Genomic DNA, 70,015 nt, shown 5'->3' on the forward strand with positions numbered 1-70,015 from the left:
CTAAAGCAGGTAACACTCGCTAACAACTACAGATAGCCACATTCTGTAACTCCTTGTACTTACAATTTCACTCCGTGCATCATTTACTTTGAACTCCTTGGCTATAATACTGGCTGTCGTTGACGTCGAGACGGTACTAGTGCCCGGGGTTTGTATCGTAAAGTATGATGACAGGCTATTGGATTATAATTTGTTAGAGTTATAAATAACTTTTCCGTGTGAGAAACAATAGTTTAATTATTATTATTCAAAAAAATTTAAGACAATAATGCCAAATGATTTGGGGGGGCTGAATAACATTTTAGGGGGGCTTTAGCCCCCCTAAAATAGGCCTAACGACGTCCCTGGATTGGCTCATCACCGATCTGTCTGCCAGTTCCTGCTGAAAAGTCCCAGTTGCACATCCCTTTTACAGTCAGTGATCGCGTGATCGAGTCTGTACATTGCCTAACTAAAATAGACGCGCGAAACGTGTTTGGACGGTGTGTGGACCGACATAAAACTCCACGCTCATTTTGGAGGGAGGGGAAACCTTATTCTTGAGATACCAATTGGTGTCAAGTTCGCTCTGAAAATGGCAGGAAAACATGCTCAGCAAAACGAAAATATGAAGATGAACACTGGACGTTAACAGAATGGGAGAGATTATATTTTTTTGTTGAACGTACTGGCCATAAGGCCATTCTACCTTATGCCAGGCTTCATTAGCGCATTTCAAGGCTTCAAATCTTCAGCGGCACTTCAGCTCACTCCATATGGATAGATATAGCATATGCTAAAATCGTCGACCAGGAATTTCCAAAAGGGACCGAATTTCGCAAAAACAAGATAATCATTTGGGTTACCAACCGTCTCGAATTGTCCGGGACATCCGGAATCATCGGTGATATAGATTTGTCCAGTCAGGGACAGCTCCAGTCCCGTATTCCAATCACAGCCTTGCCGGCCAATAGTAGGCTACTGTAAACGCGCCAAAACTCACGCAAACGTTGCTATGGGACACGGTTGTTGCTTGTTGGTGAGTGTGTGTGAAGTGGACACTGGTCAGGTGAGCGTTAACGTGTGTAAAAATGAGCAGTGAATCTGCAAAGAAAAAAGACTGCAGCTATAAATATGAATGGGAAGCCAAAAGGTCATGGGTTAAAGCAGTCGCTGATGACACCGAGAACTATCCATTAGCCATGGTGGCCAGAATGATTGGCATGACTGGCGAGAATGATTGACATGATTTGTAGATAACCTATATAATGTACTCCCATTGTAGATCAAGTAAAACTGTCATTTGTTCCTCATGCACTTTCTCTCTGCCTCTCGGCCCCTCTGTGTGGCTGTATCATTTCTCTAAACATGGCGTACGCCTGGGTTCTAAAGTGCACTGAAGGTACACAGATTAGCACGCCACCTAATTTTTCATAAATCAGAAACTTTAAAAACACCCGTACACGTTTCTACACAGTACACACGCCTAACCCACAAATGTGCGCCTTCGTACATTTGGCCCCTGGTGTGTCAGAAGCATGGTGAGAGAGAGACCTGGGGCCTCATGTGTAAGTGTTTCATACGCACAAAAAGCTGGCGTACGCTGGTTTTCACGCACACTTTGTGATGTTTAATGATTTACTTGACATGAGAATGTATGGACCGTCCGTAAAGTCTTGTCTGGTTCTGTAACATGGCAAATTCTAACTGCAAAGTGCCTAAACTCACCAAACATTACAAAATAAAGTTTCCACTACGTTTATGATGTTGACTATTCAAAAAACATAGAAATAAAAGTTTGATCATAAATGTGGATGATCACATCAAAATGCCAAAACCCAAAACAGGAAATGCTATATAGCCTTCTGTTTAATCCGCCACCACTTAATAACTTCTGTTAAAGGGGCAATTGATTGCAAAACCGATTTTACCTTGTCATAGTTGAATAACAACAGTTCGGTGGGTAAAATGAACATACAGTGAACATCAAAGTCCATTGACACTTCTTTCCTATTCAAATCTCAAAAAGAAAAAATTTGGCTGTAAAACGTTAGCTTTTCATAGGACCGGGGACCGCCCCTTTGGCTCTGGTCTGTATCTTTGTCACGCCCCAGAATTTATATCCAGACCAGCCCGAGGTAGCGTCTATCTCCGATACTAGTTTAGCTGCGCGCTGCTCTGTGTAGGCTACTTATAAGGAATTACAAAGAAGAACGTTTTGAATTATAACAAGGATATTGAAAGTGGACCACGGTCGTAAATGCTGTGTTCCAGGCTGTACAGGGAAGGCTAACACTCACAGTCTTCCAAAGGAGCCAAACATTCAACAGGCATAGCTGCTGTTGTCTATGAGAAGATCCCGGCGAAGTTCGACACTCAATCATTCATTTGCTTTGAACATTTCACCCAAGACAGTTTTGACAACCTTAGACAATTTCAAGCAGGATTTGCTAGGAAGCTGAACCTGGAAAGAGGTGCTTTTCCGACCGTATGCTCTTTGCAACCGCAAGCTATAAGGACAGTATGATGTTGTACCAACAGTTATCAGCAATGCTAACGTTTCCTGTATATAGCATACCAGGTAGAATGCTAAATACGTTTCTACACACATCAAATGACTCTAGCTAGACTAGCTGTAGTCGGCATTAGAAGGGAAGCTTTCGAAAAATAGCCAGAAAACAAACAGCAGTCTGTCTTATTGCTAACGCCTGTCTAGATAATCTATTTGAAAGAACTGGAGAAAGGCAGGTGCTAGATACAGGATACGTTAGCATTGCTAGTAACTGTTACTAGTAACACCTAGACTGTAGGCATGTAAACAAGTTTAGCTTGCTAACGCAAGAGCATAGGTAGAATGTGTGATTATTTAGCCTAGTTTATTGGCAATGGGGCTAATGTTGATTCATGTTCCTGACTGTGTTTCATTCAAATAAATAACCTGTGTAATGTAAATCTACAATTCACGATGCATGTTTGTCCAGATCTTTGTCATGTTATTTTTCAACAAGATATCTAGAGCTAGTTAGCTAACTGAAGCCGAGTAGAATCACGATAAAACCAACCAATCAGCGCACAGCTTATCTAAATATTAATGAGCATACCATAAAAGGAGAAAAGCTAGTGTTTTTTCCCGGGAACATTTCAGAGGATGTGTCAGTGGGCATAGAACAGCACCCGGGCCATTTTCAGCCCAACCAATATTACATACCCTATTCAGAGACCTTAAGGAACAGTGTGAAATACTCCCAAAAAAACAGTAAATTGCCCCTTTAAACTTGAAGGTATCAAACGAACAACAAAATCACTCAGGAAATGCATGTCACTCTAACCCTATAGCTTAATTTAAAGTTTTACATTTCTTCTTAATTTCTGCCATAGTCCGGTTCTCCGAACCCACAGCATTTATGGAATAATAATGATTTTATTTGTAATGCACTTTACATTGAGCTAAATCTCAAAGTGATACAGGTTAAAAACAAGAAAGGGCACAGATAGTGACAGTTTTCCACTCCGCCAATTTTCTTTTATCGCTAATACCTGATGACAGGTCGCCAAACGAGACAAATTTTCTCGCCTCCACCTCCGTTGTCAGAACCTCAATCTCACAGTCTGTGATTTTGTTGTTGTTGCGTGTTTAGCCATTTTACCGTATTTCTTCGAATAAACTCTCCGCCGTTTATTAAAGAATGTTCATTTTTGTTGCAGCGTTTATTCGAGGGCGGCGTTTATTCGAAAAATACGGTAATTCAGACAAATAAATGACCTCAGGAGCTCATTTATAGGCCATCTGCATATTAATTCATGAGAAGAGGCAAGGCGGGGTCAGTGGCTCGTTCAATCCCACGTTGATTGTGATTTATTAAGGAAAGGTGCGCAGGACCTGGTGTACGACCTGTCTCATGTATAAAGGATTGCGCAGCTTTCATACCAGAAGATGGCGTACGGCCAAAACTCGAAAAGTACCTACGCACAGAAATATTCACATGTATAAAACCGGTTGTACGCCAGGTCCTGCGCACCTTTCCTGTATAAATCACAATCAACGTGAGATTGACCGCACGTGAACAAGCCACTGACCCTGCCTTGCCTCCTCCCATGAATGAATATGCAGATGGACTATAAATGCGTTCCTGAGGTCATTTATTTGTCTGAATTACCGTATTTTTCGAATAAACGCCGCCTTCGAATAAAGGCTGCACCAAAAATTCACGTTATTTAATAAACACTGCAGCGTTTATTCGAAGAAATACGGTAAAATGGCTAAACACGCAAAAAATAAAATATTTACTGTGAGATTGAGGTTCTGACAACAGAGGTGGAGGCGAGAAAATGTGTCCTGTTTGGCGACTTGTCATCAGGTATTAGCGACAAAAGAAAGTTGGCTGAGTGGAAAACTGTCACTATCTGTGCCCTTTCTTGTTTTTAACCTGTAGCACTTTGAGATAGCTCAATGTAAAGTGCATTAGAAATACAATTATTATTGTTAGGGCCGTAAATGCTGAGGGTTTGGAGAACCGGACCATGGCAGAAATTAAGAAGAAATGGCCCGATGTAAAACTTAACATTAAGAAATGAGTGGTGGCGCATCGTAACGGTGATTTTGTCGTTTTTGTGTCATTTTGACACCCTCAAGTTTAACAGAAGTTAATAATTGGTAGCGGATTACACAGAAGGCTAAATGAGATTTTCCAGTTTTGGGGTTTTGGCATTTTGATGTGATTATCCACATTAATGATCAAACGTTTATTTGTATGTTTTTTGAATAGTCAACGTCATAAACGTAGTAGTGGTAACTTTATTTTGTAATGTTTGGTGAGTTTCTGCACTTTTCAGTTAGAATTTGTCATGTTACAGAGCCAGACAAGACTTTGCGGACGGTCTGCAATTTCTCACGTCTGCTCGAAACTTTCCCTGACAGCCCGCACATTCTCACGTCAAGTAAATTGTTATACATCACAAAGTGTGCGTGACCTGGTGTGTCAGAAGCATGGTGAGAGAGAGAGGACCTGGTGTGTCAGAAGCATGGTGAGAGAGTGGACCTGGTGTGTCAGAAGCATGGTGAGAGAGAGAGGACCTGGTGTGTGGTCCTGCTGATGAGTGCGGGGGCAAGGGGGGGACCTGTGGGTCCTCACAGCTTCCGTACACCACCTCCTCCTCCATGCTGTCATCGTACACCTCCTCCTCCATGCTGCCATCCTTCATCACCACCACCACCTTTTGAGGAGGAGAGAGGGGTTAGGGCTAGCTAGGGAGGAGGAGTTGCTAGCTAGGGAGGAGAAGAGAGGAGTTGCTTGCTAGCCAGGGAGGAGGAGAGGGGCTGCTAGCTAGGGGCTGGCGGTCAGAGGGTGGTAGCTGGGCCACAAAGTGAATCTACCTTCCCTGCTCTCTATGTCACCGTCTAGTCATCATGTCACCTGGATCAAACTGGCTCATTCTAACCACGTTTAGATTGCATCCTAAAATGAAATCACATCGAATTGTGGTTCATGTGTTGAATGTGTTTAAACCCCTCAGGTTGTGGTTGACACGTCCAGGCTCTTCACACTGAGACTGATGCAGAGAGAGAAGCCGTTTGGCTCACTGGATATACAGATGTGAAACTACAGTTGCCAGATCAAAAGATGTGCAAAGGTGTCGACTCAAAGAGACACATTACTCCCTGTCCAAATAACCCATAATTGCTGTATTAGGCTGTAATGTGTTGAAATGGCTTATAATGTGCTCCATTTTAAGGTGACCAAAATTACAAGCGATTAAGTGTAATTTGCACATATTAAAGCACATATTAGCATTGACTGTGTTCCGTTATCACTTATAATGCACAGCACGGAGATAATCCTGAGATATCGTTAAACTACCTACCAATGACTATCCGTGCTACAGTTTTAATTTCTGTTGCTCAAGAAAACAACCAGATGCATAGTACAAAACAACATTCATGGTTCATGAGAAGACATACGTGACACCCTACTGTTCTGTCCTACAGTACAGATGACCTGCCCCACTGTTCCTGTCCCTCTCCCCGGGGCCGAGTGCCGGTCTCAAGGGTGAGTACCTTGACACCGTTACTTTAACCATGCCGGATACGATGATGTGGATCCCCTGCGAAGCTTCCTTCTCCTGGATGATGGTGTACAGCAGTTTGGCCGACCTCTGCTCCTTCTCCTGGATGATGGTGTACAGCAGTTTGGCCGACCTCTGCTCCTTCTCCTGGATGATGGTGTACAGCAGTTTGGCCGACCTCTGTTCCTTCTACTGGATGATGGTGTACAGCAGCTTGGCCGACCTCTGCTCCTTCTACTGGATGATGGTGTACAGCAGTTTGGCCGACCTCTGCTCCTTCTCCTGGATGATGGTGTACAGCAGTTTGGCCGACCTCTGTTCCTTCTACTGGATGATGGTGTACAGCAGCTTGGCCGACCTCTGCTCCTTCTCCTGGATGATGGTGTACAGCAGCTTGGCCGACCTTTGGAACAACAGCGGCCAATCAGGACCAACACACTCAACACCTCATCTGAGTGGAACCAGGGGCAAAACTATCAATTATCCGTAAAAATATACATACGGAGAAAAAGGGAAAACTATGCAACACAATAAACTTCTCAAATAATCCATTGTGAACAATGAATGATCCTTAACGAGAAATGGCTAAGGCAACAAATAAAAATTCACTGAATGTGAAATTAAGATTTTAATTTGCGAAATAGGAGGAGTATCTTGTTTGCTGGGAGTGGATTGGTTTATGTCCTGTCTGCCAGTTCCCACTAAAATGACCCCAATTCACACGTTTTCTTTTTGGATGAATAGGCTAAAGCTAGATAATTGGCATAATTTGTAGATAACCTATATAATGTACTCCCATTGTAGATCAAGTAAAACTGTCATTTGTTCCTCATGCACTTTTTCTCTGCCTCTCGGCCCCTCTGTGTGGCTGTATCATTTCTCTAAACATGGCGTACGCCTGGGTTCTAAAGTGCACTGAAGGTACACAGATTAGCACACCACGTAATTTTTCATAAATCAGAAACTGTAAAAACACCCGTACACGTTTCTACACAGTACACACGCCTAACCCACAAATGTGTGCCTTCGTACATTTGGCCCCTGGTGTGTCAGAAGCATGGTGAGAGAGCTGTGCTCAAACAGCCCTCCATTAAAGGGGTCATTGACTCGGTTTTGGGGGTATTTTACATTGTTCCTTAAGGTCTCCGAACAGGGTATGTAACATTGGTTGCACTGAAAATGGCCCTGGTACTGTTCTATGAGCCCTGATGCATCCTGTGAAATAGCCCCAGAATGAAACAAGGTTTTCTCCCTTTTATGGTACACTCATATAGATGGGCTGCACGCTGATTGGTTGGTTTACAACGAGTGAAGCTGCGGAGCAAAGACGCAACACAGCCAACAGCACTCACTGAAACATTGAAGGTGGAGACTTACAAATAAATCTATTGTGTCGACACAACACTGTTTTCAACATATTTACTAGAAAAGAAAATTATTTTATTTGCTTTTGTATTGGGTAAAATTGGGTAAACACAACGATGGTTCATTATGAACCTTTTGGTCATGTGACCCGAAGGCAGCACAAGGGTTATTAATAAACTTGTATTCGTATTTTTACTGATTATTCTTGTGATTTATATATGCAATATGTATGAGTCTTCCTAAGGAAACAAACACTCGACGGACTGTGATGTTTGTCTATGAAGAATATCTCCACCATGGTGTAGTAGACTAATGGGGATCCTCAATAAACAATAAACTCTGAAAAGTGTCAGCATTCCCTGTACAGCCTGGAACACTGAATTTACCACCTTAGTCCATTTTCAATATCCTTAAAAAACGTTATTCTTTGTAATTCTGTGGAAGTACACAGAGCAGCGCACAGCAAATTTTGGGGCGTGACAAAGGTACAAAAGTAATGTAATAGAGGTACTGTACAAGAGGTACTGTACAGTCCTCTCACCGAGAATGTAACCGACAGCATGTCCCATCAATCCGACCCACCCCGTAAATTCTTTCAATATTTATTACAGTAATAAGATAAGTGCTACTGTAATTTGGAGTTGGGATTACCCATAGGGCAGTCCACCAACAAGACCACCATACACAAATATAAGAAAATATAGGTCATAGTAATATATTAAAACAAAAAACATATATATACATATATATAGAGCCTGCACATATGGACATCCCAAATATCTGTAGTATTTACCGATACCCTCCAGGGGGAGTCGAACTGTACCCTCCAGGGGGAGTCGAACTGTACCCTCCAATACCCACTTACTGTATGCCAAAAAAACATTTAATGGATTTTTATATTTTTCATTCAAACTCAATGGGTCGATGGATTTCAATAAATATATCCATGTCCTCTCAGCTTTCTGCCTTAGAGTTCTGGTCCAATCCCTATGGCTTTCCAGTCCTTCGATCCTCATACTAAAAACCCCATGAATTGTGAAATGTCTATATAAACGAGACGAGACGAGACTTGATATCTATGCTGTTTAAAAGGAATCTCCATGGAGTTTTAAGTTTCCTCTATGTATAGTTTTTGGCACCTCCAACACCTGACAGCATAGACCGTGTGGTTGGTCTTAAAGTATATGTTGTCCTTTATAGGTACCCTCTCCCCGAACATCTATTCCCTGGTTTAAATGTTTTTTAAACTGTGGGAGTCAGATGGCTGAGCGGTTAGGGAATCGGACTAGTAATCTGAAGGTTGCCATATCAATTCCTGGCCGGCCAAATGACATTGTGTCCTTTGGCAAGGCACTTCACCCTACTTGCCTTGGGGGGGGAATGTCCCTGTACTTACTGTAAGTCGCTCTGGATAAGAGTGTCTGCTAAATTACTAAATGTAAATGATTGTCTTCTTCAAGGGATACTGCAGGTTTTTATTTAAGTGTGAGTGTACCAATCTATCCTTGAGGTTTGTATTTCTCCTGTATGCAGAGATGAGCTTAAAAGGCCTTAACCCTTGTGTTCTCTTCGGGTCATTCTGACCCATCAGTCATTGTGACCCACCGTCGAATTGCAACAACTTTACCGCATACAAAAAGTGAAGCATTTTCTTTTAACTGTTGGGCTGTCTCAGACCCCCGACATTGCGAAGGTTAAAAGAAAATAATTTGTATTTGTTTTTGTATTGGGTAAAATTGGGTAAACACAACAATGGTTCGTTATGAAACTTTGGGTCATGTGACCGTAAAGCAGCACAAGGGTTAAATCCCCCAAATCCTCCTGGGCCTGTTGGAAGTGAAGCCTCAACTGACCACCCAAACGTCCCAAAGGTTGTGAGTATGTTGTCACCACAGGTATCACCCCTTTATCATCCTTCTCCACCAAATATTTGCCATTTTTTTTGAAGATTTCTCTCACCTTCTGTTTTATTTCCCTCAGGAATCTCCGAGAACACCCCCGAGGCCTGAGAGCTTTAAACAGGATCAACATTGCCTCCTCAACATCGCTCAGGTAAGTACAAATTCTACAAAATCGTATTAGCTGTGACATAACTAGTCCTTTATTTGTGTGTTTTGGATAACTTTTTATCTTTTTTTTTTTTTTTTTTTGGAGCAAAGCCTGTCTGTTTCTTTAAAGAAAACCATTGTGGCTAAAGCCTTTTTTGCCCGCAAACCGGGTATAAAGAAAACCTGTGTATCTAAAAACTTGAATTTTTCCTTCTGACATTATGTGTGATCGTGATTGCTGGTTGATGTGAGTTCAAAGTCTCCAAGAATAGTACAAATTCCTCCATGTTACCCTCCTAGATACCGAAGATGTCATCAAGGTACATGAAGTACAGCGAAGGTAGATGTTGACACTTTAGAAAGGATGATTCCTCCCAGCCACACATATAGAGATTAGCGTAGGCCGGGGCAAATTTTTTGCCCATTGCTGTACCATGGATTTGAAGATAGCATTTGTTATTGAACTCAAAGTCATTTCGATTGAGGTTTATTTCCAAAAGTTCTCAAATATGCTTGTCAGGCCGTCCCATGACAGGGAATTTGTTAAAAGCAGCTCTAACTAACTGTATTCCCAAAGTCGTATCAATATTGGTGTACAAAGAGTTTATGTCTATAAAGAATAAGAAAGCATCTGCAGAAACTGAAATATCCCCCATTTTCCGAACAAAACCATATGTATCTCTGATGTATGAAGCATGCTTTTGCGATAATTGGTTTATATAGAAGTCCAGAAATTCCGTGATGCGAGACGACTCTGAGCCACAGTCACTCACAATCGACCACAGGGCACATCTGGAGATTAAAAGATATGGAGTGTAATGGCAAAGTCTCACCCTGTCACCATTGGTGTTAATAGGGCCTCCCTAAAGGTAAGTGGAGGTTACCTGGTAATTGTTGTTGTTATCTCTTCCTCTGCCTGTCTAATATTATGTGTTTCCCCTACAGGAGAATGTCTAGAGGTCACTGGAGTTTTCTTTATCCCCTCCCCAGGAATGTATTCGTTCCCATGGATAGGGGTGTCTTAGGGGCGTCCCGGGGTACCGGAGGGCCGCCCAGGGGAGTCAGGGGAGTGGATTCCCCTGGTTGCCTATCCTGGGCCGTGGCCTATTTGGTGTGGGCCTCAGTCCCCTTGGAGCCAATGCCACCTGGCTGTATGGGGTCTGTCCCTTTATCCCTTGGGATACAGGTAGGGGTGGGAAGTCAGCACTGTCCAAGCCCAGTGGGGCTTGAGAAGCTGTCATTTCTCCTGGGGACGTCAGCATTGTCCGCAATGTATTCACTGATGTAATAGTAAACTTGCATTTGTACCTTAGCTTCCCCCAGCCCACCGCTACCTGAAGGGCCTCTTCATCCAGCCCAGGTAAATCCCCCGGGATTGCGCCCAACACCTCATCATAGTGACACCTCAGAATCTCCAGATTTCCCATCTAACCACTTTTGGGTGTCGGTTTTCACCTTTTCAGTGGTATTAAGTGAGGGTGAAAAAGGTTTTATGAAAGCTGCCAATTTATTGACCTGTCTTTGCATTCCCAAAGGGCAAGAACCTGTTAAAATTGAGTGATCCAGGATCTCAGAATGATGTCATGTTTGGAGTCATTTCAAATAGTTCTTGGTAAGTGGGCTGTTCAGGTGGTCTTTGTCATCAGAAACCCTCAGACAGGGTCATGGTTAGACAGCAGCATGTGAATGGCGTCTTTCTCATTCAGCACAGCTTGTGTGGTTAGGGTCACATGACCTGTCTGATCTCACTGAGATCACAGCTTGAATGGTTAGGTTACATAAAGGATCTCAACCCCTTGCAGGGTTGAAGTTGCGCTGGCACTAGCTCGCCGTGTTGTACTGTGGAGACCTATTGTTCCTGTGAGAATCTGAAAAATTAAGAATTTTATGAAGATTTGAAGGTCTGTACGGTAAGTGTTTTGATAAATATGGTTCATACAGTGAGGGTGCAATGAGGGTGCAAGAAACGATCACAGCTCATATGGTTAGGGTTAGAGAGATCATAGCTTGTATGGTTAGGGTTAGAGAGATCACAGCTTGTATGGTTAAGGTTAGAGAGATCACAGCTTGTATGGTTAAGGTTAGAGAGATCACAGCTTGTATGGTTAGGTTAAGAGAGATCATAGCTCGTATGGTTAAGGTTAGAGAGATCACAGCTTGTATGGTTAAGGTTAGAGAGATCACAGCTTGTATGGTTAAGGTTAGAGAGATCACAGCTTGTATGGTTAGGGTTAGAGAGATCACAGCTTGTATGGTTAAGGTTAGAGAGATCATAGCTCGTATGGTTAGGGTTAGAGAGATCACAGCTTGTATGGTTAAGGTTAGAGAGATCACAGCTTGTATGGTTAAGGTTAGAGAGATCACAGCTTGTATGGTTAGGGTTAGAGAGATCACAGCTTGTATGGTTAAGGTTAGAGAGATCACAGCTTGTATGGTTAGGTTAAGAGAGATCATAGCTCGTATGGTTAAGGTTAGAGAGATCACAGCTTGTATGGTTAAGGTTAGAGATATCACAGCTTGTATGGTTAGGGTTAGAGAGATCACAGCTTGTATGGTTAGGGTTAGAGAGATCACAGCTTGTATGGTTAAGGTTAGAGAGATCATAGCTCGTATGGTTAGGGTTAGAGAGATCACAGCTTGTATGGTTAAGGTTAGAGAGATCACAGCTTGTATGGTTAAGGTTAGAGAGATCACAGCTTGTATGGTTAGGGTTAGAGAGATCACAGCTTGTATGGTTAGGTTAAGAGAGATCATAGCTCGTATGGTTAAGGTTAGAGAGATCACAGCTTGTATGGTTAGGTAAAGAGAGATCATAGCTCGTATGGTTAAGGTTAGAGAGATCACAGCTTGTATGGTTAGGGTTAGAGAGATCACAGCTTGTATGGTTAGGGTAAGAGAGATCACAGCTTGTATGGTTAGGGTTAGAGAGATCACAGCTTGTATGGTTAAGGTTAGAGAGATCATAGCTTGTATGGTTAAGGTTAGAGAGATCACAGCTTGTATGGTTAAGGTTAGAGAGATCATAGCTTGTATGGTTAAGGTTAGAGAGATCACAGCTTGTATGGTTAAGGTTAGAGAGATCACAGCTTGTATGGTTAAGGTTAGAGAGATCACAGCTCGTATGGTTAAGGTTAGAGAGATCACAGCTCGTATGGCCCGTCTGAGATGGCAATCTCTGGATAGTCTCTCTGTAGCATTCCTGAGGAGAGAGGAGGGGACACCATGTATCCACCACAGAGCTCCTTCCCTCCTCCTGCCCCAGTAGTGAAGCCTATCTGTGGACTGGCCTGACATCGCTTATCCTCATCAACAGGAAGTGATGAGATTTGCATACTGTGCTGTGTGCTTCCCCACAGCAGGGCCCCAGAGGGGATGGAAGGTGTGTGTGCGGGTGTGTATGTGTGGATGCGCAGGGGGGCTGTAAGGTGTGTGTGTGTGTGGGGGGGGGGGGGGGTCTTATTATAGCACTGTGTCCCACTGTGTCCTTGTATTGCTACCCAGAACACATTAGGATCCTAACCCTAACCATCGGGACAGCTCCTTACAGCTCCTCAGAGGAGTTGCCTGCCTAGCGGATGTCCTTTTCTAAGGCTTTTATGGGTTACAATGGCCTGGTAGTTACAGCTCCTTCCCTCTAGATTTACTGTCAGACACAATCATCATCTCGGCAGCTGTGTCTCTGTTGCCTTTGATGGCTGAAGAGACCATTGTGAATGGAGATACAGTCATAGCCTTGATCATCCTACTGCAAATCCCTCACAGCGTAGGCCTATGACCTGGAACAACAGCTGGAGTTAGGTAAGGGTTCACAGTGGGATGATTGGCATGGACAATATTTCATGTTCATATTATCATGAAATACCTCATGTATTGTAGAAAAGCCAGTGGATTCAATCTTTGGAGATTGGCAATGAAACAGCACAGTTTTATCATATTATATTGATATAATCTAATATCGCACGATTCTTTTGCATATCATGCATAAGGTAACATGTCTGTTGTTATCATACACACATTTCAAAGTTCAGCCTTATGGGGTTAAGTTGGAAGTGACATGGTAACTAAATAGTGCTGGATACAAACTGCATGATTTGAGACCAGATCTATTTAGACTGTAGACAGAGGCTGACTGTGTATGTGACTGGGAAACATAAGAAAACAGCAGGTCCTGTAATTGTGTATCTATAGTAGCCCAACCCTAACCCTTTTGTATCTATAGTAGCTAACTAACCCTAGAAATCTGATCTTCCATAAGGATGTACTGTATGGTTGTGGAAACTGTACATGCTGAAGGTCTATCTTACCTAGCTCCCTGTCTGTCTGTCTCCTAGCCTTACCTAGCTGTCTGTCTGTCTGTCTGTCTCCTAGCCTTACCTAGCTGTCTGTCTGTCTGTCTGTCTCCTAGCCTTACCTAGCTGTCTGTCTGTCTGTCTCCTAACCTTACCTAGCTCCCTGTCTGTCTGTCTGTCTGTCTGTCAACAGGCTGTATGCTGATTTCAACTCTCCCATTAATAACCAAAGTTTAGCTTGTATGCATAATACATACACACATGATACATACACACATAATATACACTCATAGTACACACACTCATCGTAACACAGAGACTTGGTCCACCTTGGAGATGCTAAAGTCATCTGAGATGAGGTCTATGATCCTGCCGACAGCCTCTTCTCCTACCACGTAGCCCTTGCCGATGTCGTAGCCAGAGGACAGAGGCAGCGTGAAGGACAGAGGCAGCGTGAAGGACAGAGGCAGCGTGAAGGACAGAGGCAGCGTGAAGGACAGAGGCAGTGTGAAGGACAGAGGCAGCATGAAGGACATAGGCAGTGTGAAGGACAGAGGCAGCGTGAAGGACAGAGGCAGCATGAAGGACAGAGGCACAGAGGATGGAGGACATGAACAACGTGTGCTACATGTCTGTACTGAACTTCTCACACCATGTGCTACATGTCTGTCTGCAGATGCCTCACCTGGACAGCTTCAGTTTGTCCACTTTGTTGTACAGCCAGTCCTCTAACCTCCTTTTCAGGGTGACAAACACGCCCTTCAACTCCCAGTACTTCTTGATGTCCTGTACACTCATGAACCTGGTCAGGAAGGGAACAGATGCTTGTCTTGTTCTGCATTAGGCTGGGTGCAGGGGAAGGCACTATGGAAAGACTGTAGGGAGTATGGAAAGGATTATTTACTGTTGTGTGTAAAGAAGTATTCAGTATAATGGAGAATATGAGGCGGTGTGTAAAGGAGTTATATGAGAAGATCACGCCTCCCATTTATAATTGTTCTGTATCTATACAGTAGTATGACCTACCTGACAGTGTGTTCCTGCTCTCACCACCCAGCCCTCTCTTCTGACCACCCAGCCCTCTCTTCTGACCACCCAGCCCTCTATCAGTTATCCAGGCTTCTGCCCCCCCCCCCCCCCCAACATCCTGCATTATCAGTCTTTATCTATGTCTCATGCATTCATTCCTTCCTTCAATAAAAGGTCTAAATGGATTTCAGTTATTGGCATCGGCTTTAAACTAGTCAATGCCAATGCACACTAGGTGCTGTTCTATATCTGCCACCGAGAGGGAATTGATCTTACCTGGACCGCTCCCACACTCACAGGCCCCGTGAGACACCTGACCCTGAACCCAGCTGAGATGGAAACATCTAAGAGGTGCTTAAACCAAGTACATAACGAGCAGCAATTACTGGGGTTATTCTTTTGTAAAGGGTCCCCAACATGCCTGTCAATCAGAACTCAATATGCTTCATTATACACATCAACATTGCCAGGATGGAGACTGAGTTATCTATTTCATGTGTTGCATTTATGAACATGAAGTTGCATCATTGTTATAGCAGTGTGTATATCTCTGTGGAATGTTATGTAAACACTGGCTGGTGAAAAAACGCTTTATATGGTTCATCAACTGGTCCATGTACTGCTGACAGATTTAACCCTATGTGACCTCTAACCTCCAGACAGGAAGTGAAAAGCAGAGACTTTCTTCCCTTTGTGATCTGTAACGTTCTCCACAGTGTTTCTGAGGGTCCTGGCAGCCTGGCGGTGGAGCATCCCAGAGCCGTACTGCTTCCAGTAACTCATCTGCAGGGGGAACCAGAGTGTGAGCACCATGCAGTAACAGTGTACCAGGACAGAGCATGGCTCTCTGTTAACCATGCAGTAACAGTGTACCAGGACAGAGCATGGCTCTCTGTTAACCATGCAGTAACAGTGTACCAGGACAGAGCATGGCTCTCTGTTAACCATGCAGTAACAGTGTACCAGGACAGAGCATGGCTCTCTGTTAACCATGCAGTAACAGTGTACCAGGACAGAGCATGGCTCTCTGTTAACCATGCAGTAACAGTGTACCAGGACAGAGCATGGCTCTCTGTTAACCATGCAGTAACAGCGTACCAGGACAGAGCATGGCTCTCTGTTAACCATGCAGTAACAGTGTACCAGGACAGAGCATGGCTCTCTGTTAACCATGCAGTAACAGCGTACCAGGACAGAGCATGGCTCTCTGTTAACCATGCAGTAACAGCGTACCAGGACAGAGCACTATATCTCAAATAATTTTCCAGACAAAAAATCAAATCAAATCACATTTATTTGTATAGCCCTTTTTACACGCAAGCATGTCACAGAGGGCTTCACATACGCCCATAGAACTGCCCCTCAACCAACCTAAACCCTCAAGGACATGTTGCCACATGGTGTTAACTTATACAACTTCCCTTTCTACCCGGCAGAGGCTGATTTACCAAGGGATCCTTTCACAGGTGTATACTTTACAGTTGAATATTAGCTGATATTTAACTACATACATTTAACAGATACAAATGCTGCTAATGCTTGCTAAGTACACAGCTGCCGATGCTAGCTAGCTAACGTCAACACAAAAATAATATATATATAAAATGAAAAATCTCGACAAGCGACTTTTGTGCATGGACAAGTGAAACGTTAATGTACTTGAGAGAGAGCCTCAAAATGTTAATGTGGAGCCCTGGTCTCAGGTCAATACTGATGGGAGTGAAGAAAACCAGAGAAAGGCTAAGGAGTCTAACTAACTTTCAAACCTAATGTCATTACAGAACACATTTCAGACAAACAGAACTTTCAACCCCATACCAAATTGTTTTATGAATGATTTCTCAACTGGACCTGCGTACTAAACATTCCAAAATGCAGTAATTATAATTTCTAAATAATGTAATGAGTCAATATAATATGGTGTGCTGTCTTTAAGGCTTTGATTTGCATAGTCCTGTGAATAACTCTAAATACTATGAATACTATCTATCCATCCTTAAGTATTCTTGTAAATACGAATAACATATACAATAATGTTCTTATTGAAAGTATTTGTAGGAGAAAGTCTGGAGGTGAGAGAGGGGAGGACTGGGCTCTCAGGAGAAAGTCTGGAGGTGAGAGAGAAGACGAGGTGGAGCCAACCTTCTGGGCCTTCAGGAGGCACACAGCCTCCTCCACCATGCCCTCCAGCTCCCAGGCTGCCGGGGTGTAGGGCTGTCGGGGTGTAGAGCTGTCGGGGTGTAGAGACTTTAGAAGTCTTCGCTCATCTGACCAAGCTATGTTGTTGGTTCCCCGTGCACGGCTCAAGCGTACAGGAGAGCGTGCCTTTTCTGTGGCCGGCCCTAGACTATGGAATTCCCTGCCACTAGAGATTAGGATGGCACACTCCAGCTTTAGTTTTGAGACCAGGCTAAAGACCCACCTATTCTCTCTGGCCTTTCCATGACTGTTCTGGGGTTTATGTTTGTCTATATTTTTTATGGTTTTATTTATATCACTTTCTTTTAAACTGGTTATTTTATTTTGTCTACTCTTTTTAATAATGCCTCTTTTTAATAATCCCTATTTTAGCGTTTTGAACTTTTCATTGTGTACGTGTGTATGTGTAAGGTCAATTGCACTGTGAAGCACTTTAGTCAGCCGTGTGGCTGTTTTTAAATGTGCTATATAAATAAAATTTAACTTGAACTAGAGCTGTCGGGGTATGTAGAGCTGTCGGGGTATGTAGAGCTGTAGGGGTGTAGAGCTGCCGGGGTGTAGAGCTGCCGGGGTATGTAGAGCTGTAGGGGTGTAGAGCTGCCGGGGTGTAGAGCTGCCAGGGTGTAGAGCTGTAGGGGTGTAGAGCTGCCGGGGTGTAGAGCTGTCGGGGTATGTAGAGCTGTCGGGGTATGTAGAGCTGTAGAGCTGCCGGGGTGTAGAGCTGTCGGGGTGTAGAGCTGTCGGGGTGTAGAGGTGCCGGGGTGTAGAGCTGTCGGGGTGTAGAGCTGTCGGGGTGTAGAGCTGCCGGGGTGTAGAGCTGTCGGGGTGTAGAGCTGTAGAGCTGTCGGGGTGTAGAGCTGCCGGGGTGTAGAGCTGTCGGGGTGTAGAGCTGTCGGGGTGTAGAGCTGTCGGGGTTCAGGGGTGTAGAGCTGTCGGGGTGTAGGACATTTCGAAGTCTAGACCGTAATATAGTTTATAGGCTAGTGTTTAGAGATGTTGCAGATTTTAATCCTAATTATTAAATCACCAAAAGAATATCCTAACTAAAGTTTTATTTACCAACTTTTGGAGCCTGTAGCTTACAACGTAGGCATAATGCACTCTCCCTCAAAATGTCAGGATGTAGGCTGGTTATCATGCACTTTCCTGACACATAATGCAGACCGACCTGCTGCTGGTCTTGCCAGTACTGGACCTGCGACATTGGAGGGCTTCCCACACAGCCGATGAGGGAAGTGGCAGAAATGGCGGGTCCCCAATTACAGAACCAGAAATTGAAGGGACGCGGACACCTATGGGGGAACAAGGCGGACTTTGGAGAAGAGCCACTGTTATACGGTGTTTGTGTTCCATTTTCCTCAGTGATGGTTGCAGTCATATACTGTAACTGAAAAGTTCCTCCACCAGCAAACCAGATCTCAACGTTATACTTTTAGTTAAAGTTTGTTCCACTTAGCATTGACTTTCTTGACTGATATTGTGGTTGGCGTCGTTTATATTTTCCATCCTTTTTAAAATGTTCTTACATACAATAGTTTATAGGTCCCCCTCACCACACAAACACTTTTTATTTGTAGCCTTTATTATTATTATTATGCCTATGAGTTTTCTTTTCTGATTCGTTTTAGAGAGTTGATGTGGTACTTTTTCTTTTCTCTTTGGCTATCTATTCAGAGCTTCAACACACATTTGCACATGTATTAATTGTACTTAAAATCTGATTACGCCATGATTAAACGACTATTACTGTTGTTGTCCAATACACTGTCATTGATGGCAAGAAGAGAACATGAGGATATTATTGTAATTTTCTTAGCATCGTGACATGCACTCTTACGAGAAGGAGGCGGTCGATTGACGTCAACATTTTAGCAGGTACGCCTTTCCTTTTAAGATTTTTTTCTTCGTGGTGGATTATAAAAGCCAACTAAAATCTCTGTCAAACAGAAGCACCACGTAAACTCCACACAGTATAATTCTATGAGGTAGCACATTTACAAATCTTTCAGAATCTAAACTTTTTTTATTTAAACAATAAGAAAACTTAAATTCAAAGGTAAGCAGCTACTAAGTTTTTTATTTATTGTGTTTTTCGTTTTAGAATGATATGACTTAGCATATTTGTTTTGTAGGAAATTGACAGTTTTATGATCCTTAGATGCAGAAGTGTAAGGGGCTATTGTGCGTGGCGCTCATATTTTGCGCAGCTCTGTCAGAGACTATTGGATTAGTCATTGCGGTAAGTAGGCTACATTCATTTGCTTACTTCTCTGGAAAATAATGCATGTAATCAAAAATGTTGTGGAAACATTTTATTCCAAAGGGAAATTCAGATCAAGTTTAATGGGAAGATGTAGGCTTACATAAGACAATTGATCGACGTGTGTTTACACTTCTCATCTCATAACACCTGTTAAACATACAGGCTAAAGAGAAGCGAGGCTGGACTCTCAACAGCGCTGGCTACCTCCTCGGTCCCCGTGAGTACTGTAAACGGGAAGTTATAGAACTCTCTTATCAACAGAAATCCATTTTAGAGCTTACAACTGTTGCATTATCTAACATTTCCATAATTTAAAACCTTTCATACTTAAGGTGATGAGTGTGGCATGAATTCACACAACTGTAGTCACTATTGCCTGTGCATCAGGGATAGCTTTCACAATAATAGCCCACAGTGCAGTAGCAGATAATATGGATAACCTGATAGACCATTCATCATTTGTGTACTTGTGAGCCCCATAAAGTCTCCAGTAAATTTGAACACTATGAATCTGAAGTCATTTTCTTTCCACAAAGGTTGTCTCTCATCCACTTCTCTGTCAGGGAACATTTTATTGAAACTTCACCTGTTTGAAGCTGGATTTATTTATTCATAGTTAATGTATTTTATTAAATAGTCTGATCACCCAGTTAAGAAGTAGAGGGATTTTTATTTGGGTGGAATAAGTTGCCTTTCACTGTATGATAGCTACAAACCCTGAACTCCATTTCTGTGTATTTGCCTTCCAACTGTCGCTGTTGCAATATAACCAGACGATCAATAAAAGATGTTCATGCTCAGGGTATAAAGCATCCTGTTAGAATGACAGGTGCGTGTTTGATAAAAGTTCAGGTCAAATGCCCTGCCCATCCCTGTGTTTCAGGTCGTATTGATCACCTAATACAGATAAAGGATTCTCCCAGTCCGAGGGGCAGGGAGGAGCGGCTGGGTCAATGTAAGATGGCTCCTGCAGGACGGTGAAGTCGGCAAAGGGAATTGCTTCGTCTGCTTTGCTCATTTTACTTTATGGTTTGCAGAGTAAAAGAAAAATCAAAACAAAGCAACACATCCAATGACCAGTTAGTGAAATTGTTGTTCAGAAATGTTAAGGCAATTCTTTATTTGCCTGGACAGGAGACTCTGGTCATAATTAATATGTTTTAGGGTTACTTACAAGCATGCATAGGTAACGTCATAAGAATGAGCTGTTTATGAACAGGTGTTAACCTTGTCTACTACATCTGCCTGGCAAAGTTACGTTTCAAATGTTATTGGTGGGAAATAATATGCTTTAGTTTTTTTTTGCAATTAATAACCCCATCTAGATTTACATTTATCATACAAGGATCTCTGAGATGGACAGCCCTTGTCGATTAAGTAGTCAGCTTTCTTTTACTTCTCTTGTTTGTTATTTGTTTATTCCGATGTGTTTCCTAGGCATGCCAAGAGACTCCTTATCATTTATGTTCAGACTTTGGGTTTTGTGTGTTTTTTTGTTCCCATGAATGTGCATGTGCCTTTGCTTCATGCATCTCAACTGTGATTAATTCTACAGCAATTCCGCGACTCAAGCCCTGCAGGTTGCTTTTCCGACTCATGACAATTGAAACTAAACAAAACGTACTCAAAACCACAACAAAAGCACTCGCTGAGGGCCTTCATGTGAGCTTTAGTCAGGGCTGCAGTGGATGTGCCTGTGATGCACATGCAGTAGGATGCCTGCTGAGACATGTAGAGGCTAAGCTGTGGTAACCTGGACTTTGTTTGGTTGTCCAGATGGCATAGACAGCCACAGGACCCTTAGTGACCGCCATGGCCTGGCAGGGAAGAGAGACATGCCTGTAGATGAGGACTTCAAAACAGGTAAGTAAGCTCTCTTGTAACATCCCTCGCTGCTTACTGATGTGTGTTTAACCTTCAGTTGTTAATGACACAGAGTACAGATATAATGCTGCTCTGCCTAACATCAGTCTTGTCAGATGTACTCTTTAAGAAGTCCCAGAATCCTTATTGCTTATAAGCGCAGCTAGTTCAGGCAGGGCAATCGGGCAGAGTGCGTCAGTCATCGGGGATGTAAGGCATCTTACTCCACCTTCCTTTCCTCCACCCACTACCACACCCATGTTAGCAGCACATATCCATTGGGCTACGTCCGATAAGGCGTCTTTAAAAGACGCGCGGATACGCACACTCGGTTGTTGTATGATCAGTGCTGCTGCCACCCTCCACCGTCCCCTTCTCCCCCATGCTGTCTGTATGTTCTATCCATCGGGGGATTATATCTCTATTGCTTCCTGCCTCATATGTCATGTATGTATGTGTTGCATCGAGGAGGCAGGGAGTTCTTCCCTTAGATCATCCACTCCGCCAAAGTTAAACCTACATGTCCATGTCATGTAACAATAAATGCTCAAATCTAATACGTGATTGTCTTGACTGAACTGCAGGTGCCTTAAGACTAGCGGACGAGGATGTAATACACACCGTCATTGACTTCTTATCATACCTGAAACTTAAAGGTGAGTTCTCCACAAATCATTGTTATACAAATGGTTACATTTTATGAATGCAAGTCCTTAACCATGAAATACATTTGAATAACGGCTATTGTACTCGACAGAACTTGGTGCCCTGGACACCCTGCCTTCCTCTCTTGCCTCAGAGGAGATGGCGGAGCCTTAGCTTGGTGTGACTCCACCCCTCAAATCTCTTCTGCAGTTCTCTCACCCTCCCTCCTTCCTCAGCCCGGTGCCACACCCCCACCTTTATCTCTCTGATGTGTACCGACGAAAGACTGATCAACATGTGGGAGATAGGAATAGATAAAACTTTTGAATGGCATTGGAATCATCTTGTGTGGTTTATTCTTCCTAATATGCAGTACTGAGCACATTTTCATACAGTATTGATGTGATACAGTATTGCAAACTCACCTCTATTCTTCACTTTAAAAACACTTATGTTAAAAATTATCATGAAAAAGATCTAATGAATAGCACCTGCTTGCACAACTAACACATACACTATTACAATGCATATACATACATTTTGGAACATAGTGCACTGCTTGTTGTTTATCACAGGTTGAGATTCCAGCTTCAGAGCAACAGATGAAAAACAACATCTATAGGAGTAAAGATGTGACGATCCTCACAGCCTTCAGAAGGTTCACCACGGCAGGGTCTTTCCAGAGTGGTCCTTAAAACCTCCATGGTCCTGCTCGGTCAAGCTAGCCACCACAGCCAGCAGCGAGGGGATGCTCTCCTCAACAGAGAGATCCGCCTATAAATAGATACGTATTTATATATATATATATATAGGAACATTGGTAAATCGACAGATTGGCAGTTATGTAGGTAGGTAGATATATGAATATATAGATAAAATACCTATTTTAACAAAGGAGCTGATCACACAGCTCAGTATTACAGCCCAATCACTAACAGTGTTACAGGGCTTCTGACTGAAGTCACAGGTTGTAGATGGCTCCCTGCGGGGACCCACCCAAAGCCCCCCAATGTCCATACAGACCAACCTGAGGCCCCCCATGTCCATACAGACCCACCTGAGGCCCCCCGTGTCCATACAGACCCACCTGAGGCCCCCCCCATGTCCATACAGACCCACCTGAGCCCCCCCATGTCCATACAGACCAACCTGAGGCCCCCCATGTCCATACAGACCAACCTGAGGCCCCCCATGTCCATACAGACCAACCTGAGGCCCCCCATGTCCATACAGACCAACCTGAGGCCCCCCGTGTCCATACAGACCCACCTGAGCCCCCTCATGTCCATACAGACCCACCTGAGCCCCCCCATGTCCATACAGACCAACCTGAGGCCCCCCCCCGTGTCCATACAGACCCACCTGAGGCCCCCCCTCCGTGTCCATACAGACCAACCTGAGGCCCCCCAATGTCCATACAGATACCTGAGGCCCCCCATGTCCATACAGACCCACCTGAGCCCCCCCCATGTCCATACAGACCCACCTGAGCCCCCCCCCATGTCCATACAGACCCACCTGAGGCCCCCCAATGTCCATACAGATACCTGAGGCCCCCCATGTCCATACAGACCCACCTGAGCCCCCCCCATGTCCATACAGACCCACCTGAGCCCCCCCCCATGTCCATACAGACCCACCTGAGCCCCCTCATGTCCATACAGACCCACCTGAGGCCCCCCCATGTCCGTGCGGACCCAGCCAGGGTGCAGCGCCACACACAGGATCCCCTCTGATTCCAGGTCAGTAGCCAGGCACCTTGTCACCATGTTCAAAGCAGCCTGGCCAACAGCAATGATTTACTTTAGATTAATGGGAGAACATAGTTTTAGACAATGTTGTTCTGATGATAGTAATAACAGCACTGTCCTAAGATCAGAATTGTGTAAGTGATACTGTAGTTAAGATACTATTGTTCCACTGTGTCTGGTAAAAATACAAACCATTCCTTGGCGCAAACCATGAAATACTCTTTGAATTCTGCAATTCTGGTGATTATCTGCTGTACATACCATATGCAGTATTTATACATAGTTTTGAATCAAATTGTGTGGCAAATGAAATGGACCCCAAGTGAGAACTATGTCAAATCTAATAAACACAAATATAATAACAAGTGTTGACACGTTGGAGCGTCCTACGGATGTATAACCTTGGAGGTCCTGTAGGCATAGCTCTTGAAGGCAGCCGCAGAGCCCCAGTTACAGCTGATGGAGCCCAGGATGGATGACATGTTGATGACGGCAGCTCTGTGGATCCCCAGCCCCGTCTCCCTGGCAGCAGCTGTGTGGAGTAGCGGCAGGAACGACTGTGAGAAACAAGCGGAAACACAAACAATAATGTAAACAACGCAATCTGTGTATGTTTGATTGTCAACAGATACATCAGGGATTGATTTTGAATAGAATGCTGTCTAAATTATATTGTAACTACTAAAGTTTTGAGGCATTCTTTTTAAACCCAAAATAACAAAGATATTGTCTTGTGAGCTTTCAAATGTCACAAATATAATATATGTATATAATACGTAGGCTGGTATACACATATGCTATATTATCCAATTTATATGTTCTATACTCCAGAATCCAATGATCTTCTAGAGTCCTCTAGACCAGACACAACATAACATACCTTGGTGACAAATAAAGGAGCAACAGTGTTGCTCTCAAATGTCTTCATCATGGCCTCAGGTGTGACAGTGTTCAGATCACTGGAAATGTTGATTGCTGCGTTATTGATGAGACAGTTTAGCCCATCTTCCCCCACTATGGACTTCACTTCCTGTAGTGCCGCGTCTATACTGGGCTGACTGGCCACGTCTTAAACAGAGTGACATCATTTACATTACATTTAACGCATTTAGCAGACGCTTTTATCCAAAGCGACTTCCAAAAGAGAGCTTTACAAAAGTGCATAGGTCACTGATCATAACTGACCATAACAACGTGATAGCCCCAAACATAGTGGGTAACCAAAACATGAAGCATACTTTGTGAAAACTAAATAAGTTCCAATGGGAAGTACCATAAGAGCATGACCGAAGTGGAATCAGTTGCATATTCAGATTCAACAGACATTCATATTCGTACCTCCTTCAGACTCCGCGTCATATTTAGGGACCAGGGTATATGAGTTGACAGTCCGAATGTTTCTTCAATATTTTTGTCAAAATCGACCATACAAACTTCAAACTTGTTGCACATTCTTCTACTACTGACTGACCAATTTGTCCAAGCTTTGGTGATAATGTTAATTATTGATTAACCCATGGCCAATAAATTAATAAAAACACAAATTGTCAAGTATTTTCTCAATATCTTTGTCAAAAATGACCACAGAAACTTCAGTCCTGTTTCACATTCTTCTAATACTAGCTGACCAAGTTGCCAAACATTTGGTTTGGTGATCATGTTAATTAATGATGAACCCATGGCCAATAAATCAATAAAAATACACATTTTCAAGTATTTCCTCAATATCTTCGTCGAAAATGATCACAGAAACTTCAGACCTGTTTCACATTCTTCTAATACGAGCTGATCAAGTTGTCCAAGCTTTGGTTTGGTGATGAAGTTGATTATTGATTAACCCATAGCCAATAAATCAATAATAACACACATTTTCAAGTATTTTATCAATATCTTTGTATATATGTTCAGTTTTGACAAATATATTGAGGAAATACTGAAATATTTGTGTTTTTATTGATTTATTGGCTATGGGTTAATCAATAATCGTCTTTATCACCAAACCAAAGCTTGGACAACTTATTCAGATAGTAGTAGAAGAATGTGAAACAAGTTTGAAGTTTCTGAGGTAATTTTTGACAAAGATATTGATGAAACATTCGGACTGTCTACTCTTTTACCCCAATCCCTAAATATAACGCGGAGCCCGAGCGGAGGTACGAATATGAATGTCTGTTGAATTTCGAATATGAAACTGATTTCACTTAGGTAGGAGCATGTAGTTAAACAAGATACAATTAAACAACACCAAACAAGAGATACCATTCAGAACTAAACTGAACAAAAAAAAGTTAACAAAAACTTTCAGCCATCGTCCACTTCAGTTTTTTATTTTTATGGAAGCAAGTGTGTTTGGTAGGCTTACTACGACATTAAACGTTGTGGCGCCATCTACTGTGATTAGCATTGTGGCAAATATATATTGTTCTTATATCATAATATATAAATGTCGGATGGATTACATCAACTCATCTAACTAGAGCCTTAATAATAAAATATAGCCGAAGTGTTGGATGGATTATATCAACTCGTCTAACTGAAGCCTAAATAATAAATGTGGTTGACCAGCTGAAGGCTACTCACCGAGTGTCACAACGTAAAACCCAGGGAATGACTTAGAAAGGTCTTGTAGGTCCTAAAATATGAACACGTATTTTGGATAAGATAGCAACACGTTTGAGTCACGTTGTTTGTAGGTTAATAGCCTATTATTACGTTTTAGGCTATAACATAGGCCTACATGATCTTACCTTTGAAGCAACCGGATTACGAGCAGTCGCAATAATTGTTTTTGGTCGTTGGTTGCTATTCGCTAACTCTTTTGCCATCGCCAGACCGAGACCTCTGCCAGCTCCGGTGATCAAGACGGAATGACATTTGCTGAAATGAAAACTCATGATTTAATCTAGGCTACTCTGGCAATATTCTATCTATATGTAGTTAGCGACGCGTTATATGTTCCTTTTTTAACTTCCTAACCAAACATGTGTTTAAGTGTCTATAGTCACGAAGTTTGTCTACCCTGCAAGAGGCGTGGCAGAGTCAGGAGCAAATGAGAATGTTGCTCCTACTTCACCCTGTAGGGTTCGAATTACGGGGGGCTTGACCCCCCTAATTAAGACTTGGAACCCCCCCTCTATTACTTTACGCCCTGGAGAATAAGTTGACCCCACCCCGATTGTCATAGTATGATTCGTACTCTGCGCTGTAACCTCCATCTGTGCTTTAGGATAGGTGTTGCAAGAGTTCAGTAGAGTTCAAGAGTTACCGCTAACTAGCAAGTTAATTAGTCTTGTACATTTCTAAATCGTTAAGCCTCAAGAAATATGAAAGGCCAGCGAGAAAAATGTGTGACATTTAGTCTAGCACTGAAGATTGCAGTCAATAGGTTTCATCCCTATCTTTCCTGATATAGCCGAGCCCTTAACAAATCTAATCTGTCTTGGTTTTTGAATGGGAAAACCCCATCAAGCTACTGTCCAAACCCAGGTGCTTGTCGTTGGTATGGAATGCAGTTAATGGGCTTAGAATTATTCATTTGCAAGAGAAAAATGAGCCCATTCATGTCCTTGCATCTGGAACGGGCCATGGTTTCGTGAAAATAGCACAAAATATTAACCACAGTATTTTATTATGGAGAGGTTTTTCTATTCTTCGTCTTCACTCGTAATTTTGTTGACGATCCGTCAGATGGATCATGTCCAGGTGGGCCTAGCCTATTAGTTTATGCAAAACATTGCATAATAGCCTACTAGCATATAGGCCCATTCACTGCAATTAACTAGCTTCATGGTACCTCATACTTGATTAATCAAACATGTTGGTGGGGCCAACGCTGCGTACAATGCCCCCCCCCCCCTCCCCCGGAGACGTATTTTCTTGTGTCTTCAATTCTTCCCAGCAGTGTGTAAAGGGTAGTCCTATTTAGACGGTTGAATTTATTTGAGGGCTTTGTGTGTATTCTGAATGCAAAGTTTGGTTTCTACTATAGTGTTTGATTTTAGGTCAAAAGTCTAAATATTAGGCTACAATTTCTTGAAGGTGTACTGTGTTTTCACCAAACTCTAACACACATCTTCATACTTTGACTGTTTTGGCCAAACCCATGATCCTTGACCCAAAATCAAACACTGTAGTCAAAACCATAGCCTATTATCTGTCGTATAAACCTAACTTTGCATTCAAAATACACACAAAGCCCTGAAATAAATTCAACCTTCTGAATACCCTTTACACACTACTGGGAGGAATTGAAAACACTATTATAAAAAGGTTTTAAGAACCATTGACCAATGAGATCCATGCATATCTAAATTAACGTGACCCTGAATTTTAGATATGCATGGATCTCATTTGAGATTGTTGTTCTTATTCTTCCTCTCCCTTGTCCACCTCCTCTCATTCTGACAATTTTGCCTCTTCCTCTGATATTTGCATCCATGATTTCAAAGTACAGATGATCTTACCTTTGTATTCATTCCAAACCCCTGATTGCTTGTTGAGTATATTTGCTTGTTAGTGCTTACACATGGATGGGTTAGTGCTTACAAAATGACCATCCTTCCTCTATTTGACTACTGCGATATAACTTGGTAAAATGGCATCAAAGACCTAACTCTAACCCTAATCCTTGGGAATGACCCCTTGCTACCTCTCAAATCTTGTGCACATCTCTGTGCTTTGGGCAATAGCCCAATTTAAGATCAAGGGACTTCATTAGGCTCATCATTCCAGAAGTCCTACTGTGTTTGGTCATAACACCTTTCATTTGGCCTCTGTACATGACTGGAACTCACTTCAAAACACATGTCAAGTGCCTGCCCATTAATAGGACACACCTTGACCACTCCACCCACTACAGGGTTTATAAATCTCTAGCACACAACTCCAACACAGATGACCAACTCACATATGACTTTATTACAAAGTTAGATCTAATACAATGAAATCACTTCCCAAATGACAACCACCCAACACAAGGTATAGAGTCTTTCCTAAATTAACAACTACACCAGCCTGGCATTTTCCCCAAAGCGTCCGATCCACGGAGTGGCACTCAGTCCCCAGCAGCAACGCCGCCCAAAGCTACGTCCACAGGCGATGACAGCTGGCAGTCGAGAACGTTGGGCGTGGTGTCCGTCTTTCGCAGTCTCGGGAGGTGTTGCTCAAATCTAATACGTGATTGTCTTGACTGAACTGCAGGTGCCTTAAGACTAGCGGACGAGGATGTAATACACACCGTCATTGACTTCTTATCATACCTGAAACTTAAAGGTGAGTTCTCCACAAATCATTGTTATACAAATGGTTACATTTTATGAATGCAAGTCCTTAACCATGAAATACATTTGAATAACGGCTATTGTACTCGACAGAACTTGGTGCCCTGGACACCCTGCCTTCCTCTCTTGCCTCAGAGGAGATGGCGGAGCCTTAGCTTGGTGTGACTCCACCCCTCAAATCTCTTCTGCAGTTCTCTCACCCTCCCTCCTTCCTCAGCCCGGTGCCACACCCCCACCTTTATCTCTCTGATGTGTACCGACGAAAGACTGATCAACATGTGGGAGATAGGAATAGATAAAACTTTTGAATGGCATTGGAATCATCTTGTGTGGTTTATTCTTCCTAATATGCAGTACTGAGCACATTTTCATACAGTATTGATGTGATACAGTATTGCAAACTCACCTCTATTCTTCACTTTAAAAACACTTATGTTAAAAATTATCATGAAAAAGATCTAATGAATAGCACCTGCTTGCACAACTAACACATACACTATTACAATGCATATACATACATTTTGGAACATAGTGCACTGCTTGTTGTTTATCACAGGTTGAGATTCCAGCTTCAGAGCAACAGATGAAAAACAACATCTATAGGAGTAAAGATGTGACGATCCTCACAGCCTTCAGAAGGTTCACCACGGCAGGGTCTTTCCAGAGTGGTCCTTAAAACCTCCATGGTCCTGCTCGGTCAAGCTAGCCACCACAGCCAGCAGCGAGGGGATGCTCTCCTCAACAGAGAGATCCGCCTATAAATAGATACGTATTTATATATATATATATATAGGAACATTGGTAAATCGACAGATTGGCAGTTATGTAGGTAGGTAGATATATGAATATATAGATAAAATACCTATTTTAACAAAGGAGCTGATCACACAGCTCAGTATTACAGCCCAATCACTAACAGTGTTACAGGGCTTCTGACTGAAGTCACAGGTTGTAGATGGCTCCCTGCGGGGACCCACCCAAAGCCCCCCAATGTCCATACAGACCAACCTGAGGCCCCCCATGTCCATACAGACCCACCTGAGGCCCCCCGTGTCCATACAGACCCACCTGAGGCCCCCCCCATGTCCATACAGACCCACCTGAGCCCCCCCATGTCCATACAGACCAACCTGAGGCCCCCCATGTCCATACAGACCAACCTGAGGCCCCCCATGTCCATACAGACCAACCTGAGGCCCCCCATGTCCATACAGACCAACCTGAGGCCCCCCGTGTCCATACAGACCCACCTGAGCCCCCTCATGTCCATACAGACCCACCTGAGCCCCCCCATGTCCATACAGACCAACCTGAGGCCCCCCCCCGTGTCCATACAGACCCACCTGAGGCCCCCCCTCCGTGTCCATACAGACCAACCTGAGGCCCCCCAATGTCCATACAGATACCTGAGGCCCCCCATGTCCATACAGACCCACCTGAGCCCCCCCATGTCCATCCAGACCCACCTGAGCCCCCCCCCCATGTCCATACAGACCCACCTGAGGCCCCCCAATGTCCATACAGATACCTGAGGCCCCCCATGTCCATACAGACCCACCTGAGCTCTATTGATTATTGATTAACCCATAGCCAATAAATCAATAATAACACACATTTTCAAGTATTTTATCAATATCTTTGTATATATGTTCAGTTTTGACAAATATATTGAGGAAATACTGAAATATTTGTGTTTTTATTGATTTATTGGCTATGGGTTAATCAATAATCGTCTTTATCACCAAACCAAAGCTTGGACAACTTATTCAGATAGTAGTAGAAGAATGTGAAACAAGTTTGAAGTTTCTGAGGTAATTTTTGACAAAGATATTGATGAAACATTCGGACTGTCTACTCTTTTACCCCAATCCCTAAATATAACGCGGAGCCCGAGCGGAGGTACGAATATGAATGTCTGTTGAATTTCGAATATGAAACTGATTTCACTTAGGTAGGAGCATGTAGTTAAACAAGATACAATTAAACAACACCAAACAAGAGATACCATTCAGAACTAAACTGAACAAAAAAAAGTTAACAAAAACTTTCAGCCATCGTCCACTTCAGTTTTTTATTTTTATGGAAGCAAGTGTGTTTGGAAGGCTTACTACGACATTAAACGTTGTGGCGCCATCTACTGTGATTAGCATTGTGGCAAATATATATTGTTCTTATATCATAATATATAAATGTCGGATGGATTACATCAACTCATCTAACTAGAGCCTTAATAATAAAATATAGCCGAAGTGTTGGATGGATTATATCAACTCGTCTAACTGAAGCCTAAATAATAAATGTGGTTGACCAGCTGAAGGCTACTCACCGAGTGTCACAACGTAAAACCCAGGGAATGACTTAGAAAGGTCTTGTAGGTCCTAAAATATGAACACGTATTTTGGATAAGATAGCAACACGTTTGAGTCACGTTGTTTGTAGGTTAATAGCCTATTATTACGTTTTAGGCTATAACATAGGCCTACATGATCTTACCTTTGAAGCAACCGGATTACGAGCAGTCGCAATAATTGTTTTTGGTCGTTGGTTGCTATTCGCTAACTCTTTTGCCATCGCCAGACCGAGACCTCTGCCAGCTCCGGTGATCAAGACGGAATGACATTTGCTGAAATGAAAACTCATGATTTAATCTAGGCTACTCTGGCAATATTCTATCTATATGTAGTTAGCGACGCGTTATATGTTCCTTTTTTAACTTCCTAACCAAACATGTGTTTAAGTGTCTATAGTCACGAAGTTTGTCTACCCTGCAAGAGGCGTGGCAGAGTCAGGAGCAAATGAGAATGTTGCTCCTACTTCACCCTGTAGGGTTCGAATTACGGGGGGCTTGACCCCCCTAATTAAGACTTGGAACCCCCCCTCTATTACTTTACGCCCTGGAGAATAAGTTGACCCCACCCCGATTGTCATAGTATGATTCGTACTCTGCGCTGTAACCTCCATCTGTGCTTTAGGATAGGTGTTGCAAGAGTTCAGTAGAGTTCAAGAGTTACCGCTAACTAGCAAGTTAATTAGTCTTGTACATTTCTAAATCGTTAAGCCTCAAGAAATATGAAAGGCCAGCGAGAAAAATGTGTGACATTTAGTCTAGCACTGAAGATTGCAGTCAATAGGTTTCATCCCTATCTTTCCTGATATAGCCGAGCCCTTAACAAATCTAATCTGTCTTGGTTTTTGAATGGGAAAACCCCATCAAGCTACTGTCCAAACCCAGGTGCTTGTCGTTGGTATGGAATGCAGTTAATGGGCTTAGAATTATTCATTTGCAAGAGAAAAATGAGCCCATTCATGTCCTTGCATCTGGAACGGGCCATGGTTTCGTGAAAATAGCACAAAATATTAACCACAGTATTTTATTATGGAGAGGTTTTTCTATTCTTCGTCTTCACTCGTAATTTTGTTGACGATCCGTCAGATGGATCATGTCCAGGTGGGCCTAGCCTATTAGTTTATGCAAAACATTGCATAATAGCCTACTAGCATATAGGCCCATTCACTGCAATTAACTAGCTTCATGGTACCTCATACTTGATTAATCAAACATGTTGGTGGGGCCAACGCTGCGTACAATGCCCCCCCCCCCTCCCCCCGGAGACGTATTTTCTTGTGTCTTCAATTCTTCCCAGCAGTGTGTAAAGGGTAGTCCTATTTAGACGGTTGAATTTATTTGAGGGCTTTGTGTGTATTCTGAATGCAAAGTTTGGTTTCTACTATAGTGTTTGATTTTAGGTCAAAAGTCTAAATATTAGGCTACAATTTCTTGAAGGTGTACTGTGTTTTCACCAAACTCTAACACACATCTTCATACTTTGACTGTTTTGGCCAAACCCATGATCCTTGACCCAAAATCAAACACTGTAGTCAAAACCATAGCCTATTATCTGTCGTATAAACCTAACTTTGCATTCAAAATACACACAAAGCCCTGAAATAAATTCAACCTTCTGAATACCCTTTACACACTACTGGGAGGAATTGAAAACACTATTATAAAAAGGTTTTAAGAACCATTGACCAATGAGATCCATGCATATCTAAATTAACGTGACCCTGAATTTTAGATATGCATGGATCTCATTTGAGATTGTTGTTCTTATTCTTCCTCTCCCTTGTCCACCTCCTCTCATTCTGACAATTTTGCCTCTTCCTCTGATATTTGCATCCATGATTTCAAAGTACAGATGATCTTACCTTTGTATTCATTCCAAACCCCTGATTGCTTGTTGAGTATATTTGCTTGTTAGTGCTTACACATGGATGGGTTAGTGCTTACAAAATGACCATCCTTCCTCTATTTGACTACTGCGATATAACTTGGTAAAATGGCATCAAAGACCTAACTCTAACCCTAATCCTTGGGAATGACCCCTTGCTACCTCTCAAATCTTGTGCACATCTCTGTGCTTTGGGCAATAGCCCAATTTAAGATCAAGGGACTTCATTAGGCTCATCATTCCAGAAGTCCTACTGTGTTTGGTCATAACACCTTTCATTTGGCCTCTGTACATGACTGGAACTCACTTCAAAACACATGTCAAGTGCCTGCCCATTAATAGGACACACCTTGACCACTCCACCCACTACAGGGTTTATAAATCTCTAGCACACAACTCCAACACAGATGACCAACTCACATATGACTTTATTACAAAGTTAGATCTAATACAATGAAATCACTTCCCAAATGACAACCACCCAACACAAGGTATAGAGTCTTTCCTAAATTAACAACTACACCAGCCTGGCATTTTCCCCAAAGCGTCCGATCCACGGAGTGGCACTCAGTCCCCAGCAGCAACGCCGCCCAAAGCTACGTCCACAGGCGATGACAGCTGGCAGTCGAGAACGTTGGGCGTGGTGTCCGTCTTTCGCAGTCTCGGGAGGTGTTACGGAGAGCGTGGTAGAAGGTCCAACTTCCTTGTGGCCCTTTTCCAGCAGTGTTTGGAAGACAGGATTCTCGCGCCGATCCCCAGGGAAAAAATGACATACATCAGTCAGCATGCCTGGCGAACCACCCCTCACAAACAACCATTGCAGTATTATATCAGAACACAGCCAATCCAACACTCCCTATCTAAATTGGCCACAGGTGTATCCAATCAACAATTATCTAGGGTTCGTCCTGGCCTGTGACACTCACTCAAATTAACAGCTCTCACCTCTCTCAACATGTTCAATCTAAAGCTTTTCTTTTTGTTTATTTATATATATATACATAGGCCTATATATATATATATATATATATATATATATTTTTTTTTTTATTGTTTATTTTGGTATTGTGTTTGTCATACTGTTCTGTATCTGTTTTGTAGGCCTATTAACGCCGATAACGACCCAAGTGCTGCGTTAACGTGAGACTCTAATCGGGCGATAAAAAATATATCGCCGTTAATCTATTCTTAAAGTTGGGTTGGGAGCTGGGTCTATACTACACAAGCTATGATGAGAACGAGTCTTCGAACCTGTGTGTATGCCTTGTGTATGAAATTACAACATCAAACGTGACGTGCATCGTTTAGCAAATGCGGAAGATGCCGGGCCAAGCACTCATGTAGCCCAGAGGAAGAGTCGTCGTCAAACTACTCTTTGAGTGCAACGGAGGCAAGCCAGTCAGCACAGCTCTATCAGCCAAGCTAACTAATCTAATAAAAAGTTAATAAACACAAGTACATCTTATTTAACATAGGCCTAATTTATTTTCATCACAAATTATCATAGTAAAACAGCTTTCTCAAGCAGTGATGCATTTTGGAAACAGCCAGGAGACGAGCCCCATTCTCAAAGACTTACTTTTAGTCATTATTTGGGTAGCACACATATTCTGAATGCTTTCGGCGGAATTCAAATGAGCCATTTTAATCTAGATTAATTTTGATTAACGCCAAGATTACAGTGCGATTAATCTAGATTAAAAAAATAAATAAATGCCCACCACTAGTTTAGACTTTTGAAAATAAGTGTGAATGAACATGAGAAATGTATTTAAAAAAAGGGGTAAATTGTGTTTATAGACAGGGTCACATGGTCTTTCTACTGGGAATTGGCTAAATGGTTTTGTGAGGATGGCTTACACATAGGGTGAGTTCAGGTAATGTGGGACATCAGGTAAAGTGGGACAGTTATGTATTTTGATGATTTAATATGTGCAAAACCGTTATCCAATCACCAGAGCTGATCTTGACTTGTAAATACAACACTTCTAGTCACTATGCAGTGGTTTTTATTTGTCTGACATCATCAGAGTAGGCGTGATCTGGCTTGACAAGAGGTCTATACAGAAAAAACGCATCGAAAGTTCAGCGGCATATGACATTATATTTCTCAATGATAAGGCTGGGAAAGGAATTTAAATTAAGTTACAATGAAAACTATTGCAGCATATTGAAGGGGTTTAACCACTGATTGAAACACACACAATAATGTGTAAAATAATGCTTTGTTAGAAAGAAAAAAAACGTTTTATGTGACTGTCCAACATTACCTGATCATGTCAGGTAATGTGGGACAGCATTTTTCAGGTAAAGTGGGACATCTAGTAATGCTGTGTTTATGCTATAAAAGTAATTTAATTTGACAGTTCTCAAATGTTTAATACCAATGCAACATACTGCACTTAAGTTCCCAAATAAATAACAACTTACAATGTCATTGAACCAGCGCTTTCAGACTTGTAAGCATGACCGCTAACGCTAGTCCAACGAAATGCTAACCCAGCGGGACTATCTAGGTAGCACATAGACTGCAGATCACTAAGGTTTACATCAGTTACACTTTATGCCTATTGTATAAGTCAAACCCCACAACTAAATGAATCTTGCCACACCCTTGCACCTAGCATTGTTGTATATAAACTAATTATTATTATATTAGCAGACTAGGCTGACAGACGATGACTGTCCCACTTTACCAGACAAGCTGTCCCACATTACCTGAAAATGGTGCCTGAGTGAGAGAGGGGGTCATGATATGTTTGAAAGTGTGTAGCTTCTAAAATATTGTGTATTCCGATTTCATTCCAACATGAAAATGTTCCCAAGCCCTAAAACGATTTACAGAAACACCACTGGGGCGAGTTAACAGTTATTTTGTAAGTCTACTGGAGCCTCTAGCAAAAAGTGTCCCACATTACCTGAAATCACCCTACCATTTTTGTGTTTTAGCAATCGAGTGTAAACACGACACAATAACATGAAGGCTACCGTAACGAGGCTGACACCATTGTGTAAACACAAAGCCCATCTCTCTCATGACGTCAGTGGTGCCGTGACGAGTCGATACGTTGCCAAACATGGAGGAAGTAAGAGGTAAGACCTATTCTTTCGTTTAAAAAGTCTCCCTGAATTAATATCATATTTTGCGCCTGGTAATATCCACCAACCCTTGAAGCATCGAAGGACGTGTTTGTACGTTGTAGCGAAACGAGGATTCGTAACCATCTCGTAGCCTATGTATGAATGATAGCCAACTGTTAGGCTATGTTTGTTACAGCAAACCTAATCTTCAGAAGAACAGACAATTTGTTTAGACTCCCGAATTGGATAGCTAAAGTTTCAAAGTAAGGTTGAGAAACACGGCAATACGTATAATTTCAATTCACAGTTTAGGGTCACTGTTGGGATTTCCATGGACGTAGTAGATTCAGGAATATCCTATGGTAGGGTAACGTGTAAAAATGGTACGCTTTGTTAGACTGTAGGCCATTAACGTTTTACAATACAACATTTTACAATTCTCAGATGAACATTTTCATTTTAATTTACGGATTTGACTTGAACTTATTTTTCACAGTCTTTCCACTATCCTGTGTGGTTCAGAAGTATGCGTGGGGCAAGATTGGCCTGGACAGTGAAGTTGCCAAACTAGTTGTGAGTGGGGATCCATCAGTTGTTATAGAAGATGGCAAACCCTACGCAGAGGTAATTACAAATAAATAATTATCCAGTACCACCTGGCAACATTCCTATATCAAGGTTAATGGACATGTCATGTCAATGGAACAAGGTAGGGGCTCTACCAGTGAATGGTTTACTGATTCATGTGCACACCCAAAGCCCCACAGGATCTTGTCTGAGTTGCTTGCTCTGTCAGTTGTGCTGTATTTATCTCCTGGGTCGTCATATCCTGTTTAGGATTATGTTTTACAGTGTAAACAACTGTGATCAACCTAAAACATTACGCCATGGTTCTAAATAGGGACAACTGTTGTTCTTAAATAACTCTTCTAGTTGTGGATGGGGGCCCACCCAAAAGGAGACGCTCTCATCACAGACAACAGGATACCCCAGAGGACCCTGAGTCAGTGGATAGCCGACTACCCCGGAACCCTGGGATCAAAGGTCAAAGACACCTTCCAGGGCCAGCTGCCTTTCCTGTTTAAGGTCCTGTCGGTCAACACAGCCCTGTCCATACAGGCCCACCCCAACAGAGTAAGAGCTGGAACCACACGAGAACAGCTTAGAAATACTCCAGTGTTCTTCCCAAGTGTGTCAAAACATTTGGGCATATATTAGAACATTGCATTTGTGTTAATATATATAAATAAATATATATAAATATGCTTTAGGTAATGAATGTAAGTATAGGGAATAGTAGTAGTAGGTACTGTAATTTATATAAAATATAATATATATTTATAATCTAAATCAAGAGTCTCCGTTTTTACTTAAGACAAATAAGAAACTATGTTGAGTATTCCCCTGACAATGCTGGTCCACCATCAGGAGCTGGCTGCAAGGCTGCATTCTCAGTTTCCAGAGCACTACCCAGACAAGAACCACAAGCCAGAGATGGCCATTGCCCTCACGCGCTTCGAGGGCCTGTGTGGCTTCAGACCTGTGGAGGAGATAACTAGCTTCCTGACATGTGAGTCCCATCCTCTGATGTTAACTAGACTAGCATTAGACTCAGCTAATCTCGGCTAATGAAGCAAGAACAGAGAATAAACCTCCAAAGAAAATACCCACACTAACTATTAAGATAAGAAATATTCAAAACAAGTAAAAATGGTATGATCCTATAGAATGGTGGTAAAAGGTAAAAAGGTTGTATAGAGAATGTGTGTTTTCTAGCTGTGCCAGAGTTCCATGCCTTGGTGGGGAATGAGGCAGCTGAAGAGTTGCTAAGCAGCATGGGAGATGCAGTCTGCAGCTCTTTGGCCTTGAAGAAGTGCTTCACCAGGATGATGAACTGTGAAAAGAAGGTGTTTGTAGACCAGCTCAACATGCTCGTCAAGAGAGTCACTGAGGAAGGTACAGTTCCAAACATACAGGGTCTGTATCAACATTATCCAATATGTCAATCCTTAACTGTGTATTGTTGGATATGTAATAAGAGTATTGTACATCCTCACCTAGAATTCAGTATGAAACCAGTTTCAACACTTCTATCTGACTACATGGTAGCAGCACAATGCAGATGTTAACCCAGCAGTGTGGTGATCCTAGGGGCGGCCGGGAGGGACTCGGGCAGTAATGGGGAGCTGCTGCTACGGCTGCACTCCCAGTATCCCGGAGACATCGGCTGCTTCTCCATCTACTTCCTGAACCGTGTGGTCCTAGAGCCGGGGGAGGCCATGTTCCTGGGAGCCAGTGAGCCTCATGCATACCTGTCTGGAGGTACAACACAACTCACTTGAACTCTGTTTCACCTGAACTCTGTTTCATGCTACTGATCAAGTACTGGCATCATATTACTGAATGCATGTTGTATGGTTTTATATGTTCAGCAATTAAATGTGATATAGATATTATGTGAACTCTCGTTTTCACATGTAAAGTAATTTAGCAAACAAATTAAACTATACAATAAATATACAAATACAATCTAAGAAAATAATAAAACATCCTACTGGACCCATCACAGGCTAATCTAGAACAACACTACATTTACATGACATGTTATTCATTTAGCAGACACAGTGATATTAAAAGCGATGTACAGCCTCCTGTTTGTTCCCCGTGCTCTTCAGACTGTATGGAGTGCATGGCGTGTTCTGACAACACGGTGCGCGCCGGACTGACGCCCAAGTACATGGACGTCAACACGCTGTGTGAGATGCTGAACTACAGCCCCGCCCCAGCGAGCGCCAAGATCTTCCCTTCTGTACCCGACCCCTCCGACCCCAACATCCTCCTCTATGACCCCCCCGTCCCTGACTTCACCGTCATGAGGATACAGGTACACCAGAGGTGGGAGGGAGAAACAATAGATACAACTCAGTTATTTCAAACTGTCTCCGTTTAAAGGCCTTGAAAGTATTGATGTATTTCAAATAATTTACTAATTGTGGTACTTTGTTACTTAATTTCACAATGTTTTTTGAGAGCTGTTGCTGTATACTTTTTTGCTTCATCACTTCTATCGTTCATCAAAACTATGAGCAACTATTACTGTCTTCTGTGTCAAAATGTAAGCTGCCATCTAAAGTTGGTATTATTAGCTTGTCTTCCCTCTGCTTTCTCTCTCTCTTCCTCCCTTCCATTCCCTCCTCTCTACTGACTGTTCCTCCCTCCTCTCCATCCTGCTGTCCTGCCTCCCCAGGTGCCTCCGTCTGTGAAGAGGTACAGGGTGGCTCCGCTGGACTCAGCAGCCCTCCTCCTTGTGGTCAAGGGGGAGGCCACAGCCACTGCAGCGCTCGCTGACATCACCCTGACCAGGGGAACAGTCATCTTCATCTCAGCCAATGAGAGCGTCTCCCTGCACATCACCTCCCAGTTTGGAATGACCATGTTCCGGGCCTGCTGTCTCCTGTAGGCCCATCCACCTATCTTGCTGTCTCCATCATCATGCTAAGGCGATGCCATTAGCACCAGTGTACCAGTGTGGGTACACAAATCATGCATGATCTATGATCTGAACTTAGGAAGACTTGTATATTTTCATTGGTGCACTAATGTGTATCTACCTGCCCCTCTTGATGATTTAGAATGTTTAGTTGGGACCTCTGAACCCAATGTCATTATTTGCTACAAAGAAATCTTCCTCTAAATATTCTATGTTAGAAGAATGTTCATTTCCCAACATGGTAACGTCATATGTTGAGATTCCTGCATGTTTAGGAATAATAAATACATGCCTTTAATACACACTGCTGCATCTACAGTACATTATGTAATTATAGATTGTTTAACTACAGAAATTAGTTTGCTGGTACTGTATAATATAACTTGATACATGACTTTGTTGTGTTTACAACAATGTTTGCACAAGGGCCAGTGGCGTTTTCATTTCAAGTAATTGCTGAAAATACTTGAAGTATGGTCTTCCTAGAACATAAACCCACACGGCCAATTTGAGTACCTCAAATTTCTGGACACAAAATATTGAGATATTTTCTGGTTATTTGTAGTATTGTTTGAGTCATACTGTGTCAGTCCAAAACCAGTTACACAGTATTCAATAGTAAGGAAAATAATACTTGGGGTTTCAAATTAAGTCATACATTCGGCTACTGAAGTTATATGTTTTGGTTTGAGATTGTTGAACTGTTTGAGGCCTGTCCCTGTGTTGCTTTAGTTCCTCGTACTGATCTGTCATATTTCAGCTGATATTTAGTTATATAGGAACAGTTTGCACATTTTGGTTGAAAAATACTACTGTTGATTTGAAGTGCGTTGTAATTTGACTATTACAAATGTTATCTTTTTCCAGTGAGGGATTGGGCATGGGTTTTGCATTTAGAACACTGTAGCATGGTTTTCTACAGAGAATGGCTGCATATTAACCTGAAATAATAAAGACCTAGTGCAGCCAATCATAATCTCATGTTTCCATTACAGTGCATGTGGTATTTAACAGATTGGATGAAGAGGATGAAGACTGGGTGTAATGTACAACATGGCAGAAACTATACATTATAAAAATGTATTATACATCTAAAAGGACAAGACATAGAAGCATTTTTAATCCAGACTCAGTCAAAAATCAAGACGATCTTAAAATACTGCTGTAATAAATGTTAGTTTAAATGCTGGATATTAGTCTTTAATATTACTTAGTGCAGTGCCCATGATAGAGCTAGTGATTAAGTGTTGACCTAATTGGAGTTTGTGCGTGTTTCGTCAACGCCAGGCAGTTTTGATGTAGTACAGTGCCTGGCTCGCAAGATCCCTGTCTTCATCGCTCAGGGCAGCTCCACTCTGCAGCCACGCCCTTATATATTATTATAATATATTATTATATTATATTACAAGTCCTTGGGTCCTGAACACACAGCTGTTCACCTGCAACGTCACACAGCACTTGATTTTCCACATAACTACCTGTTCAAAATAATAAGAATAAAATCATTGCAATAAAATTAATTTATTTTCAATTTTTTATAATATGTGTTTTAGGCTCATGATAAAACAATATAACACAATGATTCTTCACCATGGCCCTCAGCATCTAACAGAGGGGTCCCTGTTCAACCGTGATGGGTTAGGGTTAGTGATGGGTGGATCTCTCCCCCTTTTCATCTCCAGTTAGAGAGGTGCACCCTCCTCCCGGGGGTGGAGGCAGCCATCTTGTGTTTTATGACCAACGAAGTACAGGAAAGCAGAGAGAGAGCAACACTAAGTTCTCCAACTTTCTGGACCTTCAGAAGCCTCTTTCTGCTCTTCTGAAATCTTGACAGCTTGTCTGAGATGCTCCCACAGGGGGCGCTGTCCTGGTAGTTTACATGGGCCCTCTGTGTTAGAGCAGGGCAGATTCCTGGCTGGAGGGCCAGCCATGGTCTCCAGGAGGAAGGCGTGTCTGAGGACCTGCTCTGGTGTGGGCTCCAGCGCTGTGTAGAGCATCTGCAGCGCACTGACATCCTCCAGAGCATTGTGGGCCTTGTAGGAGACACCCAGGATTGTCCTCACTAGCGCTTCCTGGCGGAAGCTCTGCAGACCAGCATCCTTCAGAAGCTCTCTCGCTAGCGGCAGAGTGTCCAAGCAACCAGAAATCACTGATACAAACTCAGATCTGAGGTCACACTCGTCCAGCGCTCTGGCCAGCACCCGGCAGTCGAAGCGTCGGATGTTGTGGCCGATGACGAGAGGCCTCTGAAGCATGCGCAGGAAGGCTATGAAGGATACAAGAACCTCTCTAAGAGAGTTGGTCAAGACCGGCTTGCGATGGAGGTACAGCTTGTGTCTCCGGACCCTGAAGCCTGTGACGGCGGCGGCCCGGGGCTGAACCCGGCAGCGGGGCACGGAGTACAGGCTGAGGGAGTGAGCACCACTCACCGCTGCCAGCTGGACGATCTCACAGCTCAGACCTGAGCACAGACCAGGAACACTTAACACACAGACAACTTATGTTCCTTTTTTGGTTGTTTTGATGCCAAGTTATTTCTCAAAACAGACTGTTTAAAGGTGACATGACATGCTGTTTTTGGATGCTTTTATATAGGCCTTAGTTGTCCCCTAATACTGTATCTGAAGTCTCTTTCCCGAAATTCAGCCATGGTGCAGAATTATAGCCACTACAAGTAGTCCCACAATCAGCTTTCCTCAGAACGCGCTGTTTCTGTGTCAGTAGCTTTAAATGCTAATGAGGAGGAGAGGGGCGGCAACATGCGCTAATGTTTACAGGATGTATCGCAATGGCTCGTTACCCCTGTTGCTGTAAAATGCCTCGAATTTAGCCATTCTCATCTGATCACCCTGGTTTGCAGAGGTGCACACTCAGTCATTTCAATGTGGAGAAAGGCGGATATCGTGAGCCATAACACCAACAGCAGAACGGTTATCCAAATAACAAAGAAGTGTACAACACTCGCGTTACAGCGTTTGTATTCACACACACACTTGATGCCATTTATCTTTACGTTGGCAACAGTAACTCGGCTGTTAGCTGCATAGCTAATGTTACAACACATTCTAAGGGTACCAAGCTAGGTAACCATATACAGTTAAGCAACAAAATTATATAGCGTTAGTTAACTTACTTGTCCAAAGTTTGTAGCTTGACCAAGGAGATTTAGTAATGATCCAGAATTTAATTTCAGCAAGGCCAGCTAAAGTTTGAGTTGGCTCAAGTTGAGGAAATGTTTGGCGCAGACATACAACACTTTGGGAAGTTGATTTCCAGCGAAAATACAATTAAGATACGGTTGTGCAGAGGCTCGGATGAAGGAACAACAACAAAAAAATGTGTGCTTGCATTTGTATATCCAAGCACTGAGCAACTGTTATGCTTCGTTTGTTTGCTCGCCATGTCTCTCCAGGAAAAACCGATATCGCACTCGCCCTTGCACGGTGGTAGCTCAGTTTCTCAAGGGCGGGCCAGATGATCTGGTCGGGCAAAGCAGAGAGAGGGGAGGTAACCTTCCCCCTATCTACGTCACTAGGGGGAGATTTTCAAACAGCGCAATTGAGCCTTCATTTTGTCAAAGGCGGAGAAGAACACGCAGGGCTTGGTTTACACTTATCGAAAATTCTAGCCACTGGGGGACCAAAGGCAGGCTAGGGTAACTCATATTAGGCTAATTTTAAATAACCTCATAAAATGAAGTTTTCATGTCATGTCACCTTTAAAGTAGCCTGGTTTTCAGGATAATTTATAACTGCAAAAACAACGGGCTATTAATCAAAACATACAAAAGTCAACATGGCTCTTGCAAGAAGTGACTTGATGTCTTTAGAAAGTCCTCATCCTGGATGAGGGGATTCTGAGCGGTCATGATGAGACAGACTGCGACCTCTATTGTTAACTTGTCACTTGTGTTACTGTATTTTCACTTTCACTGTGTGTGACCTTGCATTGCATATTTTGTCTCCCAACTCTCCGTTTACTTTTAGCTCCATCATCAGACAAACGAACAAGGTGAAAGACTTGGCATTGAACTACAAAGTAGAAACGTTATTAGATCAATGCACTTCGAGAATGTAGATTTGAGTCTGACATGTAGCTACAGGCCTAATCAGGGCTCTCAAGTTTTATCAATAGCATTATTAAGTTTCACCCTCACTTCTCAACGTGAGAAATGGTTGAAATGCGTAAGAAATACAAGGTGTTGCCTGAGAGCGTGAGAAATGGCCGAAAAGAATTAGTCTCACGGCGAATGCGCAAATTATAGGCGACATTATTTAAATCTACAAATAGAAATAAAAACTCACCAAGCCCTGTTGTCTCCAAGTCAAAGAACACCACATTTTCGACTTCGATAGGAAACATCTCCAAACTCTAATCCTCATCAAATTGATTCAGTATCACCAAATGCACTATTTGATTTGAGACAGTTCGCCACGCTTTCATTCCTTATTCGAACTACCTTCCTGTCCTCAACTGCGTTCCACTCGGTTCAGTGTCCAATCAAAATCTTCTGAGTTTAAGGCACAGTCAATCACTTAATCCCAAACTGTACAACGTAAAATGTTTTACATTTATTTATAATTTCCTCATTAAAAGTACTATAACTATACATCCGCATTAGTGTCCAACTTTCAAATGACATAAGTGAATTGACGTCACTGATTTGATTGTTGTTTTTTATTTAGGTACATTTGTATATGCCAACATGATTGAACAGCAATGTGTCATTACCAAATTGTGTTACAAATCCTGTTAAAAATTAGAAAATATCTCATACAAAACGATATACGATTTTGAAAACGAGTTAGCCCCATGGGCGGAAATCCCGGGGGGACACGACACCACCAATCCTGGGAAAAATATGATTTGTCCCCCCCAATAAATCACTGTAAACATAAACATGTAATTTCAATAACATTAATAATATGCAATGAAAGCGCTTTGCTGATTATCGACACAATGGCACTTTTTAAAGTTTAAAATGATTGCGAACCCCGCCCTTGGTCGCACAATGGTTTGATCTACAGCTCCAGCCCTCAGCAGTGACGCAGGGGCATGTGTGGAAATCGGACAGTATATGTTTGTGTTGTTGGTGGCTGATGTCCAATAAGTGGTTGTATGCAAGGATTGGTGTGACAATTTATTTCTACCACTCAATACAATAAAAGATTCATAACTTTCCCAATTTTCCATGGTCACTATGTTAGCTAGCTAGCTAGCTAGCTAAGTAACATCACCAGATGTTTGAATTAGTCAGCAAGAAGGTAGCAATGCAGTAGTTGTGTTCCTTATCTGACAAGTGAGTGTCTGTCTACCATCTGAAATGCACGTAGCTAACGTGAAATTAATCCAGTTAATGGCACCATAGCAATTTCACTATGTTGGCAGGGTTCACACACACTAAGCTAGCTGCATTTGCATAGCTAGCAAACAAACCGATGGAGCAAACATTAGCTAGCATCTATTCCATTTGGCGTTGACAAAAGATGGAAACTTTGCTATCGTCAATTTAATCCAAGATCAGCACGAATATTGTAGTTCTTCGAAATCCATTTGCCATGGTTAGCGAACAGAACTTTACTATATTCTACCATTGTCATAATTATTTTAAATGGTCTCCTAGCAAAAGCTAAATCGTATGTAGGGACTTTGAAGCACCAGTGTGCCGATCTGGAGTAAACTGGCGCTACCAAAGATGATGGCAATTACCACACAAACGGAATTGGGGCTCGCTAGCTCTGCAAATTCAGCTATTCTGGGAAGCCAGACAATATAAAACCAAAACATGACTAACAGACAATAGAGCTGCAGGTAGGCAGCAACATACTGGCAGAGACAGGGGGTCTCGGGTAAGTTTGTTGAGTCTCTTGATTGGCAACATGACGGGTTCTCTTGCCATGGATACCCCTACTCTCTACTTAAACTGGTGACTTAGATGAGACTGCACCATGCCCATTGTAATTACATAAACTGCACCCATACAGTGTACAGTACATACTGGCCTTTCCTGGTATTGCTGGTTGTAAATACTGTACACCTGCATTCATATTGATAAGAAACACTACTATAACTACATTTGAACAAGTTGACACAACCCTTCAGTTACTAACTATAAATTATCCAGGACTATTAATTATGGTTCCTCAATATACATTTAACATATTACGATGTAGGCTGTGTTACAGCAATCATTTTGGTGTCCCCCTCAGAAATTGCTCTTGAGAAAATGTCATATAATTGTCCCCCCCAAAGTTGATAGCAGATTTTCGCCACTGGTTAGCCCTTGTTTGACAGCAGACCAAAAGCATTTGGTCTGTTTCACTTTGACCTCCTGTAGTCTAACCAAGTGCACGAGTCAAGGACCAGGGTTCTAGGTTTCGTTATAGTCACTGCATACATTACATTTAATGGCCGCATCCAAAAAGCTGTCCTACCCACATTTAAAATCAAACCTGCGCTCCTGTCAGGGTCTCACTATCAGGAGTATAAACAAGCTGCAGGGGGAACTTGAACCTGAGCACCATCTCTTCACTGGGTCTCCAGATATGAAACAACTCCTGCAGGGCTTTGACATCCTCTATTGCATTATGGGCCTCGTAGGACTTACCGAGAAAAACCTGAACCAGGAAGACCTGCGAGTACCTGACCAGCCCGGGAGCCAGCTCCCTGCTCATCTGTAAGGTATCCAGGAAACCAGATTCCACCTGAAGGAACTCCTGCTTCAGGCTGCATTCTTCCAAAACCCTGGCCAAGATGGGGCAGTCAAAACGTTTGGCGTTGTGGGCTGTCAGCAGGGGTCGATGGAAGGACCGTAGGAAGGTGATGAAGGAGGAGAGGGCCTCTCTGAGGGGCAGCGTGTCCACTGGTCGGCCATGGAGAAGCAGGGTGTGGTCGAGGACGGTGAGCCCGGTGACTCTGGACGCTCCATCTGAGAAGCTGCAGCGAGGGAGAGTGTACATGTTGAAGCTCCTCCCTCCACTGACTGCAGACAGCTGAGCGATGTCACATGCTGCTGTGTCTAAGAGGAAGGAGGAGAGAGGATGTTTATACTCTTCACACTATTTAGTGTGAATCAACACAGATTTGTATCCCACTGAACACTAATGTATAGCCTTACTTTTAGACTAATATTAATTTTTGTAATATTGCCAAAATACGAAAATTCCTCTCAAAGGATGATGCTGAAAAACTAATACATGCTTTTGTTACGTCCCGATTGGACTACTGCAATGTGTTGTTCTCTGGCCTCCCAATTACCTACTTGAAAAATTTACAGCGGGTACAAAATGCTGCTGCTAGACTATTGACAAAAACAAGAAAGTTTGATCATATAACTTCTACTCTTATCTCTTTACACTGGCTCCCTATCCAAGCCAGAGCTGATTTCAAAGTTTTACTACTAACTTACAAATCTCTACATGGATTGGCACCACTGTACCTCTCCGGTCTCCTTGCACCCTATTGCCCCGCAAGGACTCTAAGATCTCAAGATGCCGGCTATCTGGTAATACCCAAAATTAAGAAAAAAACTGCTGGAGGTAGGGCGTTCTCACATAGAGCACCTCTTCTCTGGAACAAATGACCTGTCTCAATTAGGGAGGCTGATACTGTTTCGACATTTAAAACTAGATTAAAAACGTTCCTGTTTAATCAATCCTATGATTGTTAAATGTGTGTACTTTCTATGTAAACCTGGGGTGTGCGTTTGCCTATGTGTGTATCACATGTAACTTTTAAATTGTAATTTTAGCTTATGTTCACACTGCCCATTTAAATGTTACAAATAAAGTAAACCTGTTATTGTATATTGTTACTGTAATAGTTCCGTTGCTGTATATTTTTATTGTTATAGTTTACTAGTTGGAGACAACGGGGGGCTGGTTGTTTTCATCCTTATTCGTATAAATATAACCTATTTTAGAGTTGTTTCCCCCGGAACAGATTTCATGTTCCAACCGAGGGGGGCTGTTGCTGTCTCGGTGTGTGGGGCTGCATCACATACCCTCTTAGCTTTGTTAAATTGCTGCACTAGTCCACACTTGACCAGTGGGGATCTCATTCTATTACAACTGTAACTGTTACCTGCTCCTGGCATTCTCTAATCCCTGTTCTCCTCTCTGTCCCCCCCACACATCCCTTGTGGTGTGGGGGGTCTGAGCGGTCAGGACCTGCCTGGTCGTCGGTCTACCAACGCTGGACCAGGTCGTCAACCGGAAACCAGTCTCCATGACGGCCAACAGCGAGTTTCCAGGTCCCATCCAACGTCTATAAAGCCGGACAATGGTGTTTCAAAACCCATTGACATTGTATGACTATGTTTAGCTTGTGTTCTGCTCCTCTCTTTTACCACCGTCTCTGGAGGAGGGGATCCCTCTTTGAATTGCTCCTCCCAAGGTTTCTTCCATTTTTTCTCCCATTGGGAGTTTTTCTGGGAGTTTTTCCTTGTCTTCCTTGAGGGTTTAGGTTGGTTGAGGGGCAGTTCTATGGGCGTATGTGAAGCCCTCTGTGACATGCTTGCGTGTAAAAAGGGCTATACAAATACATTTGATTTGATTTATATCCTTAAGTGAAAAGCATTTCAATACTCATCAAATTGTCAGGGCGGGCGTTATAGGATGATGGACAGATGATTAACAGTAACGTAATCCACCACGTCACCAAAGAGCGTTGCTCTGATTGGTTGTAGGTCTATCCAATTTAGCGAAGAGGCTAATAGGTGCGTTCGACATGGACTGACTTCGTGCAGCGCTGCAGCCGGCTGCAGGTGGCTGACTTGAAACAGTCAATTCTGGTTAGACTTTTTGTGCGACTTGAGACGGCGCCGAGGATAGGTCACTGTGAAGTCGCCATTAAAGTACCGTGAAAGTACCGCATTTTCTCAAGAGCAACTGCACGGGTTCTACGGGCAATACCAATCATTTTCTTTTCGATCCGATACCAAGTATTTTCAAGACCAGATATCGATACTTCTATATGAAATGTTTTTATTTGAGTAATTTTATAATACATTCGGAAAGCTAGGCTATCGTTATTAATATTAAATAAACCGCAATAGGCATTACGTGTCTGTGTTGCAGCTCGAGTCAGCTGTAGGCAACTTCGTTGTGCTCTTTAGGGCAGCGTTCCCAACCACCGGTCCGCTGGGCCGCACACAAAAACAATAACATTGTTTCCTTTTAATTGATTGTCAGTCTGAAAGACGTTTTATTCTGAAAAAAATACCCGATTCTCTCCTTCTCTGCGGGTCTTTTCCCCTGAGCAAAAAATCTCTGCAAAGACGTTTGTATATACTCATTTTTTAGCAAGTTTGTGGGCTTCATTGAACGGTAAATATCACGATTGTCTCTTCCTCTTGACACATGACACGTGATAGTTACCACTCAATGAAGCCTGTTTGAGACAACAACTCTGCCGGTGTTTTGGATGAAGGCTGAATATCCTGAGATCGCCACAAAAGCACTGAAAACCCTGATTCCATTTTTAACATCCTTTATAAGCAATCAAACATAATCACGGAATAAACTGGGTATAACGCACTTCGGGTGTCACTGTCATCTCGTTTACACACAAAAGTGGGACTGACAGATCGAAAGCTAGACTACAATATAGGCCTAATGATGGAAAACCAGGCGTAAAGATGGGGCTGAAAGATTAAGAGACAAAAAGACTTCACATTCATTAGACATGGTTTAACAATTGAAAAGCGGCTATGTTAACTTTACATAAAGCTCCAAAAACAATTTTTCCGTCAAATCAGCAAAAAAGAAAATCTCGAATAGCATGCATAGGGCAGCTGTGGTGGCGGGGGCCGGTTCTGGTGGGCCAGTTTGGATCAAAGTCCAAGGCCCATCTTTCCTCCCAGTCCGTTCCTGTCGGTCCGTGAAAATATGCCTTACATGAAACCGGTCTGTGGCGCAAAACAGGTTAGGGACCGCTGCATTATGTGTGTTCAACTTTTCGATGCTTGTCATGTTTGTGGTATTGACACAATGGCGTATTGTTGTTTGACAAATGTCACATGAAGCTTCATCGTTGTTAACTGGAGTGAAAAAACTCCAGATGGTGCTTCTTTTTCTTTCAGTCATGAGCAGCAATGCACTCGAATCTGAGCAGAGTGTGCTTTCACTGAGTGAGAGTGGGAGAGCGCGGGGCGCTGCCGCTGATGAACTCATCACAGCACAGACACAGCGGAAGAAACAATTGTTCCCACTGACTTCTGTGGTTAAAATAAATGTCTATACTATACGGCCGACCACTATTAGCCTATAAAAATATTCTAAAATCACTTGTTTAAAAGAAATCCCAGGTAGGATCGATATTTCAAATTGAGAATCGATCCTTTTGATACAATGCCAGTATCGAAAATATCGATACTTTAGGATCGATCCGCCCATCCCTACTTCACAGAGCCGTTTTCAACTCCTCACCGACTGCAAGCGGCTACTCTCGCCGGTCGTTTCATGCAACCGCAGTCCGTCGAACGCACATTTTTTTCCGGGTTCGGTTGAAGCATGCCCATACTCACAGCCAAACAGAGCGGTTTCAGACTCATTCTGACTAGAATTATGAGTATGACAACGTCAGGCTATTACAGAATATCAACTATTGCCAATATAAAATCCGACAGCTTGACTACAACCGTCCCATCTGTACATTCACTTACCTAACCCAGTAGTCTCCAAATCAAAGAATACAATTGTATGATCACCGAAAATTACTCCATTAGCCTATTAGAAAAATTTAATTGAAAATGTTAGTCTGTTATTCAAAATAATAACGTTTGAAAGGGTTATCTTGGCCAGTTTGCAGTTGTAAATGAGAACATTTTCTCAACTAGCCTACCTGGCTAAATAAAGGTGAAATACAAAATAAAAAAATACAAGTATGTAACCGTGAACTTTATGGCAGTTTGTCAGACATGGACTGAGCTCAGTCCTAATAGATCTTCATAAACATTCTTACTTTAGGACTTAATCTGTGTCTGGGAAACGGGTCCTGTAGGCCTGAATGGCCTATACAATATGTAGAACGTGTAAAGGCTAATTGTAAAATATTATGTTATATGTTATATTCAATAGGCCTAGGTCTAAATCATTTTCTTTAAGCAAAAAAAACGGATCTTACCGACTGCATGACGACGTCGAGACTGACCTATTATGAAATGAAAGTAGGCCTATTCTGTCGTTATGACTCAGAACCATAGACCTCACATCGTTGCGATTGGGTGGTAAACAACGTAGGCCAACAAATGTTCACTTTCGTTTTGTTTCAAACAAAACCGAAAATAACATGCGTTTTGTCATTCGGTGAATAGGGGGGTATTCCAGAAAGCGGGTTTAACAAACTGTGAACCTAACCCTGAACTCAGAGTTTATTTAACCTAAAATGGGAAACTCTGACTTTTCGGTTCCAGATCAACTGATTTAAAAGAGAGAAATCACTCAGAGTTAAACGCGTGAATGAGGTATATTTAAGCCAACATCAATAGAACTCCACCCGGCTACAAAAAACGTCATCCTACAACGCCCCACTTCAGAAGTGGATTGCAGCAGAGAGACAATTGGCGTGGGAGACAATTGATGGCCCGAGTCAATAGCATACGATTGAATGCAGTAGCCTCCATAAGCCTACGTTTAACATTTAACCACACTGTCCGTTAATAGGCCTATTACAGGTGAAAAAATGGAAGAATGTAGGCTAATTTAATAAAATATCATGTTCCCGTGCATCCTACGGCCGCAAAGCGCACTTGGCAGCATCTTAAAATGAAATAAAGGCAATACATAAGAAATTAAATGATTTGTCTTTATTTCAGTGCGGTCGGTTGTGGTCGGTTGTGGTCGGTTGTGGTCGCACGTCCACGGCAGGGGCGTTTCTACACGGGGGCCTACAGGGGCCAGTGCCCTTGTAATGTAATTTTTTATTATTTTTTTACAGAGGAAGGGACATTGCAGCCTTTTTAATAAAAAAAAGTTAAAGAAACATATCATTAAAAAGTTAGAAAAGCATATCAAGGTATTAAGAGAGAGTTGAGGAGCTGGAAGAGGGAGAGCCAGAGCATTTTGTATGATTTTAACGTAAAGCAAAATTAAAGTATTTAATGTTTAAATACCATTTGTTTCCGTTTTTAATGTGCCCCTCTGATTAAACACTGCCCCCCCCCCTTGGCCCCCCCAGTAAAATTAGTCTACAACCGCCACTGGTCCACGGTATTTAACGTGAGGTGCGTTCGACATGGACTGACTTAATGCAGCACTGGAGGCGGCTGACCTGAAACACTAAATTCTGATTTGACTTCGAGGCTTGGGGATTGAGGAGTCTGTTTAAGGAGAGCCTTGCCACTCCCTATTAAGCCCCATTGTACCGAATTTCCACCAGAGTTCCACTGGGAGTGATCACGGTCAAGTGCAAAATGAATGGGAGTCTATGGAGCTAAACGGCTAAATTAGTCTCTTTCGCCTGATTGACGTTGAGAAATCTCAGATTTGATTGTAGTTTTTGTATGTTTAACATGAATTACAGGTCAAAAGTTGAATGAACGAGTACTTATGTCCTTTCAATTTCTTACAGGGTAAATAGGCCTAGTTGTTGCCCATAACACGCTAGCATTCTGCTAACGAATGCTGATTGGTTAGTAAAGGACTGACTACGACCAGAGATCCCGCTTGATGGCATCCGAAGCTGAACCAGAATGTCAGAGCATTAGCAACATCAGCAAGCCAAAACTCTTTCTAGCATGTGTATTCATGGACACCATGTGACGTCACTGTGTTTAAGCGCCGCCGTCTTTGTGTCTGAAAGTGTAGCTAAGCCCCGGTCACACCATAAACATAGAACAGAAAGTACAGAAAGTAACCCACAGAAAGTAAAAAAATGCCTGCCATATGTTGTGCTGTTGGATGCAACAAAAGTCGCCAAAATAACCCAGAGATACAATTTCAGTATATCCAAAAAGATTTTGATCGGCATAATAAATGGTTGGCTGCAATTAGAAGAGACAACTGGCAGCCAACATCTAACTCAATATTGTGCAGTGAACTGTATCAGGTAAGTTAAAAAATAAAATAAAACCTTTGTATCTGATAAATTGGCACTAGCTGAATTTGCCTTTTTTAGCTAATTATTTTTTTGACAGGAACATTTTTACATGAGCTGAGTTGTTTATGGTGAGCTATAACATTGTTAAACGAACATTAGCTAGTTGCTAACGTTATTCAAATTGTGTAGTAAGCTAGCTAACGAAGCTGATGCCTCACATGACATGTATAAACCTACCCGTACTTAGTACAGTATGTGGATAAGAGAATATCTGAGAGAAAAAAATGAAAGGGAAATGACCTTCCTTAGATTGGCCAATATCTTAATAGTATGCACATATTTAATATTCTACCATTCTTTCCTATCTGCTTAGGGAATGCTTTAGCTACACCTCGGTAGCCCACGTTGGCACTCTTAACCAACACTAAAATAACACGGTTGATAATAGCATTTGAATAACATAGCTTGACTAGCTATCTTAGCTAGCTACCTAGCTTAGGTAGCGCTTATGGTTAACATGTATGGGCACACGTAATGTTGATAGCACTGGCAGGTATTAAAAGATTACACATTTTTTGAATTTATGAATGCTTTGAAATGATAACCAGTTCCGATCTTTGCTGTGCGCAACTGAAAATGCCTGAAGATTGAAAATGGAGGCCCCGCCTCTGCAATTCTCTCGTCTCTCGCGATTGGTTGTCAGATTAAACCAATCACAAACGTTTCTGCCCTCAGGTCAACATTGAGTAAAGAAAATTCCCACGAGCTCCTGCAACTGCATATTGATATACTTTTGAAAGCCTTCAGGCTATCTCCGGTGTATTGTGGATGGATTCTGTACACTATACATATGTCGGGAAAGGACAGTTGGGGCAGACATTTCGCAGACTTTAAGGGACAAAATAAAGTTGACGGTAATAAATATGGATCGCAGCCAATAATAAATGTTTTTTTCAAAATATCGGTGTCTTTCTGCTTTATTTATGTGCTATGTTCGTGACTCTGTTCGTTGGCTAACTATGAAAGCTAACTAACTAACCACTAGAATTAGACAATAAAAAGTCTAAATTTGAAGAACCAATAGAAAACAATACTATTATTATATTTCTATTATTATTATATTATTACTACATATTAATATATATGACTAACTAGTACTATTGGATACAAATACAATGGGTTGAGTCAGACACAAAGATGGCGGCAGGCTTCACGGAAGTGACGTCTTTGGTACCCATGAATAGAGGGTTTTCACGGCGCTTCATCAGACCGGAAGTCGCCATATTGGAGGCACTTCGCATCACAACAAAGCACAGGCACTGAAGTATATACCCAATGTCGTCAAGGAAAATGGTTAATTATTGCTGTGTTTCAGGTTGTACCAATAGGACAGAGAGAAAAACATTTGCAATATTATCGACTTCCAAAAGTTATTAAAAACCAGGGAGAGGAATGTAAAGGAGGCGCTTGTGGTTGGCAATGCTCAACCAAGATCTACCAGGGAAAAAACTGTATTGAGAGTCACCTGGCTACACCTTGAGTATCGCAATGATATCATAAGGTTAGGTTGGTTAAAGACGTTATTGCATTACTTACAACACAACGTTCGTTGATAACTTGGTGCTGCGTCTCCCTCACCCTTAGTAGAATTTAAGGTCTTCCGCTGTATATGGGCTCGGCGAGAAAACCAGGTAGTTGACTATATTGGGATACGCAACTGAAGGAAGAATCACCGGGTCGTCACGAATCCAAGAGGGAGCTAACTCATAGGGATCTACACCGCCAATAAATCGTAATTTCTCTAAATATCGCGCATTTTCTTGTGGTCCAAGTCCTCCCCTATATGCCTTTGCATCTTGGCCGTGTTTTAATGACCTTTTTGGTTGTTTGGACATGGCTACATTCACTTAGTGTCCAAAGCATATAATACTCCACTGTACTCCGTTCAGTTATTTACACCTAGTGCCTCCACAATGGCCGCGCATCCGGGTTACTGCCCAGAATGTGACGTTGGTGAAAAACCCTCTATTGACCGGGAGAGTCTAACCTGTCAGCTGTGTTGTCGATGCCTCAAGAGAAAAGTGGAAGTAACTAGAGCTTGCCGTGAAGTAATAGCTCTGGTTGTACGATGTGTATGACGTCAATGACATTTTCAAAGGCTTTTTTTACAGAAAGGCGACTTTTACAAAATTTAACACCCAGCGGTGTGTGCATTTTTTTTGCCTCCCCTTTCGAATTCAGAATTCAAATTACTAGACAAAAAATTATATCCTGAGAAAAGGGGATTTTGAGGGGAATACAGTAGCTCCATAGAACTCCATTCATTCTGCACTCGACCGTTATGTCTCATATGGAACTTGAGTGGAACTGCAACCAGTTCAGAACCCGGAAGTTTCTCGAGTGTCAGTTCTCCCTATATTAGACATTCTCTGATGGCAGTTCTCTAGCCTGGTCCTAACCAGACTGTAGTACATTTCATTTGTACAGAGAGTCTGGCCTCGCTCCATTGACAAGCGTTGACTTCCTTGTAGACAGGTACTGTGTTGAAGTTTAAAACTATTGGATCTGCCCAGAGCTACTCTGATCTGCCATAACCAATCGCTAGCGTTCGCCTCAGCCAATTCCTTCACCCCTATTGTAACAGAGCTAGCTGCCATAGCTGGAAAATCAAACTGTTCCCGAACCCCGTGGGGAGGAGGGCCACAACATCATGGCCACCAACTTTCGCTGTTGGATATTCGCCAGCGTTGCCACAACGGACCGAATGGCTTCGCTTGCCTCTTTCTCCGCCGCCATTACGGAACTACACAAACTAGCGCACAACATCAAGGTCATCGTTCTCAGCCACTTCCTCGGTTCGCTGATTGGCCGGTTAAAAATGTACCTGCAAAATCAGATTTACGTACTGAATGGCCAGACCGAGTACATAAGCAAAATCAAAACTGAGCGGAAGTACATAGGACGGCAGAGCCAGGCTAGCAGTTCAAGGGCTCAGTGTTGCGAGTAGAGAAGGGTGTTGTAATCCACATCTTAATAATAATATCCCTGTCTATGTGATAATATTGCCAGAAATAAATTACAATTCATATCAGTTTGACTCCAGTTTAGTCTTTTCTTTCATAAATTCTTTTTTTTCCCTTTTCTTTTTTACAACCATAGACTTTGTATCTTAAAAAAAAAAAAAACTACACAAATTGCACCTTATACATACAACTGTGTCCAGAAAAGCACACACTAACAGATACAAAGCTCAAGTTGGATTTTTGCAGTATGACAGAACAATTATGATCTGTTACACCGTTGGACATGGTTAATCATATGAGTCATACACAGGATAATATATCCTTTTATAACATGCATTATTTGAATGTACAATCTAAAACATGATCATAAATACAATATACATCCTGTGTATTCAAGGAAAAACTAACATTTATAGAAAGCAGAGCATGCCAGTGATAGGTACATTCACAACAGCAGAATACTTTGGCCGCTGCCAACTTGAATCGCTACAAAATGTCATCTTTACTTTCCATAGAGGGTATTGGACCAGTTTGGATGGACTACATCTCCCATGATCCAATGGACTGGATGGATTACATTTCCCATGCTCTAATGCCTTACAGTGCTTCACTCTCTGGGTTCGGGGTCTTTCGTACAACCCAGCTTGGTTGTGAAAAGTGTCCGTCTTCATCATGTAGATAACAGGTAACTATAGCAACACGTTTCCACTCATCCTAGAAAAGGTTGAGAATCTAAATGACATGACTAAGACTTGATCCATATGAGGTGGGATTGTGACTTGCGCACTTGAGTTTATTAGATATGAAAACAAGGTTGAAGACCTGCCTGTAAAAGAAGACACTGAAACTGTGTTGTAATCTTGGTCCTTGTTGTATGCTTACTGTAAGTTCTATGACGAGCAGTTAATGTACTGTCAAACCACTAAACACTGTCTTCTCTCATAAACAGGGCAAGCACAGGTGTTGGGATATAGATCCTTAAAGGATGTACAGTAGATAGGATATTGCACAGTGGGCATAGATACTTTAGTGATAAAGAGTCATGATTCATGTAGAGTACTGTACCATTGATAGTTGATAGTAGAGCCAGATAGAATGGACAGCTGAAACAGACACAGCTTTTTATATCTAAAGCTTGTAAAGTTGCATGATCGTACTCAGACAATTCTACTTCTTCAAGCCCAACCTTGGATGGAAACAATGTTATTTAACTTGTGTAAACACCTAGCACACGATTGACAGAGGTGAGCGATTTGGCCAATGGAGCAAGACACACATGGCTGCAGTGTGTTTGTGTGTGTGTTTCTGAGGATGGACAGAACATGATCTGTTGGGAAAGTAAATGTTCACATTATAGCCACACACACACAAACATTAATGGCTTACATCTCAACTAAACGTTACCATGCCAAGTCATGATAACATTGATAGAAAACATGGCAATAGAAAATAACAACAAGAAACAAACCAATAACAAGACATCCAAAAAGCTTCAAGTCCTGACGGCTAACTCTAACCCTGGGGTCTCAGACTGGCTAACCCTGGGGTCTCAGACTGGCTAACCATGGGGTCTCAGACTGGCTAACCCTGGGGTCTCAGACTGGCTAACCATGGGGTCTCAGACTGGCTAACCCTGGGGTCTCAGACTGGCTAACCATGGGGTCTCAGACTGGCTAACCCTGGGGTCTCAGACTGGCTAACCATGGGGTCTCAGACTGGCTAACCCTGGGGTCTCAGACTGGCTAACCCTGGGGTCTCAGACTGGCTAACCATGGGGTCTCAGACTGGCTAACCCTGGGGTCTCAGACTGGCTAACCATGGGGTCTCAGACTGGCTAACCATGGGGTCTCAGACTGGCTAACCATGGGGTCTCAGACTGGCTAACCCTGGGGTCTCAGACTGGCTAACCATGGGGTCTCAGACTGGCTAACCCTGGGGTCTCAGACTGGCTAACCATGGGGTCTCAGACTGGCTAACCATGGGGTCTCAGACTGGCTAACCATGGGGTCTCAGACTGGCTAACCCTGGGGTCTCAGACTGGCTAACCATGGGGTCTCAGACTGGCTAACCCTGGGGTCTCAGACTGGCTAACCCTGGGGTCTCAGACTGGCTAACCCTGGGGTCTCAGACTGGCTAACCCTGGGGTCTCAGACTGGCTAACCCTGGGGTCTCAGAACAGACCAGAGGGTTGTGGCCACTCAGTCAGTGGTGGGAAAGACATTGCATGTTATGGCAGATGACCCCTGACTCCTGACTATGGCCATTGCTGCACTAATGAGTGGGTCAGTAGAGTCAGACTCCACCAGCGAGAATAATGGCACCAACTGAACACAAGTGGTTTTGTTCATTTAAACACAAATAGGCAAAACCAAAACTTGAATCCCCTCGAGTTCAGAGATGGATATATCAAGTTCACCTCCTGCTGGGAGATGGATATATCAAGTTCACGTTCATGGATATATCTACCATGAGCAGGGAGTTTATTTTTATGTACAATGTTTACTCAACAACATAATTAATAATTATAAGAACAGCAATAATAATAGAATTGTACACCTTTTTTATATTTCTACAGTCTCTTAACAGATACAGTATAGGAAAATGTTAAATGAAGGAGCATGCAGCCTTGACAGGCTGGACTGTGTAAACGTGGAAGCTGACGGAAGAGTAGTTGAGATTTAGCTTGTATCAAAATGACCCAAATGCTCTTGTACTCTTTAATGCAGTCTGTTTGATTGCCAGTCCTCCTGCTCAGCAGAGGGTGCTGTTACTTTGGCAGTGTCTCTGTCTGGTTAGTCTACTGTCTAACCCTCTGAACCTCCAGAGAAAGTGTAAAGCCCAAAGCCACTTCTGGTGCCATCTGACTGTCTCAATGTTCCATCTCCCCCCAACCCCTCACCTCCTCAGAGCTCTCTCCTGTCCAGCACAGACATCCCACAATGCACCTGGGTCTTGAGGGGCCCCCGAGGCTGAAGGCAGTAGGGCTGAGGAGGGCCGCGACCCACTGACGGGGGCGTCACCTGAAACCCTACCAGCCCCCCCCCGACTTCCTCCACCACAGGGACCAGTGCCCTGCCCTCCTGTCCTCAGCTCACACCATGAACTCGTTGCTTCCATACAGGACCAGCTGCTGGGGTGGGGAGGAGAGGTGAGCGTCCCTCCTGCGGCCCTCGTCCCGGGGGGAGCTCCTGCTCAGCCTGAGGCGGCTCTTCACCGCCCTGGGGTCTCCCTCCGCCGCCGGCAGGGGCGTGGCCAGGGAGCAGGAGAGCAGCGGGCCGGAGGACAAGGAGCGGACCCGGTAGAGAGGAGATGGAGGGACGGTGGAGGACAGAGAGGAGGAGGGGTGGTAGGAGGAGGAGGAGATTGAGGATGAGACAGAGGAGGTGGAGTCCACAGAGTCGGGCTGGTGTTTGAGGGTGCGCCGGCTTTTGCCGTCCAACTTCCTGGATCGGTATGTGCCGCAGTCGGACGAGGCAGAGGGGGCGTGGAGGTTCTCAGAGCTGCCGATGGAGGCCTCCGTCTCATCATCAGACGCTCGCGGCTCCAGCACCAACATCTCATATGTCAGCTCCTCCCTACACAGGTAACACACAGCACAGGTTACACACAGCACAGGCTATAGACAGTACAGGTTACACACAGCACAGGTTACACACAGCACAGGCTATAGACAGTACAGGTTACACACAGCACAGGTTACAAACAGCACAGGTTACACACAGCACAGGTTACACACAGTAGAGGCAGTCCAGCTTGCAAACACGACATAACGGATGACAAAAAAAGGGATGGAAATGTACTGGAGGTGAGTCGGAAAAGGAGCTCGTACTTCTCCTTCTGCAGACTCTCAATGTGCTGGCTGAGGATCCTCTCCTCCTGCAGCAGGTCTGCCTGCTGCTCCGCCAAGGCCAGCTCCGCCCCCCCGCCAGCAGCCCCCCCCGGCCCCCCTCGCTCCACCGGAACCTGGGGGCTGAGCGGGGGAGAGGGGATGTGGCCGCTCCCACACACGCTGCCCTTGCCCTGCAATGACATCAGAGACAGGGGCAGTTAGACAGAGGGTTAGTTAGACAGAGGGGTAGGTAGACAGGGGGGTTGGTAGGCAGAGGGGTAGGTAGGCAGAGGGGCAGTTAGACAGAGGGGTAGTTAGACAGAGGGATAGGTAGGCAGAGGGGTAGGTAGACAGAGGGATAGTTAGGCAGAGGGGTAGGTAGATAGAGGGGTAGTTAGACAAAGGGGTAGGTAGACAGAGGGGTAGGTAGACAGAGGGGTAAGTAGGCAGAGGGGTAGTTAGACAGAGAGGTAGGCAGACAGAGGGGTAGGCAGACAGAGGGGTAAGTAGGCAGAGGGGTAGGTAGATAGAGAGGTAATTAGACAGAGGGGTAGGTAGGCAGAGGGGTAGTTAGACAGAGGGGTAGTTAGACAGAGGGATAGGTAGGCAGAGGGGTAGGTAGACAGAGGGGTTGGTAGATAGAGGGGTAGTTAGACAGAGGGGTAAGTAGGCAGAGGGGTAGGTAGGCAGAGGGGTGTAAGATAGAGAGGTAGTTAGGCAGAGGGGTAAGTAGGCAGAGGGGTGGGTAGATAGAGGGGTAGTTAGACAGAGGGGTAGGTAGGCAGAGGGGTAGTTAGGCAGAGGGGTAGGTAGTTGGAGGGGTAGTTAGACAGAGGGGAAGGTAGGCAGAGGGGTAAGTAGGCAGAGGGGTAGGTAGATAGAGGGGTAGTTAGACAGAGGTGTAAGTAGGCAGAGGGGTAGGTAGATAGAGGGGTAGTTAGACAGAGGTGTAAGTAGGCAGAGGGGTAGTTAGACAGAGGTGTAAGTAGGCAGAGGGGTAGTTAGACAGAGGGGTAGGTAGGCAGAGGGGTAGTTAGACAGTGGGGTAGGTAGATAGAGGGGTAGTTAGACAGAGGGGTAGTAGGTAGGCAGAGGGGTAAGTAGGCAGAGGGGTAGGTAGATAGAGGGGTAGTTAGACAGAGGGGTAAGTAGGCAGAGGGGTAGGTAGATAGAGGGGTAGTTAGGCAGAGGGGTAGGTAGGCAGAGGGGTAGGTAGGCAGAGGGGTGTAAGATAGAGGGGTAGTTAGGCAGAGGGGTAAGTAGGCAGAGGGGTAGGTAGATAGAGGGGTAGTTAGACAGAGGGGTAGGTAGGCAGAGGGGTAGTTAGGCAGAGGGGTAGGTAGATAGAGGGGTAGTTAGACAGAGGGGAAGGTAGGCAGAGGGGTAAGTAGGCAGAGGGGTAGGTAGGTAGATAGAGGGGTAGTTAGAAAGAGGTGTAAGTAGGCAGAGGTGTAGGTAGATAGAGGGGTAGTTAGACAGAGGTGTAAGTAGGCAGAGGGGTAGTTAGACAGAGGTGTAAGTAGGCAGAGGGGTAGGTAGACAGAGGGGTAAGTAGGCAGAGGGGTAGGTAGATAGAGGGGTAGTTAGACAGAGGGGTAGGTAGGCAGAGGGGTAGGTAGATAGAGGGGTAGTTAGACAGAGGGGTAGGTAGACTGGGGCAGGTAGACAGGGGCAGACTGGACATGAACATGAACTATGGATACTCGAACTAGTTATCTAATCAAGAACATGGTGGAATGGGTTGGGTCGGACATTTGGGACTTTGTGACAATTGTTGACAAGCAGATGGCACACCTGTCAAGATGAGGTAAGATGCCTCAAATTGCACAAACAAACAAAAAAACAACAGACTCAGAAACACGCGAGGGGTAAAGGAATAGTTGAGTTCACGTGTTCAGTTCTACAATAGTACAATCGCACATTACAATCACACTGCCTTCTAACATGTCTGTGAAAACTGTAACTATAGTCCTGTTCTTAAATTAGTCATTAATTGCTAAACCGATTTTACCTTGTCATAGTTGAATAACGACATTATTGGGTAAAATGGACATACAGTGAACCTCAAAGTCCATTGACACCTCTTTCCTATCTAAATCTCACAACTTATAACTTCAGCTGTAAAACGATCGGTTTTGAAAAAGCGGAATTTGTGACGTCACAAATTTTGCATCACCTTTGTCAAGCCCCAACATTTACATACAGACCAGCTCTCTGATGTTTTGGCCCAGGATCTCAGACAAGTTTAGCTGCCTGTTGCTCTGTGTACTTCCACGCGAACAACAAAGGAGAACGCTTAAAAGTTTTTTAAGTTTCTTGAAAATGGACCATCCTAAATGCAGTGTTCCAGGCTGTACTGGGAATGCTGACACTTTTCATAATCTTCCCAAGGAACCAGACACTCAACGGGCATGGTTGATGTTTTTCTATGAGAAGATCCCTGTGAAGTTCAACCCTCATTTATTCATTTGCTCGAACCATTTCACAAAAGACAGTTTTGAATGAAAACCTTGGACAATTTAAAGAAGGATTTGCTAAGTTGCTGTTGCTGAAAAGAGGTGCTGTTCCAACCGTATGCTCATCACAAACGACTCCAGCTAGACTAGCTGTAGTCGGCATTAGAAAGAAAGCTTCCGAAAAAATAGCCAGAAAACGAATAGCAGTCTGGCTTATTGCTAACGCCTGTCTAGATCTATTTGAAAAAACTTGAGAAAGGCAGGTGCTAGATACAGGATATGTTAGCATTGCTAATAACTGTTACCGACAAAATCATACTACAGCTTGCGGTTGTGATGAACATAAGGTCGGAACCAGGAATGTAGTGGTAGTGGGGGCTAAACGCACGTAAACGCACCTCCCGAAATTCGGAAATAGCGTTTATCCACCTCAAAATTGCGGAAATTGTACACACATACACGTTGTGGATAGTGATGGAAAGTTCGGATCATTTTACTGATTCTGTTCTTTGAATCTCGTTCAGCAAAATGAACAAATCTTTTTTTGAGTCATTCGTTCATTTCAACATTGCTCAACATTTTATAGCCAATTTCTTGGCCGAAATTCTTCCACTGTATCATATTCTCATGTTAGTGCATGTAAACCAGCAGATACTATTTTAAAAGAAATTCCTGCATTAAAATGATGTATCATGACAGTTTGTATGATTTGAAATGGTCATTTATTATCACACTACCATTTAATTATCACGGAAAACAATTACGTTGCACTGAACTCTAAGAAAAGTACAAAAAAAGTGAAAATAACAACCCCTGTAATTATTACTTGTGAATGAATATCATTCACGTCTTACTAAACCTAGTCACGCGAAAGTGAACTAAACAAATCCTTTCTGTTTCCTCTACTGAGCCTATGCAGGTCAGGTGAAAAATGATCCAAAGATCCCTATCCGAAGACCCAGTCAAAATGAACGAATTGTTTCTGTTTTTGCTAGCTACCAGTACTGAACCTAAGCAGATCATGTGAAAAATGATCCAAAGACTCGTACCCGGCAGATGAATGAATTGTTCACCTCCCAACCGTGTCTTCGGATTAATGTTTCGTTCTTCTAAAAACCGGGTCTTCGGATCAATGATTCGTTCATCTACCGGGTATGAGTCTTTGGATCATTTTTCACGTGACCTGCATAGGCTCAGTACTGGTAACTAGAGGAAACAGAAACGATTCGTTCATTTTGACTGGGTCTTCAGATACGGATGTTTGGAACATTTTTCACGTTATCTGAATAGGCTCAGAAGAGGAAACAGAAAGGATTTGTGTACCTTGTTCACTTTCGCGTGACTAGGTTTAAAGTAAGATGTGAATGATATTTGTTTACAAGTGATAATTATAGGTTTAGTTATTTGTACTTTTTTTTTTTAATTCTCAGCCACGAGAAAATGAACGAATCGCTCTCTGAGACTACTCGTTACTCCCGAGTCATACTAATGATTTGTTCAAAATGAATGAATCGTTCACAAACGACACATCACTAGTTGTGGATCAAATGGATTAATCACCATGGATATCAGGCGATAGAGACCATCGAGTACTCCCACTCACACCGATGCCGCAGGTGCTAGGTGACGTCACAATAGGGGAATTTTCAAGCGTTTGAGAGCTCTAATTTTCTCAAAGGCCGAGAAGAATACCCAGGGCTTGGTGTGCACTTATTGAAATTTCTAGCCACTAAGGGACCAAAGGCAGGCTAGAGGAACTCATATTAATGTTAAATAACCTCCTAAAGTGAAGTTTTCATGTCATGGGACCTTTAAATCGTCCTCCAGAGCTGTGCTGAGCTAGAGAGTTGGTGGTTAGATGGTGTAACAAGGTGCAGTCCTACCATTGTCCTCCTGAGATGGGAGAGACGGCTCCGTGCCTTGTTCTCAGCAAACTCCAGACTGCTGATATCCTTCAGACGGGCCTTGTACTTGCTCATTTGCTCATTAATGACCAGCTCCACACACCTGGAGGACAGGCGACAGTCACACACAACCCTACAGAACATGACTGAGACTTGACTGTTAGCCTGCATTTTTGCATATGTAACCGCAACTCAACTACCAGGCACAGTGAGCATAAACTACGACAGTGCAACAATAACATCTCAATTCTTTCTCGCTTTAGATAAAAGCTAAACAAAATGTAAGACGTATAGTTCAGTGTGATAAAGCTGTCTGTGTCGTGAGCTGGCTGTGACGTCAGGTGAGGAAAGGCTAGCTGTGAGGTCAGGAGAGGTCAGGCTGGCTGTGAGGTTAGGAGAGGAAAGGCTGGCTGTGGGGTTAGGAGAGGAAAGGCTGGCTGTGAGGTCAGGAGAGGAAAGGCTGGCTGAGGGGTCAGGAGAGGAAAGGCTGGCTGTGGGGTTAGGAGAGGTCAGGCTGGCTGTGAGGTTAGGAGAGGAAAGGCTGGCTGTGGGGTTAGGAGAGGAAAGGCTGGCTGTGGGGTTAGGAGAGGAAAGGCTGGCTGTGAGGTCAGGTGAGGAAAGGCTGGCTGTGGGGTTAGGAGAAGTCAGGCTGGCTGTGAGGTTAGGAGAGGAAAGGCTGGCTGTGGGGTTAGGAGAGGAAAGGCTGGCTGTGAGGTCAGGAGAGGTCAGGCTGGCTGTGAGGTTAGGAGAGGAAAGGCTGGCTGTGACGTCAGGTGAGGAAAGGCTGGCTGTGGGGTTAGGAGAGGAAAGGCTGGCTGTGAGGTCAGGTGAGAAAAGGCTGGCTGTGAGGTTAGGAGAGGAAAGGCTGGCTGTGAGGTCAGGAGAGGTCAGGCTGGCTGTGAGGTCAGGAGAGGTCAGGCTGGCTGTGAGGTCAGGAGAGGTCAGGCTGGCTGTGAGGTCAGGAGAGGTCAGGCTGGCTGTGACGTCAGGTGAGGAAAGGCTGGCTGTGAGGTCAGGTGAGGAAAGGCTGGCTGTGGGGTTAGGAGAGGAAAGGCTGGCTGTGAGGTCAGGTGAGGAAAGGTTGGCTGTGAGGTCAGGAGAGGTCAGGCTGGCTGTGAGGTCAGGAGAGGTCAGGCTGGCTGTGAGGTCAGGAGAGGTCAGGCTGGCTGTGAGGTTAGGAGAGGAAAGGCTGGCTGTGACGTCAGGTGAGGAAAGGCTGGCTGTGAGGTCAGGTGAGGAAAGGCTGGCTGTGGGGTTAGGAGAGGAAAGGCTGGCTGTGAGGTCAGGTGAGGAAAGGATGGCTGTGAGGTCAGGAGAGGAAATGATGGCTGTGAGGTTAGGAGAGGAAAGGCTGGCTGGGAGGTCAGGAGAGGAAAGGCTGGCTGGGAGGTCAGGAGAGGTCAGGCTGGCTGTGTTGTGAAGTCAGGAGAGGTCAGGGAGTCTCACGCAGTGGTCTTGCTAATGTCCTGGACACTCTGCAGGGGGTCGGTGGTGTCAGGGCAGCGCAGGATGCAGGGGGCAAAAACGATGGCCAGGGCGTTGGCAGACATCCTGTTGGTTTCCTCCTGCAAGGTGATTCTGCACGCACACACACACGTGCATGCACGCAGACACACGCACGCACACATACACGTATGCACAAACACAAGCACGCATAGATACACACACACACAGACATTGGAGATCTTTGTAATAACTGATATGCTATGATACTGGATGATGAAGGATTGTACAACATTCACTTACATAAAACCTTGCTCTGCTCCCTAATTTACAACTACTTATATCCTGACTCAGCGGGCTGGTGTCCCCGGTGCCGTACCTGACCAGGTGAAAGAGGAGCCTCTCCAGGGTGCTGAGGTGTGTTCTACTGAGCTGGTCAATCACAGCGTACACCCCCCGGACTTCGTCCCTCCTGTCTGCCTGGCCTGCAGAGGAGCAACCATTCAGAACACTTCAGCAACAGGCCGCTGCCAACACACACACTCTCAAGGTTTCTGCTGAAGACAAACACTGAAGAGCAGGTCAGCTTGCTGCAGAACATGCTGACGCCATGAAAAAAGACACCCTGGCTAGATCTGTCAAAGCCATCCATTCTTGTTACACCTACAAATAGCCAGTTCCATGGTACTTGAAAAGACAGGATCCAGTCAGTCAGGATGGCTGTCCTTACCCATGGCTCTCAGGAACTCATCGTAGAGTTCAAAGGTCATCAGGGGGTTGGGGAGGTCGCGTAGCCACTGTTTAAGCACGCTGGCGATGACGTGGATATTGTAGTCGTCCAGATTCATGCTGTTCACATCTGACACAGAAAGGGGGAAGAGGTCAGAGCGCCCAACCTTTAATGATCCCACAAATAAACATGGCGGGCTGAGAACCCTGTTAACCCCAACCCTAAACTTAACCATACCCGTGTCCAGGCCTTGCCGGAGCTCCTTGATCTTATTGGTAGAGCCAGACTTCCTGAAGATGCCCTCTGTATACAGGCCGTGCATCTCAATGTAGTTGATGAGCTTCTCCACCACTAGAGGCACTGTCCTCTCCTCACTGGTCAGACGAGACAGCTCCACTCCAAACTGCCTGGAAGACAGCTCTGGGTCGTACTAAACACACACACACGTACACACATGCGTCACTGACAGCCATTGAGATTGCGGTCCAAGGTATAAAACGTGGCTATACTCTATGAATATGTAACATTTATTAACAGTGATAACGTTTATCTGTATCCAACAAAAATTTCCCTCCTACTTTTTTACTACACTGACTGGTCATCCTGGAGCAGCATTTCCTGTGGCACGCGTAGCGACACACTGGAGGAAGGAGAAGAGCACAGACACATACACACACACACACAGATACACAGACACATACACACACACAGATACACAGACACATACACACACACAGATACACATACACATGCACACACACACACAAGCAAAACACAGGTTGGCAAAGTATCACATTGGTACTGTACGTGATGTGAACAGTCAACTGTTTGGACACATTTTCCCATCCCATGTGTCCAAACTTTTGACTGGTACTGTAGCTACACCCAGAGATGAAGATGCCATTAGGGCTGGTATAGAGGCTGGTATAGAGGTTGGTATAGAGGCTGGTATAGAGGCTGGTATAGAAGCTCTGTTCCAAGATGGAAGAGGGGTATTTTTACAGACGAGCAGAAGGTCTTCTGATCATGACACTTCGAAACAAGTGGGAAAAATAAAGTAAGAGTGGAAGGGTGTTTCATAGTAGTTATGCGTACGTGTGTGTGTGTGTGTGCTCACGTTTGCAGACACAGGCGCGGTCCATCATCCAGATGAGAGACGAGCAGTACTCGCAGTAGGTGGGGATGCTGTACTGGGTGGACCTAAACATGTGCCCGTTATGCTCCTCCACCTGCCACACACACAAGCACCGTTCATCTGACATCTGTCAAAACATTTACTGCAGGAGACAAGAACAAAATAAATTCTGTGTTCAATGATAATTGTTTCAGGATGAGACTTACAATATCGCTTTCCTTTTTCCTCCTCTTCTTGCGTTCTGGTTTGGGAACCTGGGAGAAGAGCCAGCAAAACAGACTGGTCAGTGACGATTGCTCTGCATGCCTTGGTCTAACAGGCATGACACACACCACTTGTAGAAAGTAGAGCAGCAGCAGTCTGTGTCCCTACCTTGCCGATGGTGCCGTCCGTGGGCTTGTGTGCCGTCATGAACTCATCCAGGAACACCTTGAAGGTGTTGACCCAGACTGTGACAGGAGACTCGCTCCAGTCACGCTGCTCCAGACGCATGCTCTTTTCCAGGATGTGCTCAAACAGGGCGTACAGGTCCTTGTAGCGAATACTCTTCCCATCATCCATCTGGAGCCAAGAGCAAGGGAGAGGGGGGAAGTGAGACATTGGATAGTGCAACATTGGATGGAGAGATACTTTAGGTAAATGATTTACCATGTAGCAGTGCTCCCAAAATAACTTGATGACTCAACAGAGTACAGTCATCCTCAGTGAACTGTGCTGAGGCCTCAGAGATCCATAAGTCTGGGTGGGATGACCGAGGCTAAACCCCTAACCCTAACCTTCCCTGGGTCTACAGCTCTAGGGACAGGGAAGTTAGGGTTAACTGCAAATCTAGGGAGAGGGAGGTTAGTGTTGACTATCTAGGGACAGGGAAGTTAGGGTTAACTGCAAATCTAGGGAGGTTAGGGTTAACTGTAGATCTAGGGAAGTTAGGGTTAACTGTAGATCTAGGGAGGTTAGGGTTAACTGTAGATCTAGGGAGGTTAGGGTTAACTGTAGATCTAGGGAGGTTAGGGTTAACTGTAGATCTAGGGAAGTTAGGGTTAACTGTAGATCTAGGGAAGTTAGGGTTAACTGTAGATCTAGGGAGGTTAGGGTTAACTGTAGATCTAGGGAGGGTAGGGTTAACTGTAGATCTAGGGAGGTTAGTGTTGACTGCAGATCTAGGGACAGGGAGGTTAGGGTTAACTGCAAATCTAGGGAGAGGGAGGTTAGTGTTGACTGCAGATCTAGGGACAGGGAAGTTAGGGTTAACTGCAAATCTAGGGAGGTTAGGGTTAACTGTAGATCTAGAGAGGTTAGGGTTAACTGTAGATCTAGGGAGGTTAGGGTTAACTGTAGATCTAGAGAGGTTAGGGTTAACTGTAGATCTAGGGAGGTTAGGGTTAACTGTAGATCTAGGGAGGTTAGGGTTAACTGTAGATCTAGGGAGGTTAGGGTTAACTGTAGATCTAGGGAGGTTAGGGTTAACTGTAGATCTAGGAGGACTCACCGCCAGTGCAGTGGAGTAGGAGTTGAAGATGTTGAGGCGGAACTCCTTCAGAGCCTTCTTGAAGACCACATCCACTAACGTGTCTTTCTTCCCATCCTCAGAGTCCAGGTCGTTGATCTGGAGAGTTGAGGAGAATAGAAAAATGTGTATTCGAACATGAGAAAAACATCTAGTTGACAGTCATGTGATCGGCTGGACAGAGATGGCGGCTTAAAGTTTAGCTCCTGGCCCAACCTTGCCAAATAGTTGTTTTATATGGTGCCAACTTCGATTTTCTACCACTTTGTACTCGATAAACTCACTTAAACCACAATGGTGAACAAAAACAGGTGGGGATCGACAACGACGAGAAGCTAAATGCCATACACAACTAGCATCTCTAACTGCAAGCCTTGGCTCTATCAGATCTGATGTTGACAATCTAAAAACTATGGTGGAAAGCAACTCAAGTCTTCTTATTAGCGATGGCCGCAGTTTTCAAGAGCTGGAGTTGAAGCTAACAGATATGGAGGACAGAAACCAACGATGCAATATTCACATCGTTGGGTTGAAAGAGGGGTTAGGAGGCTCCGGTGCTGTTCAATATCTCTCGTGTTCCTCGCCTGAGTGGTTCTTGAAACTAGCAGATGTTCAGATCGAGATTATGAAAGCGCACCGAATTTATAGTGACGGCCCAAAGAAGAATGCCTAATCATACGTTGATTTTCAACCTGCTACACAACCAAGCAGGCGATTTTACAGGCTGTGCGGAAATCCCCTCTCGTTGTTGATGGTCGGAAAATTTGCTTCTTCCCGGATTACAGAAACTACACGGTCAAACGGCACCAAGCTTTCTATCAAAACATGGATGCAGCACGAATCAAGGGTCTGGATTTTTTCCTGCTTTATCCGGCGACCCTGAAGATCAAGGAAGGCACCCAGTTTAGGGCATTCACCCTTACAAAAAAGAAGTATACTTCAAGTTTATTTTGTAAGTATACTTAGTATAAAAAGCATACTATTATCATGCTACTTAAAGTATACTAGCAGTGTACTTATTTATATACTATTTTTGTACTAAGTAAACTGAATTGGCCCACTTTTTAGGTCATTTAGTTAACTTTAAAGTACATTTATAGTGTATTTCAAGGTTTACTTTTGAATACTGTAAAGTAGCCTGTGTAGTGCACTTTCAGTTTATCAAGTATACTTCCTAAAGTACTTCAAAGTATACTTTGGAATACTCTAAAGTGACCTGTGTAGTGCACTTTCAGTTCATAAAGTATACTTCTTAAAGAACTTAAAAGTATACCTTGGAATACTCTAAAGTAACCTGTTAAGTGCACTTTCAGTTCATGAAGTATACTTCCTAAAGAGCCTCAAAGTATACTTTGCAATACTTTCAAGGGCACT

At 43.5% G+C, this 70,015-nt stretch overlaps 7 protein-coding genes and 1 long non-coding RNA gene across 13 annotated transcripts in view; 4 read left to right on the forward strand and 4 right to left on the reverse strand.

Moving 5' to 3' along the window:
* Positions 1–476: 476 nt before the first annotated feature.
* On the forward strand, positions 477–7,720 carry LOC146258036 (uncharacterized). Of its 4 annotated transcripts, none has more exons than XM_084671251.1 (4): positions 477–1,048; positions 5,494–5,610; positions 5,966–6,026; positions 6,118–7,720. In XM_084671251.1, the coding sequence occupies exons 2-4, from the start codon at positions 5,601–5,603 to the stop codon at positions 6,530–6,532; spliced, it is 486 nt and encodes a 161-aa protein (XP_084527377.1). In that variant the 5' UTR covers positions 477–1,048; positions 5,494–5,600; the 3' UTR covers positions 6,533–7,720. The 4 variants fall into 4 exon arrangements, with proteins under 4 accessions (XP_084527377.1, XP_084527379.1, XP_084527380.1 ...); XM_084671253.1 differs by having other exon boundaries at positions 6,121–7,720; XM_084671254.1 differs by having other exon boundaries at positions 6,163–7,720.
* An 11,410-nt stretch (positions 7,721–19,130) lies between these two features.
* On the forward strand, positions 19,131–22,076 carry gal (galanin/GMAP prepropeptide). The gene is made up of 6 exons (XM_084672911.1): positions 19,131–19,211; positions 19,398–19,452; positions 20,119–20,190; positions 21,012–21,098; positions 21,683–21,754; positions 21,856–22,076. The coding sequence occupies exons 1-6, from the start codon at positions 19,131–19,133 to the stop codon at positions 21,915–21,917; spliced, it is 429 nt and encodes a 142-aa protein (XP_084529037.1). The 3' UTR covers positions 21,918–22,076.
* LOC146258038 (uncharacterized) lies at positions 22,077–26,540 on the reverse strand. Of its 2 annotated transcripts, none has more exons than XM_084672910.1 (6): positions 26,242–26,540; positions 26,075–26,126; positions 24,375–24,469; positions 23,896–24,051; positions 23,414–23,524; positions 22,077–22,517 (listed from the first exon to the last, which is right to left on the reverse strand). In XM_084672910.1, exons 1-6 carry the CDS (start codon positions 26,386–26,388, stop codon positions 22,404–22,406), a joined length of 675 nt encoding a protein of 224 aa, XP_084529036.1. In that variant the 5' UTR covers positions 26,389–26,540; the 3' UTR covers positions 22,077–22,403. The 2 variants fall into 2 exon arrangements, with proteins under 2 accessions (XP_084529036.1, XP_084529035.1); XM_084672909.1 differs by having other exon boundaries at positions 24,375–24,562; positions 26,242–26,539.
* A 2,150-nt stretch (positions 26,541–28,690) lies between these two features.
* LOC146258039 (uncharacterized) lies at positions 28,691–29,087 on the forward strand. The gene is made up of 2 exons (XR_014729783.1): positions 28,691–28,765; positions 28,867–29,087. It is a non-coding gene; the product is annotated as an uncharacterized LOC146258039 (long non-coding RNA).
* Positions 29,088–35,970: 6,883 nt separating this feature from the next.
* On the forward strand, positions 35,971–40,546 carry mpi (mannose phosphate isomerase). Of its 2 annotated transcripts, none has more exons than XM_084671918.1 (8): positions 35,971–36,098; positions 36,583–36,710; positions 37,020–37,220; positions 37,515–37,656; positions 37,863–38,042; positions 38,238–38,408; positions 38,762–38,970; positions 39,334–40,546. In XM_084671918.1, exons 1-8 carry the CDS (start codon positions 36,083–36,085, stop codon positions 39,544–39,546), a joined length of 1,260 nt encoding a protein of 419 aa, XP_084528044.1. In that variant the 5' UTR covers positions 35,971–36,082; the 3' UTR covers positions 39,547–40,546. The 2 variants fall into 2 exon arrangements, with proteins under 2 accessions (XP_084528044.1, XP_084528043.1); XM_084671917.1 differs by lacking the exon at positions 35,971–36,098 and adding an exon at positions 36,368–36,469.
* Positions 40,547–41,078: 532 nt separating this feature from the next.
* On the reverse strand, positions 41,079–44,165 carry plex9.2 (PML-like exon 9.2). The gene is made up of 2 exons (XM_084671919.1): positions 43,881–44,165; positions 41,079–42,037 (listed from the first exon to the last, which is right to left on the reverse strand). Exons 1-2 carry the CDS (start codon positions 43,936–43,938, stop codon positions 41,349–41,351), a joined length of 747 nt encoding a protein of 248 aa, XP_084528045.1. The 5' UTR covers positions 43,939–44,165; the 3' UTR covers positions 41,079–41,348.
* Positions 44,166–44,235: 70 nt separating this feature from the next.
* On the reverse strand, positions 44,236–50,709 carry LOC146258042 (protein PML-like). The gene is made up of 2 exons (XM_084671694.1): positions 50,701–50,709; positions 44,236–46,634 (listed from the first exon to the last, which is right to left on the reverse strand). The coding sequence occupies exons 1-2, from the start codon at positions 50,707–50,709 to the stop codon at positions 46,023–46,025; spliced, it is 621 nt and encodes a 206-aa protein (XP_084527820.1). The 3' UTR covers positions 44,236–46,022.
* Positions 50,710–55,702: 4,993 nt separating this feature from the next.
* myo9ab (myosin IXAb) overlaps positions 55,703–70,015 on the reverse strand; it is a 92,987-nt gene continuing 78,674 nt past the window's right edge. Inside the window, exons 30-41 of the mRNA XM_084671981.1 lie at positions 68,624–68,740; positions 67,507–67,695; positions 67,341–67,388; positions 67,117–67,228; positions 66,578–66,639; positions 66,237–66,429; positions 66,000–66,128; positions 65,649–65,754; positions 65,273–65,404; positions 63,806–63,929; positions 59,467–59,657; positions 55,703–59,212 (exon numbers count right to left, since the gene is read on the reverse strand). Of these exons, the coding sequence (XP_084528107.1) occupies positions 58,729–59,212; positions 59,467–59,657; positions 63,806–63,929; positions 65,273–65,404; positions 65,649–65,754; positions 66,000–66,128; positions 66,237–66,429; positions 66,578–66,639; positions 67,117–67,228; positions 67,341–67,388; positions 67,507–67,695; positions 68,624–68,740 (1,887 nt within the window). The 3' untranslated portion in view covers positions 55,703–58,728. The remainder of the gene's footprint in view (positions 59,213–59,466; positions 59,658–63,805; positions 63,930–65,272; positions 65,405–65,648; positions 65,755–65,999; positions 66,129–66,236; positions 66,430–66,577; positions 66,640–67,116; positions 67,229–67,340; positions 67,389–67,506; positions 67,696–68,623; positions 68,741–70,015) is intronic.

This window comes from Hypomesus nipponensis, chromosome 14, assembly GCF_054491055.1.
Source record: "Hypomesus nipponensis isolate SF chromosome 14, ASM5449105v1, whole genome shotgun sequence".
In the NCBI taxonomy this organism is placed as follows: domain Eukaryota; kingdom Metazoa; phylum Chordata; class Actinopteri; order Osmeriformes; family Osmeridae; genus Hypomesus; species Hypomesus nipponensis.

Bases quoted from the DNA above. Each gene is read 5' to 3' on its own strand.
- LOC146258036 (XM_084671251.1), top strand. The intron at 6,027-6,117 runs GTGAGTACCTTG...GATGGTGTACAG, and splicing joins GCCGAGTGCCGGTCTCAAGG to CAGTTTGGCCGACCTCTGCT.
- gal (XM_084672911.1), top strand. From the start codon at position 19,131: ATGCAGAAGTGTAAGGGGCTATTGTGCGTGGCGCTCATATTTTGCGCA. The intron at 19,212-19,397 runs GTAAGTAGGCTA...TTAAACATACAG, and splicing joins CTATTGGATTAGTCATTGCG to GCTAAAGAGAAGCGAGGCTG. The intron at 19,453-20,118 runs GTGAGTACTGTA...CCTGTGTTTCAG, and splicing joins TGGCTACCTCCTCGGTCCCC to GTCGTATTGATCACCTAATA.
- LOC146258038 (XM_084672909.1), bottom strand. From the start codon at position 26,388: ATGAGTTTTCATTTCAGCAAATGTCATTCCGTCTTGATCACCGGAGCT. The intron at 26,127-26,241 runs GTAAGATCATGT...TTCATATTTTAG, and splicing joins GTAATCCGGTTGCTTCAAAG to GACCTACAAGACCTTTCTAA. The intron at 23,525-23,895 runs GTTATACATCCG...GCTGTTGGCCAG, and splicing joins ATGCCTACAGGACCTCCAAG to GCTGCTTTGAACATGGTGAC.
- mpi (XM_084671917.1), top strand. From the start codon at position 36,418: ATGGACGTAGTAGATTCAGGAATATCCTATGGTAGGGTAACGTGTAAA. The intron at 37,221-37,514 runs GTAAGAGCTGGA...GTCCACCATCAG, and splicing joins TACAGGCCCACCCCAACAGA to GAGCTGGCTGCAAGGCTGCA. The intron at 38,043-38,237 runs GTACAGTTCCAA...TGGTGATCCTAG, and splicing joins CAAGAGAGTCACTGAGGAAG to GGGCGGCCGGGAGGGACTCG.
- plex9.2 (XM_084671919.1), bottom strand. From the start codon at position 43,938: ATGTTTCCTATCGAAGTCGAAAATGTGGTGTTCTTTGACTTGGAGACA. The intron at 42,038-43,880 runs GTGAGTTTTTAT...GTCTGTGCTCAG, and splicing joins CTTGGAGACAACAGGGCTTG to GTCTGAGCTGTGAGATCGTC.